This window comes from Danio aesculapii, chromosome 18 (assembly GCF_903798145.1).
Source record: "Danio aesculapii chromosome 18, fDanAes4.1, whole genome shotgun sequence".
Taxonomy (NCBI): domain Eukaryota; kingdom Metazoa; phylum Chordata; class Actinopteri; order Cypriniformes; family Danionidae; genus Danio; species Danio aesculapii.
Genome location: NC_079452.1, coordinates 45524964 through 45591407, shown reverse-complemented (window position 1 = coordinate 45591407; position 66444 = coordinate 45524964). Strand labels below are relative to the sequence as shown.

The following is a 66444-nucleotide window of genomic DNA, read 5'->3' as shown; positions in this document are numbered from 1 at the left end:
AACAATAGGATTATATAGTAAAAACTAATAGTAATAGTAATATCTAGGTGACTAGGTCAATAATAATTCTTAAATTAAAACTCTAAACTCAGATCTTGGCCTCATGGCCACTCAGAAATTTGAGAAAGCACATGTCTGTAAATAAGGCCAAATTTACTTTTTTAATTAAAAAATCGGGAATCGCATTAAACAATACCTTTAAAACCACAAAAGATCTTTTGCATGTACTCTCTGAATAAATCCAGGGTTTAAACAGTCCAGTCCAGACAGTGGTTTACTTCTTTGCTGAATGATTCAGCTTTTGAATGAAGCTCACTCATTAGACATTACTACCACCTACTGGAGGTTTCAGATTCTTATTTTGAGAATTATTTTCATTAAAAAATATATATTTTTTGTATATTAAAATGCAGTAAAGTACAATAAACTTCATTCTTTAAAATAAACGGATAGTTCACACACTAAATAATTTTGTCATCATTTACACACTTTTGTGGCATTTAAATCTGGATGAATTTCTTTGTATTGTCGATGATTTTTTAAAAGTGTTTACTTGCTTTTTTTCGCATTTAACACAATGATGAGTGAATTTTATAAGATGAAACATGGAATTTTCTCAATAATTTGCATTAATTCAATTCACGATAACCAATACTTTTAATTCAGGGGTGTCTAAACTCGGTCCTGAAAGGCCAGTGTACTGGAGAGTTTAGCTCAACCGAATCAAACACACCTGAACCAGCTAATCAACCTCTTACTATATATACCTGAAACATCCTGGCAGGTGTGTTGATGTAATTCGGAGCTAAATTCAGCAGGACACCGGCACACTAGGGTTGAGTTTTTGTGTGCAAGACACCCCTGTTTTAAATAGTCCCTTATTTTTATTTTGAAGTAAGTGAAATTTGATTAAATAATTTTGATGAAATTATACAGTGGCATAGTGGGTAATGCTTTCAGCTCACGGCAAGAAGGTTGCTGGTTTGAGCCCTAGCTGGGTCAGTTGGCATTACTGTGTGGAGTTTGCATGTTCTACCCGTGTTCGCGTGTGTTTTCTCTGGTTGCTCTGGTGTCCCCCACAGTCCAAAGACATGCGCTATAGGTGAATTAAATAAGCTAACTTGGCAGTAGGGTGTGTATGGGTGTAAATGCAAGAGTGTATGGGTGTTTCCCAGTGCTTATGCTGGATAGGTTGGTGGTTCATTCCGCTTTGGTGACCCCTAATTTATAAAGGGACTAAGACGAAATGATTGAAATGAATGAATGAAATTATACATTAATTTCAGTCGTGTTCTTTAGTGAAAGACTCACTCATTTCAAGATATCGAAAAGTGTTTTTTAATAAAAATATTCTTTAAATTAAAATAATTAATAAATAGTTTACCTAAAAAAATTAATTCTTAATGTACACAAGATTTATTCTTTGTGTGTGTGCGCGTGTGTGTGCGTGTTATACACAGTATATATGCCAGAGAAGAGCTAACAGTAGCTTGCATTGGTCCATCTGTAAGTCTGCATAAGCAGTAACTTTGAAGTTTCTTCTGGTCATTCAGGTGACATCTTCTCTCTGGGCATCAGGCCAATCTTCTGCGGTCCAGAATCAGGTGGTTTGTCTTGGTCGGGCATCTCAACTGAGACCTGTCCACTATGGGTGACCCTACCGGTAGCTGTGAAGTACCAGTGGCGTAGCTCTCAGCATCACTGATGCACACAAGCCCTCACAGCACGTCAAGCTGCAAACCATGTGAGGGACCCTAACCTAACCTACCCTAACCCAACAGCCAACACTAACAACCTAACAACTAATGTGCCAAAAACCACTCAGAGGAGACCAACAACACGCAAGAAACGCCTAGAAAACCTTGCTAAACGCATGTCAACGTACAGCAAACTATCCGATTGAACCCAACAACCCAAGAGCCGAATATCAGCAGCACGGACAATCACCAAAACATCCAGCAATGTGATAAAACTTTATTGAAAATTAAATTTGATGTATTGCAAACTTATCCAATAACTATATACAATATATACAGTTCGTACATACGTACCCTTGATCCTCCATCAGGCACTATATGATGGCTCAGTGCCTGGGCTTCTTTCTTCGGGGCTCCCTGGGCAGCGGTTCTTTGCTGATGTCCACCAAGATTTGAGGAGCGACGCTGGACCCGGATCTGACCTCCGTGATGACCACACGTCCATCAGGCAGCTCGGTCTCCAGCAGTGCAGGCCGGTCCAGCTTCTCCCACAGCCGCTGCTTGATCTCCAGGCCCTGCTTAAGGTTGTACCGACCACGCCTCTTCATGGTGGAGCCCATCACACTGTGGTAGATGTGCTGATAGTCCTGCACACTACGGCCGTGGATGGAGAGCGGCTCCTCCTGTGGACACTCACCCACTGAAGAGTCTGAGGCTGCGGGACGGAGGACAGGAAGAACAGCTGCGTTCCTCAGGTGTCGCTCATCCACTGAAGTGTCCGACATGCAGCTGTTGGTGTCCGGCCTGGCCGCTGCTGCGGGCTCCTCAACGGAAGAGACGCGCTTCAGCAAGAAGTCCTTCAGGTGTGCAGGGAGAGCTCTGGTCCTTCTTGAGCGCCTCAGCGACATCACGAACAACTTCAAAACAACTTCCCAAAGTGGACAAGCTGATGAAAGTTAGCCAGCGGGAGATATGTTGAGAGTTGATCAGGATTGATAACTTTATAGACAGTTGTGTGGATTTATAAACCAACTCAAGTTGCCGTGGTGACAGAATGACGAGGGTCATTTAAATGTAAACAATAATTGAAATCAGCGTTAAGTCATTTAGAGCAGCACGAGCTGTAAACTTGTGCAGCTTTTGTTAAATGGTATTAAATACAGAAAGCATCTTAATAATTATTAGGTACAATAATAGATGGGCAATTTGCCTAAATAATTAAATATCGTCCCCATTTTTCTTGAGTATGATATTTTTACTTTTGAACTTGTCAATCGTCACACGTTTCATACATTTAAACAAAACAGTTTAATTAAACAGATAGACTATACCCATAAAATATGATTTTGGTCACCTAACATCTTTAGGAATCATAATATATCTAAATTCAAATTAGATATTGGACAAAAATATATAAAGATTCAAATAAAATTATTTTTTTGTTTCTCTTGATTTTTCCTGTTTATAAATTTTATTAAATTGTTTCCCCTAACATATTAATTTGGGTGTACTCATTTTTGAACTGTTATCTTAAGAATTTTTTTTTGAATAGTTACATTTTTGACACTGATACTGACTAATCTAATGTATATGCACATATATGAATATAAAGCATCCTGTAGAAAATATTCATTTAAAAGAGAGATCTGTGAGGAGTGTATTTATGCTCAGCACTGTATGCTTCAGTGTGAGAGGAGCAAACGTTTGCTTGGATGACCATTGTCTGGTTTTGATAAGTGATCTGGACGGTTTTAATTATTATAATGCATTATTAAAATTAAATAGTTAATATTAGTTAATGTTCACATGAATTAACAATGAAACTATATTTTCATTAACTAATGCTAAAAAGACCAATAAATACTGTAATAAATGTATTGCTCATTGTTTGTTAATGTTAGTAAATACATCACTGTACAGACCTTACCAGATTTTTTTTACAGTGTAACACTGGCACCAGTGTTGTAACAGAGCAGTAGCGGTAAATAACTGGAAACTGCTTACAGTTAATTACTGTATTGTAGTGCTAGCTCTCATCATAATACTGCATAATGGTATATCATACAGTTGAAGTCAGAATTATGAGCCCTCTGTTTATTTTTGTCCCCAATTTCTGTTTAACGGAGAGAATATTTTTTTCAACACATTTCTAAACATAATAGTTTTAATAACTCATCTCTAATAACTGATTTATTTTATCTTTGCCATGATGACAGTAAATAATATTTGATTAGATATTTTTCAAGACACTTCTATACAGCTTAAAGTGACATTTAAAGGCTTAAATAGGTTAATAAGGTTAACATGGGCAGGTTAGGGTAATTAGGCGAGTTAACGATGTATAATGATGGTTTGTTCTGTAGACAGTCGGGAAAAAAATAGCTTAAAGGGGCTAATAATTTTGACCTTAAAATGGTTTTTAAAAAATTTAAAACTGCTTTTATTCTAGCTGAAATGAAACAAATAAGACTTTCTCCAGAAGAAAAAATATTATCAGACATACTGTGAAAATTTCCCTGCTCTGTTCAACATAATTTGGGAAATATTTAAAAAAGACAACAAAAAAAAAAAAAGGGGGGGGGGGGGGGCTAATAATTCTGACTTTAACTGTAGTTATTGTAGTTTTACAAAAATTAATCAGTATCCTTAACTGTTATTAAAAATAAAAAGCATATAAATTCTTCAGATAAATGTACGTTATTGTTTTGGCAGCAAACAAATATATAACAGAAAATGTAAAACATAATTAAAGAAATCAGCAGATATGAATAAATTTTCTATTTACAATGAAACTGATAATGAAAGGTTCAATAAATAGACAACAGCTGCAGTGTATATAGCACAGGTGTCAAACATGTAAATATCATCTTACACATATCACTGGGGGCCACAGCTCTGCACAGTTTAGCTTTAACCCTAATAAAGTGATCAAACTAATCGAGTTCTTCAGGCTTGTTAGAAATCTACAGGATAAGTGTGTTGAAGTAGGGTGGGAACTAAACTCTGCTGGGCTGCAGCCCTCCATGAAGGAACTGAGTTTGACACCCATGGTAAATAGGATATTTTCAAAGCAACTGCCAACATTTATCGCATTTGGATCACATATCCAATAATACAAAATTACTTCATTTAAAGTTTTCCAGTCAAATTCATTGAGCCTTTTCAATGAATAAGTAAGTGCTGTTTATTGGAGAGATTTTGTTAAAACACATTTTTACTAGTTATTTTGCAAGATACTAGTATTCAGCTCAAATTTAAACCAGTTTCCAATTTAAAGGCTTAACTACGTTAAACTAGGCAAGTCAGGTTAATTATATAAAAAGTAAACAAACTTATAAGAACTACTGTGACAATTCCCTTGCTGTTAAAAATAACGTAGAATATATTTGAAAAAGAATAAAAATTTCAAAGGAGGGTGAAAAAATTTGCCTTCAAATATATCTCGTCCACATTCAATAATTCCTTTGAATAAGCTCTTATGTGACATTGATTGACGCCTGATCATACAATGTTAAAAACATTAAAGAAACCAAAAAAACACAGAGAGAGCTGCAGGGAAACCCAGCTGATCCTCAAGGTAATGAGTCACTCTCCCCTCAATGCTGACCCTCCACATACCAAAACTGAACAGCAAAAACACAATATATAGCAAAGGTCAAAAGAACACACACACATACTCAAGATATGGAGAGAAACATGTTTGTCAAAAACACAAACGCACACACATCAATCTTAATATACCTGCAAGAACAAAAATAAAGTTAGCAACACCAATGATCCAAATATCTTTATTTTTATTTATTTACTTAAAAAGCTCAAGACAACAAACTTTCTTTACTGTCCCTAAATGATTTCACAGCTGGAAAATACATTTGTAGCAATTTTTGACCTGACAATGGAGGTTTGCAGATGGCTATATATATTATTATTCGTGATTCCGTGTGATTTCTGTGCACATTACCTAACTAAGAAGATTGAATAATTTTAAAGTGCATAAAAACTGCTTAGTTGCCAGAAAGGCCGATTAAACTGTTTGCATCTGTACATTATGGCAAAACAAATAAAGATGAGTTGTCCAATTAATCAACGCAATCTTACGGCAATTCTGAACTTTTTGATTTAGTGGCTAATTCGTACGATCTAATTTGTACAATTCAGTACGATTTGCTCATCACCCAATGACGGTTGGGTTGGGGTTGGGGTTAGGGCCTTCAAAAAATATAATAATATACAGTTGAAGTCAGAATTATTAGCCCCCCTTTATCGTTTTTAAATATTTCCCAAATGATGCACAGAGCAAGGACATTTTCAAAGTATGTCTGATAATATTTTTTCTTCTGGAGAAAGTTTTATTTGTTTTATTTCGGCTAGAATAAAAGCAGTTTTTAATTTTTTTAAAAACCATTTTAAGGTCAAAATTATTAGCCCCTTTAAACTATTTTTTTCCAATTGTCTACAGAAAAAAAACATCATTATACAATAACTTGCCTAATTACCATAACCAGACTCCCTTATTAACCTAGTTAAGCCTTTAAATGTCACTTTAAGCTGTATAGAAGTGTCTTGAAAAATATCTGATCAAATATTATTCACTGTAATCATGGCAAAGATAAAATAAATCAGTTATTAGAGATGAGTTATTAAAACTATTATGTTTAGAAATGTGTTGAAAAAAATCTCTCCGTTAAACAGAAATTGGGGACAAAAATAAACAGAGGGCTAATAATTCAGGGGAGTTAATAATTCTGACTTCAACTGTAAATAAATAGGTTGACTTTAAATATAACGATGAGATTAAGGGACATTCTACCTGAAAAGTACATTTTCACTTATAAAAACATGACAGGCCCTAACCTTTAAGCTTGTTGTCCTCAAAAAAATCATACAAAAACAAGTGTAAAATTATACAATTCATTGATAGAGCGCATCCTTGATCACTGTCAGCTTCTCCTCTATCAAATGTCATTTCCTCTGAGTCATAACCTTAAAGGTGTATTGCACACATCATATGTTAAATATAATGCAAATGTGACAGGACTGGCAGAAACGTGGGGACAACTGCTTAATAGTATTTATTTGTAAAATGTATTTATGATTTCATCTATTTAATCAATTGATGTGAATAATTACAACTTATAATAGTTTTATCTGAGTTTTTTCCCTCTAAATAACAGTTTTTAGCATAACAAAAACTATTGAAGTTGTAGGTACAATTGGGTTGAGGACAAAGATAATGACAGGGTTTGTAAATTTGTGTTTTTAATAAAGAAAAAAATCTGAGAACCAACTGAGTACTGACAGAACTCAACCAATTTTGGAATTTTTTTGTGATTAAATACTTTTTATTCACTGTAATTATGTTTTTATTTCAAGGACAGATAATGTACATTTCTAGTAGAATGTCCTTTAAGTGAAGTGAATTGTGTAATGTTTAATTTAGTCGAAAACAACAATTTTATGGTTTCCATGTAAACGTTTAAAAGCAAACAAAAAGACTAATTTTAGAAACAGGCTGATACATCAGTATACACTACTATCAATATTTTTTATTATCTTTTTTTAATACTTTATTTCTAATGATTTTTTATACATTTGCACAAAACCAAAAAAAAACAGTCAACAACAACAAAACAAAATATACAAACAAATATCCCCAACACTACTTTCCCTTTTGTGGCTTAATATTTTTTATCATCAATATTTAATTTTACATCCATTTGTAAACCTAGTGTGTTTAAAAATCACTTCTTGTTCTTGCTTTATCAATAAAAATAATAATAATCATATTACGTTTTAGTCAGTTATGGCATTTGATTTTTTTATATATATAGACTGAGAATACTAATAAAAATGGTACATTTCACGGCAGGGTGTTTCTCAGCACAACACCGCTCTTCACAAGAACATAAGTCCATTCTTTGCGTTGAGAAACAGCTTATGATCTCTGAAGGAAATTCCCGACTATCAGCTATAGTCTGTAAAAATGAAAGTAAATAATTTTAAATGTTTTATAAAGTTTATTGGATTCAAATAAAAAAAAATTAAGGCAGTACCTAATTTATGATGAAGTACTTGTCATTACTGAGGTGTTTCCCTGTTTCTCCATATGGTCCATGCCAATCTGCCTGAGAGAAACAGATCAAGTCTTTAATTAATCTTAATACATTTCTTTGGAAACTAACTCCATTGTTCAATCTTTTACAGTACCTGCTTGCTGAGCTCCAGGTCTTCAAGTACATCTCCACTGTTCCTGTTGTGAATCTACTCAATTCAAATCAGTTAAGTTTAGTCTCCCTCAGGTGGACTTTCACTTTCTGTACACTGCAATCAAACAACCCTCAGTCTTAACTCTTAATGTGTAATCGATGAGCTTTATAGACTAGGCCTATACATAATCCATTGGATGACATCCCGTTTAATTTATATAAATCAAAAAATATTTATTGTATTACTGACAAACAATCCAAGCCATTAAAGGGATTCACCCCAAATTCTAAACTTATTCACTATTTACTCACCCTCAAGTTATTTAAACACCCTTTTTCTGTATTTAAAGAATGCTAGTAACCTTCATAGTCAGAAAAACATAAGGAAGTCAATGTGCTTACCGCCTTCAGCTTTCTTCAAAAAGGCTTGACACAAGCGAACTGAAGATGTGTGAGTAAACAATGCCAGAATGTTCCTTTTTTGGGTGAACTATCCCTTTAAAAACCCCAGACAAGCTCAACAGACCAGAAATAAAGACAAAAGCACACAGAACTAAAGCAATGTTTGCAACATTTTGCACTTTAATATCTGTTTTCTTCAAAACGAACAACTAATTTCTTACACATTTGTACACTATGTATATAAGAAATCAAAAAAGAAAATTTAATCGCGTAAAGAAAGGATACATGTAGAAAAGTATTAAAAGTTTTTGGATGTCTCAACAAAATGAGAGTAGCTGCTTTTTGTTACCGTGAATGTTAAATTTGGATGGACATGATCAAATAGAAGGAGCTGAGAAGCAAAAAGTGGACACACACACACACGCGTAGCAGAACCATGTTTTTGTAGACCACACTGTTCGCCCCATTTTAATGGAATCTACAGAGAGCTACAAAATAAATAGTCAAACTTCTCATATTTATTATGCTTCCATGAAATATCTACCTCTCGTTTAATAGTCGAATTATGTACGTTTATACCTGGAAGACCATCTCAGCACTTGGATAAAAACAAATTGCAATCATTCCCAGCACAGACGAAACAAAAAGCTAATAGGCTAACACAAGAAAATGCTATAACTTTGATTTAAGAATGCTTTTTAGGGCATTTATTATTAGAAAAAGCAAAAACGGATAAATGGAAACCAATTTCTGAGTCACACCTCAGCAGAAAGTGAGAGGGCGGGTACAAATAAAAACAAAGTAAAATTACTTGACACTTTGGTGTTGTCTAAATATGCCAACTTGCTCTGCAATGACACCGTCCCACCTGTGTCTATCCCAGAATCCCACCTGAACAGAGGGTTTCAGTGCTTCAATGACGGCCACATACAATTTGTACATTTTTTTCCATGAACAAAGTGTACACAAATGCAACATCACAGTACGAAGGTTACATCACATATTCCCTGCAAACTAAATCATGACTCAAACGGCCCTTTGGAAAGCATCCCGGGTGCAAATGTGGGATTATTTTACACAAAATAAACGGAGATAACAGTGCCTTCCTACTATTAGTTCTGCCATGTGCAAAAAACAACAAATCGATCGTGTGGAAAACGCCTAATAACCCTGTCTGTCGATGGCTCAGTCAGAACGCTAGACAACAGATGTCAAGAAAAGCAGCTCGACGGTACGATTTCATCTATGTGCATGTTGGGCGGACAGAAAGAGAGAATTTCGATTCGGGAGCGAAGAATGAACTTCAGAGAGACAAAAGCAAAAATATAAAAGGTTATGCGAGTGAATGTCACTCAGTTTGGCTCTCAGAAATTATTCATATAACTCTTAAAATCATATTACGAAGTCTGTTGAGAAGGAGAAGGGAGACAACAGCAAACCACTGTTCTGTTTTCAAAGTATTAACTCTTGGAAAAAGCAGCGAACACCGTACAATCCCCTATTTTCCTCCAATCGTAAAGCCAGAAGCTCCCACAAGACTTCTAGTAGGCAGAAAAGCGCCACCTTGGCATGATCTGCTAGATTTGGCAGAATAAAGAGAGAAACAAAGACTCCCCCCTTTTTAACGTCAAGTCCAAACCTCGAACCAAGATAGGGAAAGACACTCAATCTACACAGCAAATATACATTTTTTTTTATATTTGTAAAGATAAATATCTTTTAAAAATGATGCAAACACATGCCACTCTTACTCTTTAAACTTCCATGCATATGCATTATTTACAAATTGAAAAATACCGATTTTGTCGTCTTTTTTTTTTTGGTGTTTTCTTTTTTTTTTTCTTCACGAAGCCAAAAAGAAGCCTTCTTAACAATCAACATTCAGCAACCCAAACTACACAGATCTTGCCAGACATGGTCAAAATTATTAAAGCCATTTTTGAGAAGAAAAAAAACCCAGAGTCCATTTTCCACACACACACACGCACACAAAACAAACAAACAAAAAAAAGTGTATTTAAAATAAATTCAAACGGAACACGTCCACAAACGTAACTGTGAAGGAGGGAAACGTTTTTTCCGAGGAGGGGAAGATCTTACGACGCAAGCGAAAGGAAGAGATTTTTGCCTTTTCGTTGGATTTCTCAGTCTTGCGCTGCTGACAATACTGTTGAGCATGTAATATTTTATTTTGTAATATTCTAATTTAAATATAATTTCTGCTGTTCTGGGGAAATGATGCAACGCGGGGCGGTTTGGCCAGGCAGGAGGCAGCTGGTCAGGGCTGCTCTGGTCATTGCATCAGTGCTCTAGTGGCTGGAGCTTCTCTCCGAGAGTCTGTGGTGCGGAGATCGCTCTCAATCCTCGATGTACTCCCACAGGTCTTTGTCATAGCCTTCGTGTACGTGCTGCAGCAGGACTCTCCGTCTGCTCTCACAGTATCTGAACACAGGAGCGGCATGGTGTTGGGATTGTCAGAAACAAAGAAATAAATTCATAAAGTTTCTGTAGTGTGTGTGGTACAAATTGGCAAAACAACACAAGTCATTTCTGAATCACACATACACCTTTATTAAAAGGATAGTTGGGTTTTCAGAATGGGGTCTAGGGACTCCAATATAGTCAGGAGTGCAGTTTTTGTGTGCGTAACAATGAATGTAGTGAAAAAAATGTGTCAAAAACAGGTTGTAAATGAAAAGATTACGCACGTAATTAAGGAGCACTTCAATAGACATTAAGGCTGCATGATATTGGAAACTTTCAGCGATATACATTGCAATATGACATATACAGTTGAAGTCTGAATTATTAAACCCCGTTTCTTTTTTCCCCAATTTCTGTTTAACGGAGAGAAGATTTTTTCAACACATTTCTAATCATAATAGTTTTAATAACTCATTTCTAATAACTGATTTATTTTATCTTTGCCATGATGACAGTAAATAATATTTGACTAGATATTTTTCAAGACACTTCTATATAGCTTAAAGTGACATTTAAAAGCTTAACTAGGTTAATTAGGTTAACTAGGCAGGCTAGGGTAATTAGGCAAGTTAATGTATAGCGTTGGTTTGTTCTATAGACGGTCGGAAAAAATATAGCTTTTTGCGGGGGGTTGGCTAATAATTTTGACCATAAAATATATTTTTTTTAAAATTAAAAACTGCTTTTATTCCAGCCGAAATAAAACAAATAAGACTTTCACCAGAAGAAAAAATATTATCTGACATACTGTGAAAATTTCCTTGCTCTGTTAAACACCATTTGGGAAATATTTAAAAAAAATGAATAAATTCAAAGGGGGCTAATAGTTCTAATTTCAACTGTACTTAATGTGTTTAACAGGGGAAAATGCAATTAATAAACTTTAAATGGTTAAACTTTGCCATTAATTTACAAGCTCCTGGTCAACAATAGATCATACTTGACATTCAGATCCTGCGATGTGACTATTGCGAATGCGCACATTGTGGTATCGACGCTGAAACGATATATTGTGCAGCCCTAATAGACATTTATCAGTTTTATCACGATAACACTTTCCTCATATTTGAAAGTCAATAACCGGTGTAGTGAAAAAAATTGCATATACTTTTCTTGAGTGTGTGCGCTACATGTCACATCACGTAGAAAAAAATGGTCAAAACCATCATAGCCAGAGCAATAAATACTTAATTCATCATCTTATTAGGCTGTTAATGACATTTAAGCATTCACTAGCTGATACGGCCATAGCTGTTTAACTGTGTATTTGGTTCAGTGTGACATAAAAACTTCAACTGAAATCTTTGAACCTGTGAGTTTGAACTGACAAATCAGAATTTTTAGCTCCAATTTAACTTATGTCAACAGGTTTTTTCACATTTCTGATGATTTCAAGTTTATAGGCTCTTACAGTTTTTAGAATCTTTTCATTTTCAAATGTTTTCACTCACACGATTAGGCATGGGACGAGAACCATTTTCAAGGTATACCGCGGTTTGGAAAAGTCAAGATTTTAAAACCGCCAACATTTTCTGCTATACCATTCCTACAATATGAGTAGGATTTTTTATTTACATTTTTTGGGACAACAGTCTCTCCAGCAGAAAATATATCCAAAGATGCCGTTTTAAATTGTAAAGAAATTTGTGCTTTTAAAACTAATGAAGAGAGCAGAATTCAATGATTTAAGTAATTTAGCCTGACATGTTTACTGCTACAAAATACTTTAAATGTTTCTCAAAATAAAATAGTTTGTGTTCAAAGGGGAAAAAAGTTTTTGTTTTGTTAACCAGACATTTAAAAATAGCATATATTAGAGCAGTAATCACAACACTGTGAAACTGTGATATTTTAATCCAAGGTTATCATGTGGGCAGTGCTGTCAAACAATAACATGCAAATGCTTGTATTTACATAATATGTGTATACCTATTGTTATAAATACACATACAGAGTACATGTATGTTATTTAAATGCAAACTTTTATTTTGGATGCAATTAATCACAATTAATCTTAACAGAACTATGAGATTTAAAACCACAATTGCATGTTCATTACTCATAACTTTTTTGTAAGTGATAATATTCTAACATTTATTAGAGATTAAAAAAACGAAATTCTCAGATGTTAACTCGTAATTATAAGATATAAACGAAGAAATCAGGAAAGAGGCAGAATTGTGAGATAAGTAAAAAATAGCTCTGAGTATGTTGCTATGCATTTTGTTGGGAGTGGATCTTAAATCTTGCTTCTTCAAATGTAGATGATGTTGGTGTTGCTTCATTTGTACACTTACCTGTATTTATCTTGTACTTTCTGCTTGATGTCCTGCAGGGAATCTTGGGAGATGTCTCGCTCCAGGTATCCAGATAGAACCTCTGTGGCATTTTCCAGATCGGCCTGGTTATTCTGGATGCAAACACACACACAAAAAAAACAATCAAACATCTCGCATTTTTTAAAGATTCAACAATAACAACTCAATAACAAAAGACAGTCGTTGGTTTACCTCGAAAATGATGGACTGGTTGTTCTTCTTGAGGTAGAATGCAAAAACGTAGGTGAACATGAGCGTGGAGCGGCACTGGCACAACACATCTACGGCCTTCTTCAGGAACTGCACCTCGATCCATGACATGTTGTGCTGCTGCATCTCCTCCATCTTCTGCTTGACCTGAGCGTACAGCTTGTGCTCGAAGCGCAGGCTCTGCATGTGGTTCATGTAGCGGTTGCAGTAGAACAGGTACCTCTGCAGGGCTGCTCTGGAACGCTAAACATCACAGACAATCAATAACAAATCTCTATATCGTATGTCCAGACGCCAACGTTAATGGACTGACATTATTTACCTCTTGCGCATCCCGTGCTGCCTTGGCATCATCCTCATTATAGCGATTACAGTTGTACCTATTGGTCAAAACACAAGAGTAAACCTTAAAAGTGTAATTTAGCCATCTGTGCAGCTTGATGATGCAAATTTTATCATTACAAGTGTTTGTGAACATCTGTTTGTCTACAGGCCCACACACACCGTGTTTCTACAATAGGTGCAAGTTGGGCTAGGTGATAAAGTGCTAATAGTTTTTCCCCGATTAGACAAGAACACATGCTTGATAAATGTTTAATATAATTTGTATACTTCATAGCAAAACTAAACACTTTTTGACACACAAAACGTGCATCTTTTGGTCTGAATCGCACAAAACAGCAGCGCAAAACTAGTTTGAGTTTGTTGACAAGTGGATAGCTGTGAAATTGATCACTGGAGCAGCTCTAAAGAGAAGTGCTTGAACTTGTGAAGAACACAAATGTCTCTGTGATTTAAAGCCTTGTGAAACAGTGCTGACAGACAGGAGAAACACTGTATCGTGTATGATCCCGTTAGAAGGGCACTTCATGGATTTACTGTAGTTACAGTAACTGCATTATAGTATTGCAGCAGGATAGGGAGATATACACATGAATTGTTTTATTATTATTATTATTATTATTATTATTATGTTGACGTGTATTAACTGTGTTAAAGTAGTAAAGAAATATAATTATAGTCATTCTTGTTACTAGGCTTTTGCCTTTGTTCCTTTTTATCTACTCTAATGTAGGCTATTTAGGACAGTATTTTTCATACAATTATCATAGGAAATCACAGTATTACATGGTGATTCAGCTGAACATTTAAACACTTCTCAGAGATGTTACTGAACATTGATACAACTAATTAAAATTAGGAAACTGCTTTCTCTGTTAAGATATATAAACTGCCAAAAGATGTCAAGTTTACTCAACACAGGTTTATATAAATATTGAACATCAGATCTGTGAAATGCTCATCTGTTTGAAAATGTTTGTCTTGACAGTAAATAATTACTTAACCCATGTGTGTGCTGTTGGGGATGTTTTCATTCACTCTGGGGTGATTTAGAGTCTTAATTTGGCCACAACTTTCTCTGTGTTTCAGTAAATGTAATGATTCTCGGTGACAAATCCTATTTTGACACAGATTTTGGAAAAATGCTTTAAAATTTGTCAAAGAAATATTTGATTGCAAAGCCACGACACCACGTAATCATGCAGTTTTATTGTTGCTGATTTTGCTGTTGCTGAACAGGTAAAATGTGTCATTTTTACGGTTGATCATAAGTTGCAGAGCTAAGTTTCTGCCTTCTATGTGGAGTATAGTGTGTGTGTGTGTGTGTGTGTGTGTGTGTGTGTGTGTGTGTGTGTGTGTGTATGTGTGTATGTGTGTGTTAGAGAGAGAGAGACCTTGGTGCACTTATCTTGATGTCTGAGCAAATCAAAATAAGCATCTCAGCTCTCAGAAAATAGTAAACATAGTAAGTGTATTTATGCACGCGCTCACACACACACAATAATTTGCCATTTTACTCCACAGAACTCCATATAAAAGAAACTCTTTTTCGCACAGGCCTATATAAAGGGTTAATGCTGTCAACTGATGATCACCTTTTACCTAAGGTTAAGATTAAATGCTGTCATGAAAAATGTAATTATAATGAAAGTCAATGTGGCACAAACAGCCACGAACATAATAAAAGGGTAGTACATTTGAACAGTACACAAGGGTTAAAATGAACAATTTACCATCTGATTTTAAAAACTTTCATGCAGGAGTAAAAATTAGCTTTAAACTTTCAAAAGATATAAAGGTGCAACATTTATTTAGATAATTCTCTAGATCGACCAAAAGGATTTTATTTTACCCATATCACACATTTGTCAGATTAAGCAGACGTTATATGTTGAAACAGAGCAAATCCACTAGATGGTGCTGTGCAGGTGTTAAATCCATCTGCACTCATCCATATTCGAGTATACTTTGAAAGCTTTGCTGACACACACAGCTTTTGCATGAAACACAGAAAAAAGAAACCCCTGGCCTTTGGTAATATTAGCTAATAATGTTTCAGACTTCAGCACACAAATGTAAAATTCAACAAAAACAGATTACAAACATATCACAAAACTTTATACTGGCTGAATTTCAGAGGTTCCCAGCTGAATGAGTCACTCTGGATTTTTTTAAGCGATGTTAGTAAGTGATCTGTAAACATATGACTGCATGGAATGAGGAGGAGGAGAAAGCTAGTCTTTGAGCTCTCGGGTTTAAGTGCAGCCTGTTGATCATATGTACACGCTGCCTTGGGAGAAGGTAGTAGAGGAGCATACAAGTTCATCTGAGAGATAGTTTGGGGAATTCAGTCACATTTGCCTGCTTTCTTGTTCGTTTAAGGTGTGTCTGGTTCAAAACGATAAAAAAAACAACATAAAACACTGTTAAAAAAAAAAAAAAAAAAACCTGCTGAAGCTACAGTAAATCCAAATTAATTCAGGGTTTAAAGCCAGACAATTTACAACGCTCCTGCTAGTGGGAATTGATGTTATTTCAATAAAAAAATAAACATTTAAATACTTTATATTGAATTTTATCCTGACTTTATTATTCCATCTTTTAATTTTGTAGGTTACCTGTCTGTTATTTGTTTTTTGGGTACAGTTCAGTAATAAGCCAAGACTACTTCTTACGAAGGGCTTATTTTAAAAATAATAGTTAAATTTAAAGCTGTGACAAACAATCTTTTAATTATTTATTTATTAATAAATATTTATTTATTTAATCAGCATTGTAAAAAAAAATATGAAATGTATAAAATCACTTTAACAAAATAGGTCTTTCATACATATTAAATGAATTATTTTATGGTAAATAAAACACCGGAGTACCATTATTATACATTACTCCCTTATGACACATTTTAATCTGTTTTTAATTCTTTGAATCATTTTTATTTTCTTGTTTCTGTTATTTTTATTTATGTAAAGCACTGAGTTACCATTGTGTATGAAATGTGCTATAGAACTTGCCTTGCCTTTTTCATTAATCTGTTATATTATAATCTATACATTAGTGCTTTCCTTCCATACGACCTTTGTTTTTTTTGTTTTATTGAGTACACACTTTCAGAGAAGAAAAATAGCACAGATAAAAAAAATATACCAAAATTTTATATTAAAAAAAATGATAAATATGCAATGAAAAATATTGGTGCATGAAAAGCAAGTCACCTCTCTTGGTCCTCATGAATTCCTAATTCATTTCTCTTAGGTGGAGCGTTCTTTAGCTTGAACAGTTAGATATGCAGAATTATATAATATCTATATTCCAAAACAACATCACATATCTAAACATAGTCAGCTGGTGAAAAATCGCTGTTGTATAGATATGGTAGATCTACTGTGCATAAGGTCCTAAAATGAACCTGCTGTTGTCAGAAGCATTAAAGGTAATCTAAACTAAAAAAGATAACACTCTTATTTGAGTTCTATTATTTTCTTGCATTGGTTCTACAATTTGTTTTTTGCAATCATATTTAACTGTAACCATATTTAACATTTTGGCATCCAATGCTTTTTGCATTATTGCTATATTGTTTTGTAGCGCTTTGAGTTTGAGAAAAATTTATAAAATGTATTATTATTATTATTATTAACTGTCAAAATAATAACCAAAAAATATATTGTGGTTATTAATATAGCAATTATTAATAAATAACTGATACATTGTTTTATAATCAAAACAATACTCTTTAAATTTGTGACACTGGTAAATATTTACCCCTGTAGTTCTATTAAAGTAGCTTTTTTGTGATATATGGCATCACTTCACTTTGAGCTTATATGAAATAAACACAAATCTGATTAGTTAAATGTTTAGAACAGACAAAGGATGGCCCTACAAGCTAAAAAAAAGCCTTAAACCAACCAAACAATAAAAATCTAGACTTACCACGCAGAACCATGTGGCTCCCAGGGTCCCAGACAGACCCAGCAAAACTCTGCTTTGCAGTTCTGGTTTCGGCACACCATATGGTTGCAGCCACCATCTTTCTCTATGGTGACGTGGCATTTCGGACATTCCTGCGACACAAACATTTGACCATTAATCATTGGATTCACATGGCATTGGATGATGAAGGAAAATAGTCAAAGTGAGCTTAAACACTAACCTTTGTATTGGCTGCAATCCAATTCGATGTCTCACTGTCATCGTCACATTTTTTAATCCATTTCCTTAACCACTGAGAAAAAAACAAAACAGAATAAATCAATCTACTGCAACAATTTGAGATACTAAAGGACTAAAGTGAAGTATTCACAGCACAGAATATGACATCAAGACATAAGCAGAGTATCAACAGTGCTTATGAAGGGTTAAATGGTCTCTCTCAGTAGAAGATGATTGTAATCCCCATATGAGAAGCATAAGGGACTTGAAGCTTCCTTTGTTTTTGCCAAGACTACCCCCACAATAACAAGATGAGTCTCTGAAGAGCCTCTTAATGCTGAGAGCAGAAGAGGTGGCAGTCTGCTAGATTTCTTTGTTCAGACAGAGGACACTTGTGTTATCAAATCAACATGCTTTAGAGTATAATTTCTATGCTAAAAACTTTTTTTTCAGTGCTGTCAATTAAATGGCACTGAAATAGGGTATTCTATTAATACAACAATACAAAAAAATTAGGTTGTGCACATTTAGGCCTTGGCATTCAAAATAAATAAAGAGTATTTATGGAAGAGTATGATACAGTTTTGTGTGGCAGACATAACAGCCAAAACAGTGCTAAACAATGAAGACCACACACAACATTGTTGACAATGAAATGTTCAAAAAAATTCACACAAAACCAACTCTGTATATTTATGTATAAACGCTAACCGCAGTGTTGTGCAATTCTAGTTGTACTTGGAGATTTTAACCCTTGTGCATGCTTACAAATTTTTTTTTTGCCTTTTTTATTATTTTTTGAGACTATTTAATGCAGTTAATGGAAACAGCTCAAGGGTTAAACAAAAGATGGCCTCAACATACCTTACACTTCACTGGATCGTGCCAATTCTCCCCACAGTTGAAGCTGCAAAATAATTAAAAGCCCATCAGCTTCATGAATTTAAAAATTACATAGATCAATATAAACCTTATAATTATTTCAGCATTTTAAATATGAAAAATGACATAGTATACAAACTCAGCTCTAACGACTGACTCTGATGCTAATGGTTTTTTGCTTCCCAAAATGAACAGGTAGCTGTCATGCCTGGATCTGATTACCGGTGGCGTTAAGGGAATATGTCTCATGAGTTCTTGTGTCACTAGGTGGATCAGGCATTCCCTGAGCTGGTGGAAGCCCTAAACCTGATCTGAGGTCAGAAGCATATGATCTCATTAGCGGTTCAGTGTCTTACCAAAACTGCCGTCCACACTTGCATCTTACAGGTTTGGCATCTGGGTACTGTACTTTGACAACATGATGACAGTCAGGCGCTGGACACCATTTTAACAGTCGGTTACACTACAGAAGAACAAATCAAATTTATCAGAACTGAATGCTTTCATATCTGAAGATTTGTGTCATAGAATGTTATTTAATAAATGACTTGAGTTATTAAAAACAAGGACATTATCTATTAAGAAATTTTAAACAAGGAACACTCCACTTTTTAGGAAACAATCTAATTTTACAAGTCCCCTAAAGTTAAACTCTTGAGTTTTACCATTTTATTTTAATCCTTTCAGCTGAATTCTGGTGGGAGCACATTTAGCTTAGCATAAATTATTGAATTGGATTAGATCGTTAGCATTTCGCTCAAAAAGTTTGGATCATTTTCCTACTTAAAGCTTGATACTTCTGTAGTTCCATTGTGTACTAAGACTGAATTTCTTGAGCAAGATGCTAATAGTCTAATCCAATTCAATGATTTATGCTAAGATAAGCTAAAAGTGCCCCTGCCAGACTAGGAAATCAACTGAATGGATTTAAAAATAAATAAATAAATAAATAAATAAATAAATAAACTCAACTGTTTAACTCTAAAATTTGCCTATTAATAAAAAAATGGAGTGTATTGATTTTCAATAAAGACAATACACTATGCAATAATATCATGAAATGAAAACTTACCTCTACAAAACTATTGGTTATTAAATGCTGGTACTTCAACTTTACTTTTGAATCTGTTATCAGTCTCCTGTGGAAAGAACGGAGATAGTTTAAGAAAATGTAATAATCATATAAAAGATTAGGATTTAATAATCATCCAAATACAAATCGCATACGATATTTATTCATTTTAAGCTACGAGTGCATAAAAAGGATCAGACCCTGTACCTGCATCACAAAAGCAGCAGGGAGATCAAATGTAGGCTAATACAGCTGTGCGATTCCAAAATAATCTAAATGAATCAACAGGAGGTGCTGTGTTGTGACCAAGCGGCGGCAACCCGCTCTCCCTCGGGAGGCCAATACGGAAGTAACTGAAACTGCAATTCATCAAAATTCCGCTAGTCCTGGCTCCATAATAGAGCAAAGTGCAATTGAGCCTACTGTTAGAATGGCCAATTTTACAGCAGAAAAAAAGGTGTTTACAGCCTGGTACAAAGAACGATTTTGGTTCATATAGCTATTATTACCCTCCATGACAACTGTGAGGGGGGTGAATTTTTTTATAACTCATCCGTTTCCTTTATATTAGGTTATATTAAGTTTGCATAATTAAGGGCGTGGTCACTTGAGTGACAGCTACGTCTCGCTGGTCGCCGTCACTTCACCTCAGCTGAATCCGGCAAATTAGCCACTGATCTCGGCATATTCCTCGTATTTTTGTTTTGTTTTATGTGGCTTTACACAGTCAGCTGCGTTTTGGACTTATTTCTTACAATTATCAGATGATATGGGATGCTGTGTGCACTTAATTGTGCTCACAAACCATTCATGTGGCCTCGTTTCCCATGTGAGTAAAGTTATATACTTATACACCATCTCTATAAATGTATTTGTTTGATTTAAGATCATTTATCATTAATATTTTTCTTTAGACCCGTAGAGCACTCCAGAATCTGACAGATAGATTAGCTGTAGGCTCTAGAACAGTCATCTGAAGCGTTATCATACAGTGTTATGATGGATTTCATCAATAGTCTTGCATTTACTAAACCACACTATATCTGAAGTGTTTAGAAGTAATTCGCGTTTTAGTCCTGTAGAAAAACGTCATAAGAGCAATTTTTAGTGGCTCAATGTATTACAACAGTGTTTTTGAAAGTCTAATCACTTTATTGATATAGTGTACAGCCAAGCACATGTGGTCAGAACACAAACGAGTCGCAGGTAATAAAGTATCAAGCGTTTCTCCCACAGTAAAGTCTGTCTGCCAGGTCTAAGCAAGCTCCGCCCACTCTCCGCCTCTTTGCCCTTGTTTGGTATCCCGCCGTGGGTGCGATGACGCGCGAACAAAATGGCGACGGTTGGCCGCGCCTACTTGTGGCTTCTTTTGCGCTCTTCAGAAACCTATGGGTGACGTCACGGATACTCCGTCCATATATTTTACAGTCTATGGTTGTGACTCACACCTCCAGCAAGACAGTAAAAGAGTGTCCTACTTCTGAGTCTGACTAGGAATTAACTACAACTCATCTAGGATAATCATAATATTCTTCAGCATACACTATGTTATAGCGGAGCTACGAATGAATTAAATTAGGCTTATATATATCATGAGCCATGGAGATATGAAAATGAGACAGATAAATACTCTTAAAAAAATACTAATAAAGTACTTTGAAATACTAATAAAATTACTTTTTTTGGGTTATTGTATAACCCAGTTGCATTTAAAAAAACATGTTATGTATAATGTTATCAAAATAGTTGGAGAGAATAGAATTCCTTTTACTTAAAGGCTCCATATTGGCCATAGTGTTTTATAGTGAAATTAAAACAATAATAGTTTTTCCCTTATTTTGAAGTTTTTCCAAGGCTCTGTCATAATTACTATGTATGTGGGACTCTTATTTTGAAAATGGGACCAGCCTTAAGGAAGAGTAAGCAGTTCTTTTTGATTTAAAAGTATCTTATGTTAGTTTATGTGTACATTGTGAAATTTGCTGCGCATGTTTGTAATGAGACAACAAAGACATTTAACTGCTTAATATATGTTTTTAATGGACAATTGTGCATTTCTTATGATTTTTCTGGAGTGTAAGGATGCCAACAAACTTACTCGCCTGTTTATATTAATTCCTGCCTGTGTTTTCATACATGTTAAAAACCCAATACAACTCTAAATACATCTCTGACGGCCCCTTTGTTGGGTAAGATTATAATTTAGCATATATTTCATCCACAACTCAACAGAGACAGCTCATTCTCTCCTCCTAGTTAAAATTAAATCTCTATCACTTGCGTTTAAAATATTTTATATCATTTATTATTTGTCATTTAACAAGTAATCTACTGAATTTGTTTTAAACACTGAAGTATGATTATTTTTTATTATTCTTTTTATTTATTTATTGCACATATCTTGTATTTCAGAGTACATAACCATGTGTAAGGCACTGACATGAGTTGCTGGAGCATCAGAGTAGAGCTCATTAATATTCACAACCTTTCCAAATAAGGTCAAAAGCAAGCTTTACATATTAGGACCTGTAAATTGACCAGTAAAACTGTTTCTGGAGAGCCACATGCCTTCTGTTTAGACAGAAAACCATTTAACATTTTGTTTCAATGCATTGCATGCCACCTTTAAACCTTTCTAGAAATATGACTCATTAGTCAATCACTTACATTACAGTGTTGTCATCCACCAGAATGTCACAGCTATGAGCAGGACAAGAAATGGTCTAGAATGGAAACAAACAAGACTGTCTTACAATAGGTCAGAAAACAGACAAAATGTCAGAATACACATAGAACAAATCTGCTAGAACCAGTATAAATATCTCAACATCCACACAAAACAGCTGCAGTATTTATACCAATCTATCAGAATAACAGGCTCCATTCTCATATGTATTTTTGTGCTCTCCAATGAGAGTCTGTATCTAGAGGTGATACGACTGCAAGCATCAGCTGTCAAAAGGTTATAATTGTATATACATATTTCAGATGAAACAAACAGTCTGAGGGACAACCTGACAGAATGTAGAATAGTTATTTTATTAACTATTTATTAGAATAGTTATTTCATAAAAAATAACTATTAAAATTAAATATGTTGCTTATATATTAATATACATAATACTATGTTGACAAAAAGAAAATAATTCACTTACAATTCGTTTTTTACTCAAGCATATATTCAACTGATGAAAAGTGATAGACATTTACAATGCAAGATAAAACAAACAATAAACAATTACACTGTAACATAACATATTAAGCAAATGTTTTCTATTTAAAGATTTTGTTTCACAAAAATAAAAAAACAGCAGTTTTTTAACCACTTTTTGATCCCCAAATCGGCATATTAAAAAGATTTCTACAAGATCATGTGACATTAAAGACTATGGTTGATAAAAATACCACATTTTTTATTTAAATTAGGTATGTCGTGATGCTTTCAGAATTTGATACTAGTGCCGATCAAGGCATGAACACCAAAAACCATCTCTGTACATCCAAGCACATACACACTTTAGTCAGTGCAGTAATAATGCCATTAAGGTGTTTACAAGCCCCTTTAATCATGTGATTAAAATTGGCGCACACCGCATATTTTAATACGACCACACTTTCTATGACTATGAGCTTAATCTCATCAATTTGATCACGGTATTGTGTTTTGGTAAAGTTTAATTGCAATATTTCAAAATTCTCTAGTTTTACAATAATTCTGTATGAACCATAATAAAAAGACATATAAAGTTCAGCTTCGGACTTTAAAAATGAAATGACTTTGATCAGAACTTGTTTAGGAGGACATACAGTATTCGATTAGTTTAGTAATCTTCTTTAATAATGCAAATGAAGATGTTTATATTATATAGTTGACATGACACCAAGAATTTGTTCAGTGCTATCATGGCAGTCACATTTTAACTCTCCATGTCCAAAGAGCTGAAATATATACCTGTCCCATTCCTTCCTCTATGATTTTGGTGGTTAAGTAATCGCCCCAGCACTGCATGCAGAACTTGTGCCCACATTCCAGACCAGTGAAGTACTGCAAAAGAACAACCGACACCAAATCCACATTTAGGGCAAGAGACAAATTATAACACTAGCAAGTTCTGAACAACGAAAATATCTATTTTAACAGATTTGTGTCATTAAATAGCCTTGAAATGTAATGTTATTCTTGCAGGGTGGATCTTTCAACAGTGACTCAACAACTCAGTAACACAGAGGAATACAAATGACAAACACGTTCAACTGAAGAAAAAAAAAAGCTATGAAACAAATCCTGGCTAACAGCTATCAAGTGTTGTGTGTCCATGAAACACAATCAGCCTTGTTCTCTTCAACAGATCGATAGATTTGGCACAGATTGGGATCTTACAAAGCAGTTCTGAACAGGTGACAGAAGAGTCAGCCGTGGTGATTATCTACTGCTCTAACAAAGTGTTTCATTGTCGTGTGTTTTATAGTTTCAGCCCCCCGGTACTAGACGCCTGGCGCTCTCTGTGGGGACAACAGACAACGCTGCAAGTACAAATCAGCTTAATATTTGCGGTAGGACTGACGCAAGCAGAGCATTGCTTACAACAACATCACAAGTAGTTTAACAGCACTGTGCAGACGGCCCTAATGGTATTTAGGGAACATCTCATGGGAACCGAGCAGTGGTCAGCTTTATGGAGCAACACATTAAGATTGAAATGGAAAATTGACAACGGGTCAGAATGAAACATCCTAATAAACTGATACATTATTTACTTCAGCAATCAGATTAAAGCTCTTAGTTAAGCCAAACTCTCAATATATAAAACTGATAATTCGCCAGAGATGAAGTGAGCATGTGACCCCAGCTGATCCTTTATTCCTGGCAGACTGGAACGTCCACCGGTTGCCGTTACAGTTAAATAGCTCACAGTCACGATTCAAAGCAATAAATAGAACGGTTTCCAAATCCCTGCTGCTTAATCCAGAGTTTTCTTTCAGATAGTCTCTTGTGACAAAGCTGATCAAAACAATACATGCAAGCACGCCACGCATAATCTACCCTTTCACTGACAGACACACAACATTTCTCAAGATTCCCCTGCAAATCCAAAGAGCCGTCTGTTTCTCTCCTCGGCTGCTTTGAACACAATTTGAGTAATCCAGTGAAGAGATTACCGGCCAAAAGAGCTCATTAGAAATCCTTCTTGTCGACTGAGACACTGTGGTGTGGAGCGCAGAGCGACAAACACAAAAACACAGATATGTCCAAATAACACTGCATACCACCTTCACATTTTCCACAATACAACAGCATCCCGTCCATGTGGTAAACAATCTGTTCACACTGCGGAGCGTATCAACAGATCCGCTGAAATAAACAGGCACAGACGGAATCTGCAGCCGTTGCATTTCACATGCACAATTTGGAAAGAAATATAAAGAATTCTGCACAATGGATTTAAATATGGTAAACACACAGCCAAGCAGGTTTTGGGGTCAGTAAGTTTTTTTCTTAAAAAAATTTGGGGTAACACTTTACAATAAGGTTGTATTAGTTAATGCTAGGCCCACAAGGAACCTGCGAGTGCAGAATTCCGCAGATTGTCTGCAGAATTCTGCAGATTTTTAGCCCATTATTAATTCTATTTATTTACTTGAGTAAATGTGTGTAAATCTAAATTTATTCAGTTTTTTTAATTAATTACAGTAATATTATTGACTAATATGAAAATGTTCATCTGATTTATGTACAATGCAGTTTGTACAGTAATATTTTGGTCTTTTAGAAGATATATTATATGAGAGACTTGCTTTGTTTACCAAATGAAGTGGATCTAATTGGATTTGCAATTTAAACATTAAATAAAAGTTTAAAAGTTAATACTTTTTATTTCACATATTAAGGTTTTAGTTATGATACTCCCAAAATAATTCCGCAGAAATCCGCAGATTTTTACCAAAACTCTCTGCAGAAATAGCAAAAAACGTCCGCAGATTCTGTCTGGCCCTGGTTAATGCCTTGTACAGTCACACACAAACAAACAATACATTTACTACAGTATTTGTTCATGTTAGGTAACGTTAGTTAATGAAAATACAGTAGTTCATTGTCAGTTCATGTTAACTCATGGTGCATTAACTAATGTTAACAAGCATGATATTTTGATATTAATAATGCATTAGTAAATGTTGAACTATGATTAATAAATGCCATACAAGTAGTGTTCGTTATTAGATTATGTTAGTAAATACATTACTTAACATTAACTAATGAAACCTTATAGTAAAGTGTGAGCAAATTTGGTAAGGTTGCATTATAATAACAATAAAATATCATCTGGATTTCCACAAAAATATAAAGCAGCACAACTGATTTCAACTGTGATAAGAAATGTTACTAAAGCACCAAATTAGCCGATTGGTTTCTGAAAAATCATGAGAAAACTCAGCAAATTTAACTAAAAAATTTATAATTTGATTTAAAAAAAAGCTATTTTAAACCACTACCGCCTTGATGACCAGAAAAGATGTCTTGATGTCTTTCAAACATTTCACACAAAAACTTTACTGACCTCAAAAATTTGACAGCACAGAACGACAAATATTTTATTAGCTCAAATGAGCAAATTAGTCAAAATGTCTAATGAAGCACATTTCTGGATGATGGATGTGCAGAACTGTGAATAATGGAGGTTTCATTTGTGGGCACAGATTCCGCGTGAGCCTGCTAATAAGCTATCAGCACTGCAGTCATGGAAATGGATTAATCAGATGCAATGAAAGCGATTCCGCTGGGGGGCACTGACCGAGTTAGGATAGTTGAGATAGCAGATCTGACATGGCATGTCCTGTGCCGACGATCTTGTGTTCATGAGGCGTGTCCGAGATTTCTTGCTGGGGTTTATAACATGACACTCTGAAAACAGCTTGTCTAGGTTACCATCAAAGTACCTGCAAAGAGATAAACATCATTGTCATGATGTTTGAAATCTTTGATTTTTGTCAAAATGTGCTGGTTTGGCATTGAATTAAAACAATTGCGAGTGTAAATCTGTGGGGAGCAAACAGAATACAGAACCATTACCTTTCCATCAGCTTTTCCTTGTCCCAGTTGAAATGACTAAGTAATATTCTAGTGATGGTAGCAGGATTCTGTAACAGGAGAAATGGGCACAAATTATTTTAGACATCAAAGCAAGCACACTAGCAACCAATGTTTTTGTTTATATACATATATATATATACCCACATACACACACACATACACACATATTTGCATAACATGTGTATAAAAAATATAATGGCAAATTTTGGCAAAACTTAAATTGTCCACTTATATTTTCCCCAGAGCAAAATAAAAAAAAATCATACATTTATACAATAACTTACAGAAGACATCCTCCAAAATGTCATTCACTGTAAAAATTAATATACCAATAAATATTGTCACATATATTTAGACCAAGAACCACTTTAAAATGCCTTCCTTGAAAGAAGTTTTCAAGTATTTTTAGGTCTTTTTATTAATCAAATTGAGCTTTTGTATGGGTGGTTTATACATGTATAATTTTATAAAATGTATGCAGGTATGTGTTTATATATACACATTATAGTTTATTTAAATCGTGGATGAATTAATTTTCTTGCCAGATACCGTTTACTGACATTATTAAGTGACAAGTTACCACCTAAATAACTGCTAAAAGAGTTTGAGACATGAAGGACCTTCAAAGCAGTAATGACACAATTCCCAGTGTTTAGACAACAGGCTTTATTTTTGACTGTCAGGGAGACAAAGCCTGTACTACAGTCCTTTAAAAAGGTTATCTGGGATAAGATGTCAAAGTGTAAACATGACAAGCAGCCCAGAAATATGCAGGAAGAGATAACTTGCATAAATTTCTGAATCTCCAACCACCCCGATTTGATTACATCTGGGTCATCATTGGGTTTAAATGAAATAGTTATTTGGGACAAATACACAACTCGTACTCTAATATAATAACGAGCACAAACAGATATATTAGTTTAACCAGTAAAAAAAAGCATCAATCCCTTTAACTAATCACATGAACGGTACGTAAATATAATTAAAGACATTTGCTGACGGCATAGACTGTGCAAATCTAATATATTAACGCAAAATCTGAAAATTAAGGAGCATGAACAAAACCGAATGATCAAACTGCGTTGGGCAGAGTGGAGTCGTAGAGCTAAACGAAACAGCCTGTGGCAACGACACCGCACCAGAAAGCAACCATTAATCTTTCCTCAAATTCACTTTGAGACTATTTTAGTGCTGTTTAATCAAACATAACCAGCCATGATGAAGCATCGTTTCCGCCATGTTGTTGTGGGGAGCAACTAGGTAACTCTCAAATGCTAACGCTACCTAGCTCATATCTCTCAGCTAAAAAGATAGTGAAGACGACATCTTCTTTTTCATTTAACTGTCAACAACCAACTGTGAATACGAAACACATGATCACATCGGAATATAGTCTCTCTGCTGATGTACTTAAACGGTTTGCTCATGGTTAGCTTACTAAGCTAGTATTAACAGGAACAGGAGGGTTGCATTAAATGGAGTGCTTTTAAATACTATTACTGTTCTTTAGACATGACCCTCGTTATTATATGCTCACGTTGAAATATGTGCTTGTAACAGGAATTACTTTTGTTTTAATAAAGCACATTAAAATGGGACTCAGAGGTATAGTTTTGTATGCAGGTGAACCAGAAGCTGGATAAGCATCTTATGTCATTACTGGACGCGTTGAGGACATTGAAAAGGCTGGATTGACGTAAACCTACTCCTTCACAACTATGGTCGTGACTATATATTTATAGTCTAGGCGTAACACCGAGAGTTTTTAATACAAGTTTGTTTCAAAGCACAGCCGATGCCCTTATTCACGCCTCTCATGTTGTCAACGGGGGGCAAAGTTTCCCAGAACCGCTTAGATATCTTTCACTTGTTAAATCGGCTAATCTATGCCGATCTGAGCCCAAGGGATGCCCTGAAAACACTTACCTGGATGACCTCGTTGACCTCCCGGATACACTCCACCATATGCTGCAGGATCTGCTCGGCGGTGAGAACTTCAAAGCGGTAGTCTTCCTCGTCCTGCCCGGGCCCGAGGCCGCTGCCTCCGGTCTCCCCGCAGTCGTCTCGCTCTCCGCCGGCTACAACGGGATCAACCAACTCCACCTCGCCGAGCTCCAGGGTGTCGTCCGCGGTCTCCTCTTCGCCGCTGTCTTCGCTGCATTCCTCTTCCTCGTCGTCGAATTCGTAATTGTAACCCTCGTCCGAGTCCATGACTGGGTCGCGCTTACCGTATAACGACACGCCAAGCGGGGCGAGTTTGGTGTTCGTCTTTTGGCGGGGAGAGCAGAAGCAAACGAGAATACTTCTTTAGCTCGCTAGCATTCCAGTTTTTCCAGCAGCAGAGAAAACAACAACAGAGGAGCGACGCTGCTGCTGGGCCAACAAAGAGACGCAGCGTCACGGGCCGACGCCGGGTGACGTCATGTGCGTGACAAATAGCAAGATTTGTTTTAAAATAAAGTTATTAGGCGGCTGCTATATTAAATATATAACCTCCAAAGAATAATAAACAGCATAATGTATCACTGGCTAATTAAAAAATCTCTCCCTATATTGTATAAACAGTTTTACGTAATCATACAGGTAATTCAATTCACCTTTATTTGTATAGCGCTTTTATAATGTAAATTGTGTCAAAGCAGGTTCAAATAAGTGAAGTTTCATAAACCAAATTTCGAGAGGAGCACGTGATATGATTGAGCACGTCTGGCCACTCATCTGTAATCAGTAATAATCCAATCAGAGCGATCCTAGTTTACTATAAATGGATCATTTTCTCCCTAATGTTTTATCTTCATTTGGAAGAATCCCCCCTTCCACCCCTTCTCTCCTCCTTTCCTCCCTTTTCAAAAGGGGGAACTCTCGAGACCTACCTGATCTCGGATCCCCTGATATGCTTATCGACCGGGCGGGAGCCCTGGGCTCAAAGATCTCCGAGCTCAGGGTTCTCTCCCGGGACAGCATGCCAAACCAGCTTTATACGCCAAGCATATCTAAGTGGGAACTCTTGAAATGACTATAGTAAATTGAAACTGTGTCAGTTCTCAAGTCAGTTTTCAGTGTTTATGTTTAGTTCAGTTCAGTGTGGTTTAATATTCACAACTGAGAGTCCAAACACTGAAGAGCAAATCCATTGATGCGCACCTCTACAAGTCCCGAACCATGCAAGCCAGCAGCGAGGAAAAAACTTTACCAATTGTCGAAAGTGAATAATTAAAAACCTTGAGAAAAACCAGGCTCAGTTGGGCACGGCCATTTCTTCTATAGCCAAACGTCTTGTGTAGAGCTGCAGTCTAGACGCTGGAGAGCTGAACGTCAGCAAGACTCGTCTGTCCCTGGAGCATCACAGGAATCATGCTCTCCACTCCTCCATGACCATCACAGCAGCTGCTCAGGATACGGCCTGGTCCAGGATTATGGAAACCTTGGGATCATATCGTCGCTGGTCTTGATAATCGTGTCATCATAATCATCTAGATAATCATTTGTTGTTGTTTAAAACATTTTCGTTTTCATGCAAAGCTCACACTTCAAAAAGCATGGTCAAAAGGGGACAGTTAGTACAATATAATACAGTACAGTCATAATAATGGATTTTACTCTGTTTTACTGTGCTAAAGTGTTTCGCATTTAAATATATTCTGAAATAAAATATGTATTTGCCAAATGTTATGTGTAAAAATAAAATTTTAATATTGCAAAAAATGTTGTGCCTTAAAGCAAACTAAAACATAAAAACACATAATTACATGGCAGTTTTGCTTTGTATAATTATTTCTTAGTATAAATATTTAGTGGTATGCGTGCATAGCATATAGTATTTGAACCATAGACTGTAAAAAGATTTGAACATTTACATAATCAATAGCTAATATTTGTATTAACCACTTATGAGATTTTGTTTCACAATTTTGCAGTTATTATTTATTTATGACTTTATTATTGTACTGTACATGTTTAAACATTTGCATTTTCAAAAAATAATGTAGAGCCTGGGAAAACTAGCCATGCATTTATGGAATTTGATTCACATAAACAGCTTAATGTTATTATTTGTCTTATTTATATGTTATTGTTGCACTGTGCATGTTTGAATATCTAGATGTTCTATAACTATGTAATAATATTTTAGTGATGGCTGCAGCAGGGTTTTGTAACAGGAGATATGGGCATAATTATGATTTTGAAAGAATGTTGTCTGGGGAAACAAATTAGATATGTGAGGATCACATTGGTTGGTTCACAAACACACAATACAGTGTTCTCCTAACACAACAGAGTCTACTGTAGATTGTACAATATTTATTCATTAATTCATTTTCTTTTCGGCTTAGTCCATTTATTAATCCGGGATCGCCACAGCGAAATAAACCGCCAACTTATCCAGCACATGTTTTATGCAGCGGATGCCCTTCCAGCCACAACCTATCTCTGGGAAACATCCATCCACACTCATTCACTCTCACACACTACAGACAATTTACCTAATTCACCTGTACCGCATGTCTTTAGACTATGGGGGAAACCGGAGCACCCGGAGGAAACCCACGCAAACGCAGGGAGAACATGCAAACTCCACAAAGAGACACCAACTGACCCAGCCGAGGCTCGATCCAGCGACCTTCAGCAAGTGAGGCTACAGCACTACCTACTGCGCCATTGCGTCGCCCTAGATTGTACAATATGGTATATTAAATTAATAGACACCATCAATAGACATTAATAGAAAGCAAGTTAGTATTAAAGGGATAGTTCACCCAAAACTGAACAATCTGTCAATTTACTCACCCTTGTTTAAAATACAAAAAAATATATTTTGAAAAGTCAATAGTTACATGTATTCAGCTTTTTTTTAAATAGCTGCTTTTGTGTTTAGCAAAGGAAAGGAACTCATAAAGGTGTGAAACTAGTAAAGAATGAGCAAATAAGTAATTTGAATTTTTTGGGTGAACTACCTCTTTAAAACCACAACAGATGGACAGAGTTGACCTCTTTCCTCTGTGGTGCCTCTTTATATAATTTTGTCAAAGTATATACTTTTGTCAATTTTAATACTTGCCAGCTAACGTGATTAAAACGATTGTGAAATTAAATGATCATGAAATTCCTTCTGCCTATCTGTTGTCGTGTCACTCCAAAAGACTCAAACAAGCGGAACCAAATGAAATAATACTTGTTTCAACCGGAAGCATTTTAAGCATGTACGCGTGCTCCCGTTGCCGTGGCAGCAGCGATTTCAGGAAGGACGTTGGGCGATTAATGATGGATGCTCGAGAGTCAGGTAATTAATTATTTTAAAATATTCACAAAGTCTCGGATTAAAAATAATTTCGTGTAGCTCCCAGGCCACAAAACTAGATGCATGATCGCGCACTGTTTAAAGCTCGCTCCCGTGCGACAGCCGTGCACCTGCACTACAACCTGCTAGCCTCAAATCTGCCTCAGTAGTTTCACGATCTTTTAAAGGCGTATTTAATACTCTGGCTGTAGCTATTAAAAGGTTTATTCACATTCGTTTATCTCACTTTTCTACAAAACCCAGAAGATCTGCTGGGCGGCAACGAGAACATAGTTGACATGCAGAGTTTGGATGAAGAGGACTTTGCTGTTTCAAAGTGAGTTGTTCAGTTCGTTTTTTTATTATTTAAATGCACAGCTTTGGCAAACTTGCACTCTTTTTTTATTTATTAATCATAATATTTTGTCTCTCCAGATCATCAGATGCCGATGCAGAATTTGACATAGTAATTGGGAACATCGAGGATATTATAATGGGTATTCATCTATAATTACTCCATTAAATCATCGTCATAGTCTATTAGTAATAATTTAAAACAAGGGTGATTCTTACGTAATCTGTCAAGAATATATGCCACTCAATATTGATTGGAAATGTTCTTAAAATAAGTAATTTCTTATATCCAAAATGCATTTTTATTTCTTATAGTTTGTACATTGATTCACATATGACATGCAGGAAAAACATGAAGAGTTTGTATGCAAAAACCTCTAAATATCGTCTGAAATGTTTCTCTAAAATGAGCCTTTTATCAGTCTCCTGTGTGTATGTTCAGTAACATCACTTATATGGCAAAGAATAAGTCCTTTTCCTGGTCTTTAAAGTGTAATATCTCAACATAAACAAAGGAGGCTCAGAAAAATGTTTGTTATCAGTGGAAATTTCAGATTGCACTTAGAGGTTTTTTTTGCATCTGAACTCTTCACATGTATATTGAGGCCACAAATTCATAACAATTTACTAATTTATTAACCCACTCGAACACGGGAAGAACATGCAAACTCCACACAGAAATGCCAACTGACCCAGCCGGGGCTCGAACCAGTGACCTTCTTGCATAGAATTTCATCCATAATTTTGAATAATTAGTTGGAATAATCAAATAATAGTTGGAATGTTGTAGAGCTGCACGGTGGCGCAGTGATTAGCACATTTGCCTCACAGCAAGAAGATCGCTGGTTCGAGCCTCGGCTGAGTCAGTTGGCATTTCTGTGTGGAGTTTGCATGTTCTCCCCGTGTTCGTGTGGGTTTCCCTTACAAATCCAAAAACATGTGGCATAGGTGAATTGGGTAGGCTAAATTGTCCGTAGAGTATGTGTGTGAATGAGTGTGTATGAATGTTTCACAGTGATGGGTTGCAGCTGGAAGGGCATCCGCTGCGTAAAACGTGCTGGATAAGTTGGCGGTTCATTCCACTGTGGTGACCCCGGATTAATAAAGGGACTAAGCCGAAAAGAAGATGAATGAAGGGATGGAATGTTGCTTGTTCAAACTACTGATTTAAACTGAGTTGAAACAACACAATTCTTAATTTTTTGGGGACAACTTAATTGTTTTATATTCAATCCACATAAATTTGTAATAATGATTACTTTAACTTAATCGATTTGTGTTGGGACATGAAGAATTGTGTGGAATTCAGCATTTTGTTGTTAAAACAAGAGAACATAGCAGTTCAGTTATTGTTTTTATTGTACAATTATAGTTGTGGGAACTAATTCTTAATTTGTTGGCATTATTTAAATAGTACAGATGAACTAATTGGTAAATTGTGCAAGAGAGGTAACATGGCTTTGGCGAGGACGGCTGATTGATTTGCTCTGACAATCCACACACCAATAAAGTTATAATACCCTTGTAAACTTAACCAACTCAGATCGAAATTGACAATCTGAGTATGTCCAAACATCTTGCTCCAAAACAGTGTGAGATTTTTACAAGAGCTCATAGAACAGGTGTGGAAAAACAGAAATCCCAGGCTGATCTTGACCTGGCTGTCATGACGGATACATCGGTTTTGTTGACGGAATTAAAAACATTGAGAACTGAGCTTGGAAGTAAATTGTGCAAATGATTTGATAAAACAAACAAATTCTTTCTGGCTAGAGTACATACAGCTTTGGATTTGGACTTAGTTCTAGTGTGTTTGAGTAAATTATAATTTTAGTTATAGTGAGTTTGAGTAAATTATAATAGTTTTATTCTGAATACATTTCTTCCCTGTTTTAAATAGAAATGTTGTCATTTACATGACTCTGGAGAATTGTTAATTACATATCCAATTTTTCTCACAGAGGATGAGTTCCAGCATCTTCAACAGTCTTTTATGGAGAAATATTACCTTGAGTTTGATGACTCAGAGGAGAACAAGCTCAGCTATACACCCATTTTTAACGAATATGTAAGTGGTACTTCATTTATTAGTTTTTCCACAAATTTATGGCACTTCTTGAGATTTTAATGAACACTTTTATGAAATTGTGTGTCAGATTGAAATCCTAGAGAAGCATCTGGAACAGCAGTTGGTGGAACGAATTCCTGGATTTAACATGGATGCCTTCACCCATTCACTTAAGTACGTCTAATAATGTTATCTGCTTTTCTAGACATTAGTGTTGGCTAGTGTATTTAGTATTTTATTATCATATATGCTCACTGTTAAAGGTACAGAAACGGTTATTAACAGTAAACAATAGACAATATCCTCAGCTATATATTTGTATTTAAATATTATATACAGTGCCCAGCATAAACGAGTACACCCCTCACAGATCTCTATTTTAAATTAATATTTTCTATATCATGCTTTACAATAATACATTTGTGTATATACATTAGATTAGCCAGTACTGAATCCAAATCTGGAGCAAATCTAACAAAAAAACTTAAGATCACAGTCCAACAAATAGTAGACTCAAACTACTATGTTGGGAGAAAATAATACATAATATTTTAATAAACAGGAAAAATCAAGAGAAACATAAAAAATATACAATTGTTGAAATTTTGTTGTTTATAAATTTATTATAACTTTTTTTTTTACAATAACTTGTTTGAATTTAAATATATTATCTTTCTATTCCCAAAGATGTTAGGTGACCACACTTTTAATAGATCTAACTGTTAAACAAAACTGCATTTTGTTTAAATGCACCAAAATACTCACCGGCCACTTTATTAGGTACACCTTACTAGTACCGGGTTTGATCCCCCTTTGCCTCCAGAACTGCCTTAAATCTTCATGGCATAGATTCAACAAGGTACTGGAAATATTCCTCAAAGATTTTGCTCCATTTTTACATGGTAGCATCACGCAGTTGATGCAGATTTGTCGGCTGTACGTCCATGAAGCGATTCTCCCATTCCACCACATCCCAAATGTGCTCTATTGGATTGAGATCTGGTGACTGTAGAGGTCATTTGAGTACAGTAAACTCATTGTCATGTTCAACAAAACAGTCTGAGTGGAAGTCTGCTGTCTGCTGGAAGTAGCCATCAGAGGATTGGGTACACTGTGATCATAAAGGGATGGACATGGTCAGCAACAATACTCAGGTAGGCTGTGCCATTGACACGATGATCAATTGGTACTAATTGGCTCAAAGTGTGCCAAGAAAATATCCCCCACACCATTACACCACCACCAGCCTGAACCGTTGATAAAAGGCAAGATGGATCCTTGCTTTCATGTTGCTGACACCAAATCCCTACCATCAGAATGTCACAACACAAATCGAGACCCATCAAACCAGGCGACCTTTTTCCAATCTCAACGAGCAGTTGGACAGGTGTACCTAATAAAGTGTATATAGCGTATACAGTAGAGTGTATGTTGGCAACATTCAGTGAGAAATGGTTAAATGTTCATTTTCAAAAGGGAGAACATATTTGTTTTAAAAAATAATATTTATTAACATGTTTAAAAGTATGGCTCACCCGTTTGAAAACCCCTGCTTTTTTAACGTCTTCTTGTAATACACTTAATTTACCGCTAGATGGAGTTATTCTATAACCATGACCTACATTACTGTTCCTCTGTCATTTGTAAACCTTATTCTTTCAAATAGACAGCACAAAGATGAAGTCTCAGGTGACATACTTGACATGCTGCTTACTTTCACTGATTTTATGGCCTTTAAAGAGATGTTCATTGACTACAGAGCTGTAAGTAAACCTACTACAATGAAACTTTGGCCTTTGTTTTTTTTCCCTACTACTTTGAGCAGATGCTATAAACCTATTAGTGATGTGTGGTTGAAGCTCATTCGCTCAATCTTCTTTTTATAGGAAAAGGAGGGCAGAGGATTGGATCTTAGCACCGGACTAGTGGTAAAGTCTTTAAATTCTTCCTCCGCTTCACCTCTGACCTCAAGCATGGCCTCACAGTCCAGCTGAATCAGCAAAAACAGAAGATTTAAAGTAAATGAACTAGTTCAAGTGACACAAATGATTACTCTCATTTACAAAAAGATGAATATTTATTGAACAAGCCTTTCTGATGCATCCCAAAACAAACAGTCATGTTATGGTAACCTCTCCTAAGGGAATCTGTGTTTGGTTTAAGGTTAATGTTTAAACGTCACAGTCAGGTGAACTGTCAGCTTATCCGGTATGATTCTTCTTGCAGTATTCTTATGACGGACTCAATATTCATGTCTTATTGGCCTAAAGAGCAACAAAAAGTAGAATACGGTGATAAGCATGTAAAGCTGCTACTTTATTACATATTAAGGACCCCACCATTTTATATATAATTGTATACGAAAAGACGACTTTCGCTTGACAACCATAAAGGGCTTTTCAATACAAAGTATTATACAATGTGCCTGATATGACGTACGTTTTAAAAGACCCTTTTATTCATTCAGAAAGCTTCCCTAGGTGCAAAAAAATTGGATAAATCTATAAATTTACCCATAACAATGCAAATAATCTCATACAGATTTTTACTATGATGTCAAGTCAAGTTGTGGATTGCTCTCATACGTTCTGAGAAGCAGAATGACTCAAAATAGCCTGTTTTGAATACAGTGCACATTTCAGCCTTTTCACTCCTCTAGACTGTGTTGTTCTGACTAGATGAATGTTTCGTAAATTGTGTATATTTGTTTACTATTTGTATATATAGACATATTTGAACATGTCCATTGAAGAAATAAATACAGTGGTTCTTTAATCGTATTTTATCCAAATATGTTTATGCTCCAATCAAATACATCAAGTGCAGATTTACACCAAGACAACAACTTTACCTCTTAAATACGTATTTTCTCAAGTCGTTCAGTGTTTATCAAAAAAAACAGTATATTGTTTGAAAGCTTAGGCTTTTTAAAATGCTTTTGATATCACTAAGGACACATTTATTTAGAATAGAATGTCACTGTCACTCCTGATCAAATAAATGCATCATTTTTGCATAGAACAATTCATTTCTTTCTTTAAAAAACAAAAATGTAAAAATAAAAAAAAATCTGAGCCCTGCATATGCAGGATGGTGACTCTCAGTACACACAGTGTCCATGTTATAAACCATAGCAATTACGCTTTGCACCGTTAAGATTGTCAGACATCACCGAAGATAAGTTTCAGCAATAACCTGAGTAATAATCCTCTTCCAAGTGTCCTCATTCAGAGAATGTGAGTGTTATCCGGACGATGAGATGCTCTACACGGGCACTGTGCTCCCTGCTGCGTTCTGCCCTTCACCTCTCCAGCCCAAATAGGCAAAATAGCTGCTGCTTGTGTATAACAGGGTCTCCACTATACCAAAGAACTGTAAGTAGAAACGTAAGAGGGTAGTTAAATGGGTAGTTTGCACAAAAATGATAATTCAGTTATTAATTACTCACCCTCACAATGAAGATTACATTATTTTTGAAGTCAGATGTTCTTTAATTGTGATATCCACTTTATATGTTGATTTAAAGATGTTGTATTAACTTAGAAACCTGAGGAGTTGACCTTTACACATGGATGAGGTATAAAAGCTCCTCTACTGTTGTGCATTATGGTGGGGTTTGTCATGTGCTTATGGGTAATTTAAAATGGACTCTGGCCTAAGTGGTTTTAATGGGCCTGTAAAACACACATACCTTGCTCTGGAACTTGCTTGACAGTTTTACATTGTAATAAGCTCCTACAAGCCTGTTATTTGATCTCTAAACACTGCATTGTGTAATACGAGCAGGTAAGCATTAAGCGTGCTTTATCCAGTTGAAGTTTTTAGATGCTTTGTCACAACGACATACGTCATCAATCATGTTTTCTATAATTGGTATTATATAATAATGTTCAAAATTTTAGCTTTTTAAGTGTTGTTTATTTGATCCAATTACATTAAATATTATTCCTTAATTAGCTTTTCGGCTTAGTCCCTTTATTAAATCAGGGGTCGCCACAGCGGAATGAACCACCAACTTATCCAGCATATGTTTTACGCAGCGGATGCCCTTCCAGCCGCAACCCATCACTGGGAAATATCCATACACAATCATTCACAGACACACACTACTTAATCAGTTCACCTATAGCCCATGTCTTTGGACTGTGGGGAAACCGGAGCACCCGTAGGAAACCCACACAAACTTGGGAGAACATGTAGTCTCCACACAGAATTGCCAACTGACCCAGCCGGGGCTTAAACCAGTGACCTTCTTGCTGTGAGACGACCGTGCTACCCACTGCGCCACCATGATGCCCCACATTAAATATTTATTAAAAGGTCAAATAAAATGTATTCTCATTTAATATATTTTAGATTGTGTGTTTTTTTTTTGTCTTTCACTGTCACATGATCCTTCAGAAATAATTCTAACATGCTGATTTGGTGCACAAGAAACATTATTAATATTTTGAATGCGAATTCCTACATAATCATCTTGTGGAAAGATTATGCATTTTCATGATTATTTGAGTTTTATTTCAAAAACTAAAACTTTTGAACAATGTGTACATATACAGTCAGAATTATTAGCCACCCTTTGAATATTTTTCTTTTTTAAATATTTCCCAAAGGATGTTTAACAGAGAAGGAAATGTTCACAGTATGTCTGATAATATTTTCTCTTCTGGGGAAAGTTTTATTTGTTTATTTCAGCTAGGATAAAAGCAGATAAATTTTTTTATGAACCGTTTTAAGGTCAAAATTTTTAGCCCCTTTAAGCTATATTTTTTTTTCGTTAGTCTACAGAACAAACCATCATTATGCAACAACTTGCCTAATTACTCCAACCTGCCCAGTTAAACTAATTAACCTAGCCTTTAAATGTCACTTTAAGCTGTATAGAAGTGTCTTGAAAAATATATTGTCAAATATTATTTACTGTCTTCATGGCAAAGATAAAATAAATCAGTTATTAAAAATTAGTTATTAAAACTATTATGTTTAGAGATGTGTAGAAGAAATCTGCTCTCCGTTAAACAGAAATTGGGGAAAAAAATAAACATGAGGGCTAATAATTCTGACTTCAACTGTATACGTACTTGTGTGTGTGCGTATATCTATCTATCTATCTATCTATCTATCTATCTATCTATCTATCTATCTATCTATCTATCTATCTATCTATCTATCTATCTATCTATCTATCTATCTATCTATCTATCTATATATATATATATATATATATATATATATATATATATATATATATATATATATATATATATATATTACAGCTGGGCAAAGATTATCACAAGATAAACAACATTAATAGCATTCAAAATAAAAGTTGTTTTGACATAATATGTGTGTGTATTTTATATATTTATTATGTATATGTGATACACACACTTGAAATAAATCTGCAAAATTTGTCACTTACATTTCTAAATTTATATCATATGCATATATATTTCATAAATAAATATAAACATATATTTAAATATATGCATGCATGTGTGTATTTATATATATCAAAAACAAATATACACAGAGTACACACATGTAAAAAATTATTATTTGGAACGCTTTATAGCTATATATGTGTATGTATATATGTTAAGTTGAAGTCAGAATTATTAGCCCTCCTGTTTACTTTTTACTCCAATTTCTGTTTAACAGAGATAAGATTTCTTCAACACATTTCTAAACATAATAGTTTTAATAACTCATTTCTAATAACTGATTTATTTTATCTTTGTCATGACAGTAAATAATATTTGACTGGATATTTTTCAAGATACTTCTATACAGCTTAAAGTAACATTTAAAGGCTTAACTAGGTTAATTAGGGTAACTAGGCAGATTAGGATAATTAGGCAAGTTATTGAATTATGATGGTTTGTTCTGTAGACTATTGAAAAAAATACAGCTTAAAGGGGCTAATACGTTTGACCTTAAAATGTTTTTTAAAAATTATAACTACTTTTATTGTAGCTGAAATAAAACAAATAAGACTTTCTCCAGAAGAAAATATATTATCAGACATACTGTGAAAATTTCCTTGCTCTGTTAAACATCATTTGCAAAATATTTTAAAAAGAAAACAAAAAAATCAAAGGGGGGCTAATAACTCTGACTTCAACTGTATGTATGTATGTATGTATGTATATGTGGGTGTGTATCAGTTGCTCTCACTAAATCACCTGACCTGGGTGTGCAGTGTGATGTCATGCTGTTATCATTAGCGAGTGTTTCACAGATAAGCTCTACTTAGTTTTAAAAAACTCTTTCAACACATGTGTTGTGTAGCTCATGTGAACGTGTAGATGTTTCCACTCACTGCAGAGGCTCCTAGATGACCCTGGTAATACCCACCAGGAACGGTTGCAGCATTAGCCAGAAAAGCAGTGAGATACAAAAGAGCTGCGACTGAATAGAACACCAACAGCTACAAGAGAGAAAGGAGATTATAAACATTTGATGAAGAAATCTTGTTTTAGAAATGTTTCTCCTTCATGAATGGTCAAAGAGTCTCACCACCAAAGGCCAGGGCACTGAGGGCAAACGCTGATGAAGACTCAGCAACAGGATAACCAGCAGGGCAATGCTCAGAAGCCACAGAGTAATGCTCACAAACAACACCCAGCCTAAAGCAGGTATCAAGTAATGGGGAGTACTGGCAATCAGCGTCCACACTAATAATCCAACAACCTGAACAGATAATGGAGATCATATTATACAGCTGTGCTGCTTAATACTGATATATGATGAATTAAAGATTAATCCAGAGATGCCCAAACTAGACCCACGGGCCAAAATTAGCCTATGGTAACCTTTGATTTGGCGCACCATTGCATCTGAAAAGAGAGGGAAAATGATTGGGATGGTTTATAGATTGTCATTTGAAATTTTATTTAACCTTTTATTGGTTTGTTTTATTGTTAAGCTCCAAAAAAAAAAAGCTGAAATTAATCATATTTAGTTTAAAATGTACATACGGTCACCTGACTGATCGAGGACAATGCAGAGACTTTGGTGAGTGAATCAAGGCAAAGGCCGATTCTTGACTAGTGTTTTCAGCACTGAACTATGCCGTTATAAATGTGATTGTTTTTAATGCAATACGTTATAAAAAGTTATACTCTATTAATTAATATGATTTAAAATTATGCTTTCTATTTATTTATAAATATTCTGAAATAAATTTAAAAATTAAGTATAGCAACTTTAAATGTAAAATAGTTTGTTATATTTATTTTCAGCCCACAGCTCTCAATGATATTTGGATTTTGGCTCTTCATACTGAAGAGTTTGGGCAACCCTGGATTAGACAAAAGCATTTTTTTTTTTCAAATCAGACATTATAAACATTAAAAATGTGCTGTACTGAGATTGCTTTTTAGATGAAAATTGCTGCTGAATCTGTAAGATAATTTAATAGCATTTTTAATGCTTTTGCCTGTGCTTTGGAAGTCACAATGTCATTTTATTTTACACTACATTAACGTGACCTAAAATGTGAAGTAGAATCTTTTATGATTTTAAAAATGCTTGTTGAAATTAATTCTTAATAAGGAACACAAAAGACAAGAGGCTTCCCAAAAAAGGCAGCAAAATCAATAACTTTTAACTTTCCATAAAATCGTCATGATTTTCCAAAATTGGTTTTGACTTCATCTTTTCATCATTTTTTTTAAAGTAATGGCTCTTTCCTTATAAGAGAAAGCTAAATAATGTCATGTTTTACAGACAGAAATCCATAATGTAGCAGTATTGAAATGTGTGAAATTAAATTGAAACTGAAAAATACATGTATGCTTTATATATATATAAATATTTATATATATATACATATATATACTATGTGTATATATAATAATTTTAGATTGTTACCATTAGGCATGGGACAATAACTGTTTTCAAGGTATACCGCGGTTTGGAAAAGTCAAGGTTTTAAAACCGCCTACATTTTCTCATATACCGTTCCTAAAGTATGTGTACGATTTTTTTGTTATTTAATATTTTATTTATTTTAATTTTATTTTAATTTAGTTTTTGTTTTTTAGGACAACAGTATCTCCAGCAGAAAAGATCTCCAAAGATGCTGTTTTAAATTGTAAAGATATTAATGTTTTGAAACAAATAATTACAGCTGAAGTCGAAGATTCATTTGAATTATTTAGACTGACATGTTTACTGCTCCTAAGTATTATAAATGTTTCTCAAAATAAAATATTTTATGTTCAAAGGAGGGAAAAAAATTGTTGTTTTTTTACCCAGACATTTAAAAAGAGCATATATTAGAGCAGAAATCGCAATACCGTGAAACCGTTAAACTGTGATATTTTTATCCAAGGTTATCATACCGTCAGAATCTTATATCGGCCCATGCCTAGTTACCATTAAGGCTTTTTATAAACAAAAGGTATAGTTTCCTCTCCAATTACTCACACTCAAGTTGTTTAAATCTCTTATCAATTTCTTTCTTCTGATGAACACAAAACAAGGTATTTTGAGGAATGTTGAAGAAAAAATGCAATTGACATCCATAACAGGAACAGAATATACTATAAACATCAATGGCTGCTGCTTTCTTCAGTATGTCTTCATTTTAGTTCAACAGAAGAAAGAAACTCAAGCAGTGTTTGAAACAAGTGGAGGATGAGTAAATGATCAAAGAATTTTCATGAGTGAACTACCCCTTTAAGGGTGTTGTAATGCACTAGATAACACTGAACTTACAAATATCATACAAGCTTTAGTGTTGTCATTCTGGTGCAGGTAAGTATTTTTTATTTTTAGCAACATACTAAGTTTTAAAAGCATGTACTTATGTATGATGTAATAAGTGATTACTGCCGTTCACATATTTCAAAACCACATTTTTCACATGTGATTTGAACACGTGAAGCTCATGCGACACATGATTTTTCTGTAACAGTGGAGTCAAAAACAGCTTTGAAACTCATTCACTTTGTAGAGTAAAACTAAATAATGAGATGTTTTTCAAAATATATTTATTTATTTACCATAGGAGTAAAATATTTTGATTCCTATGGTTGGACGAAAATTTCATCCCTTCATTTTCCTTCGGCTTAGTCCCTTTATTCATCAGGGTTTGCCGAACGAACCACCAACTATTCCAGCATATGTTTTACGCAGCAGATGCCCTTCCAGCTGCAACCCAGTACTGGGAAACATCCATACACACTCATTCACACACTATAGCCAATTTAGTTTATTAAATTCACCTATAGCGCATGTCTTTGGACTGTGGGGGAACCTGAAGCATCCGGAGGATACATGCAAACTCCACACAGAAATGCCAACCGACCCAGCTGGGACTCAAACCAGCAACCTTCTCGCTATGAGGCGACAGTGCTAACCACTGAGCCACAGTGTCAACCAGTTGGACAAAAGCAAGTTATACAAATTTGAAAAAGTCATATGGGGTTTAATTGATGAATTTAGAGTAATCCTTTAAAGGGATAGTTCACCCAAAACTGGAAAATTCTCCACCTGTTCCAAACCTGTTTGACTTTCTTCTGTTGAACACAAAATAAGATATTTTGAAGAAAGCTGGAAAGCTGTAACCTTTGACTTCCATATTATTTGTTTTTCCTACAATGGATGACGGTGGTTACTGGTTTTTCGCTTTCTTTGAATTATCTTCTACACTGTAAAAACTGCACACGATTCCTTCATGATGTCCCAACACAAATTTATTAAGTCAGCTTAATCGGTTTTACGATTTAAATGCATTTGAGTGGATTGAACCTAAAACAATTAAGCTGTCCAAATACAAAACTAAAGATTTGTGTTTGTTCAACTCATATTAAATAAGTAGTTTGAACAAGCAGCATAAAGAAAGAAACTCACAAAACTTTGGAACCACCTGAGGATGAGCTCGTTATTTTCCCTTTTCCCCATAGGAACAGACAATGCTAGTGGCATCCATTTGCACAATGAATTTCAAAAGTTCACAATGTATTATTCATCTGATAAAGGTCTCAGATTTCTGCCATGTGTCTGACACAAGACACCCCCAAAAAACAACTGTCACCGACTCCACAGACACACCTCAGATCAAATATTCAATGAAGTTCAGTTATATTACTTTGATATTTACAGTGTTTCAAAGCCAACTCCAAAAGTTATGTGTTTGCATTAAGGGGAGTGTGTTAGTAAAGCATTGACCAATGGGAAAACATCATAAACACTGATCTTTACTGTAATAAATCAATCATTTAAATATGTTAATAGTAAAAAAAATTACACATGAATATGTTGATATGACTGCTGCTTCATCTACTTTTACCTGTATGTTGGCTCAATGTGGAAACACACCTAACACAAACGTAACCCTGTACAAACATGCAGGACTGTTTGAATAATATCATAACCGTATGAACAATGATGACCGTAATCCACAGTACTGCCCTGGTTAGTTTCTTATCAACCAACACCTATACAGCCCTGCTGTTTCATAAATGCTTGACTGTTATTGAAAACTGAAGTCATGGAACAGAAAAGTGGGTGTGAGCATATTATGAGAGCAGAAGGAAATAGTTTTCTCTACGCTAAAAAAATACTTTTTTTTTAATGAAAAAGATCAAGATACAGTTTTTAATACTTACGATTTCAGCTATAAGCAGGATTCCAGGAATGCTCTTGATAAAACCCATGTCAACGCTTGATGAGATTGCAAAACTTCTCTGAGGCTCCTGTGAGCTGGTCTGAGTGTTGACCTTCCCAGGAAAATCCGCCATTTCTTCTCAGTAGAAAATAAGTTGATTGTGTGAAAATGTCACTTGAAAATGAAAGTGGAGACACAAGACCAGGAACAGGTCATGCAGGTGCTGTCACTGCCTGGCAATTCAGTCTGTACTGATAAAAGTTTCTGTCACTCTTTCACACACACCTACCCTCTCTCCCTCTCCCTCTCCCTCTCCCTCTCTCGCTCTCTCCCCTACACACCTACATTCACAATGCAATCATGTAGGTTGCTTAGGTAATGATATCTTCCTCTTTTAAAAACGGGAAGATATCAAACAATCAAAATGAAGGTTAAAGGTTTAAACTTCCGACTCATTGCCAGAAGAGGATGAACTTATTTATAATTATTAAATTGACAAGAAATCATTGCACGGAATAAAAGGAGCTTATATATTTACATTTTTACAAATACCAATATGTCAAATTGCTGCACATCTATGATCATTTGCAATGTTGAAAACATTCATGATACAATACATTTAAAAGTAGCATTACAAAAGGATGTGCGATTTTGGAAACATCTAACATTGCGATATTTTTTATTTTGCGATATATATATATATATATATATATATATATATATATATATATATATATATATATATATATATATATATTGCAATATAAGTACAATTTCAAAATTTGACCTAATATCTCTATTTGGAAAGAATATATAATGTTAGATCAATTGGGATGATTCTGCAGTGGGAATGCATCTCCACAAAATCTAATAAACAATCTGTAAACTTTTTGAGGTCCCCCGACGCATTTTCATTGTGGTCTGTGCTATTTGCAGTGCATTTCTGTATTTGCATGTGTTGTGCATATTTTTATGCATAACAATCTATAAATACAATCAAGAACAAGATACAATCGAAATAAAGTGTTTTATTATTTCCCGAGTCTAACAGTATTCAAGTACAGTAACTGAATGATAAAAATAAAAATAATTCAATACAATTAATCGCAGTTAAGGTCACAAATGATACAATTTCTTACACCTGAATGCTTTTAAAATTATTATACAATCACAGGCATCAAAAACACATTTTAATACAAACTCACATTGCATATGTCCTGCGATGTGACTACAGCGACTGATCACATTGAGATATCGATGCTGAAACGATATATTGTGCAGCCCTACAAAAGACAATTCTTTTTTTTTTTTAAAGATGATTCATCATTAACTCATCAAATTGATCAAAATAGATTAAATTTCAAATAAATTCTAACAATTTCAATTTATCTAAGAGTCCTGGAAACTAAACCCTATCATGGTTTTAAAGTAGAGTTAATAAATCATTATAATAGAGAAGCAATTATTATGCGACACTTAAAACCGATTATTGAAGGTTTGCAAATAACTAAAGACTGTATTTTCAACTTTATTCATACAGAAAATTAGAACTTATATTTTATATTTTTGACCATGTGTGATCTAGTCACCGTTTTTAAACACAAAGATAGTTAGTAAGTTACATTTAGCAGGATAAAAGACTGAAAATACACCAAACATAAAAGCAGTACGTTTAACTTTCAATTAACGCTGATATTTTTCTCATTCTCTCTATTTTTGCAGTCATACAGAACACTAATTAGAATTTCTATTTTACAGTCTTATAGCTTTTGTCTATTTTTGTTTAAATAATGCATCCTTTGTGAGCAGAATTTTTTTTTTCTGTTGAATTTTATTAAAGTGAAAAAACAAAAGAAAGATAGGATCTTATCACTTATGCTAATAATCTTTGCTGTTTTAAAGTGGAATAGAGTACTGCACTACTGCTTTAAACCATTCATTTAATATAAATCAATTGAAAAGATCATATTTAATCTGATGAATACTTCACTAACCTGTACAACAGTCATTTTTGTACTGCGATCATTGACTCGAGCAGTTGTAAAACTGTTTTTGTCGTCATGTCCTCTTGTTTGGAATACTCCACTCTTCGTGAAGCATGTCAAACGGCCTTTGGTCTCTTTTCTGATCATGCGTCAAAGCAGTCCTGTTCATCCATTAACCTACAAAAACAGAAAAGTGTTGTCAGAAGTGGGATTCGAACCCACGCCTCCAGAGGAGACTGCGACCTGAACGCAGCGCCTTAGACCGCTCGGCCATCCTGACATACGAGGTAACGTGCACTTTGTAGCCGTCTAGTGGTGATAACAGCAGTGTATGACCTTATTTATTGATGTAAGTCAAAACTATTTAAATAATTTACATCAAGGTGCATTATATCGTATAATATTTGTACTCTATCGTAGCGTTTTACATTTTTTTTGGCTGTTTATGATCTACAGTGGCCATTTATTAAACACAAAAATAGATAATAAGTTACATTTAGCAGGATAAAAGACTGTTAATACCCCGAACATATAAGCTATAAGTTTAACTTTCTATTAACGGTGATATTTTTCTGTTTTCACGGAAATTATTACGTTCAACTTAAAGCCGCCACTAGATGGCGCCAAGTCTAAATAAATGAGTCATTGATTGTGAGAGACCTCTGTGAAGCTGAAGATCATTCATTCATTTTCTTTTCGGCTTAGTCCCTTTATTAAACTGAGGTAAACTGAGGTCGCCACAGAAGAATGAACCGCCAACTTACCCAGCTTATGTTTTACGCAGCGGATGCCCTTCCAGCCGCAACCCATCACTAAGAAACAACCACACACACTCATTCACACACACACACACAATTTAGCTTACCCAAGTCACCTGTACCGCATGTCTTTGGACAGTGGGGGAAACCGGAGCACCCAGAGGAAACCCACGCAAACACAGGGAGAACATGCAAACTCCACACAGAAAAGCCGACTGACCTTAAGGCTCGAACCATTTTGCTGTGACGCTACAGCACTACCTACTGCGCCACCGCGTCACCCGAAGCTGAAGAGTGTAAAAATATTGTAGCGCAAAAGGAAACGAGATAAATAATTTTATATAAATAAAAAAGGCACACTATCATTAATTGAGATCCAATAATCACAGACATAAGACACATTAATTAAAAATTTAAATGTAAAATATTAAATGGTTAGATCATCTATAAAACACTTTGTGGTCACTCACTGATGACAATAAATGTTGTGTTTGCTTAATATAAACGTATATTATCTTTTATACGTTTTACGTTACATTATCATAAATTATGTATAAAACGCGCATATGTATTTGCTTATTAAAACAAGTTGTTGATGAGTTTTAGATGGTGTGCATGTAATTATCTTTGATTCTTATATGTAGGCCTCTCCAATCCTTGTACATTATGTAGGCCTATTCAAATGTTGCTGCAATTTCCCGGTGTAAGTTAGCTTGTTAAAAATAAAACGACTAGAACATAGTTGAAGAAGAATATATCTTACCTGCTGGAAAGGCATTCTCACTTAGGCTAGAGACAGACAGCATAATCGTTAAAGTCCACTTAAGAACGACAGATAGCTTAGCGGGTACATAAACGTAAGCTAGCATACACGTGGTTAGCTAAAATTGAGGAAAACTAGCAACATAACCGTCAATTGTTTAAATTAAATTATAGCCTATGGCATCAATCTGTTGATGCATTGACAAATACTTACAAATATCTTAATCTGATTGTTGGCAGTTTCATGTTTGCTAAACTATATATCTTAACAAAGCCTACCTTTTCAAAGTGTTGTGATTGTGATAATTTTCTGAGAGGCGACGCAGTAGGTAGTGCAAGAAGGTCGCTGGTTCCAGCCTCGGCTGGGTCAGTTGGCGTTTCATGTGGAGTTTGCATGTTCTCCCTGTGGTTCGCGGGTGCTCTGGTTTCCCCCACAGTCCAAAGACATGTGGTACAGGTGAATTGGGAAGGCTAAATTGTCCATAGTGTGAATGAGAGTGTATGGATGTTTCCCAGAGATGGGTTGCAGCCGGAAGGGCATCTGCTGTGTAAAACATATGCTGTAATAGTTGGCAGTTCATTCCACTGTGGTGATCCCTGATGAATAAAGTGACTAAGCTACAGGAAAATGAATGAACGAAGAATTGTGTTGTTTGGAATTGGTCAGATCTGCTTAGGGATAATATATGACAAGAACACTCACTTGAAACAATCAAACACAGTCTAGGACTATATTTATTTATAATAAAAAAGGTCTACCTTTCAATAAAATAAAAGGGTCATAATCTTAATCCAAGTTTCTGGTGTTGAGCAGATATCATGATATATTATTCACAAAACTCATGCTTTTTAAATCACTATTTACATTTTGTAATATTTATTATATACGTTTTTAGTGTCTCTATAATTGATTCTCTCTTTTTCTTTGGCATTCAAGTGTGTCAGATTTAAACCTGCTAGTTTGTGCTTTATATTGGTTGTACAACATCATCGGTTAATCTACCAAATAGGAAAATTACAGCAGGAATGTTTTTGTTTTTTAGATTAAATTAGGACTTTTGGCTTAGTCCCTTTATTTATCAGGGGTCACCACAGCGGAATGAACCACCAACTATTCCAGCATATGTTTTACACAGCGGATGCCCTTCCAGCCGCAACTAAGCACTGGGAAACATCCACACTCATTGACACAAATACACTACGGCCAATTTAGTTTATTCAATTCAACTGTACCGCATGTCTTCGGACTATGGGAAACCCACGCGAACACAGGGAGAACATGCATCTCCAGAAATGCCAACTGAGCAATCCAGGACTCGAACCAACAACCTTCTTGCTGTGAGGCAACAGTGCTAACCACTGAGAAACCATGTCGTAATTTTACATATTCCAATATTAATAATCTCCATATTCATAAATAACTCTCATACATTTTTCAGATCTTCCCGATGACCCTGCAGTCAACTGTTTCTTTACACTGAAGATATGACAAATTACAGTGTCAGCGCCAGTTGAACCTCTGAACCCTTTACATTTATTCATTTAGCAGACACTTTTATCCAGAAGAGTCCAAAATGTTCCTGACATTCAAGATGATATCTCTTTGATGGTAAATGAACGACAGAGTAATGTGAAATTCAACAAAAATCTGAGTTCATCCTATTTTGTGAAATCTTCTTGAAACCAGCATTCCTCAGTTCAGTGTCAGATACATGCACAAATAATGTTTTCTCTCTCTCTCTCTCTCTCTCTCTCTCTCTCTCTCTCTCTCTCTCTCCATGTGTAGGTGTGTTATGGCATTGCTTTCCACCATATTAGCGAGACAGAAACCCTTCTGTCTGGCTGCGTGGTCAAAAAGCACTGTAATAATGTCACAGCATGGTGAGAATCCACTGCCGCAGAGGTCATTGTTCTTCCAGACAATACAGCAGACACATAACTTTATTTTGGGAAAGAGAATTCTTAATGATCTATGTGACTCCAAGTTGTTAAAAGTTTATCGTTGTCATAACATTAGTGAGGGAGCTTAATGGAATTTAATTAACTCCACAAATAGTCAGGAAACTTCTCACAAAATTATGTCAGAAGTTTTAGCTGTTTCTTAAGTATGATCTTTTGACCTCCGACTAACATGTCAGACATTTCATATCAGCGCACTACACTTCACACATTATGGATAATTTACGTTAAACAGCTATATTGAGTTACTCAAAGGAATAGCTCACCCAAAAATGACAATAATGTCATCATTTCTCACTCTCTGCTTGATCTAAGAGGTTTTTTTTCTTTGGTTGAGAATAAATAGGGCGACAGAAGAGTGGCTCAGTAGTTAGCACTGTCACCTCACAGCAAGAAGGTCGCTGGTTCGAGTCCCGGTTGGGCCAGATGGCATTTCTGTGTGGACTTTGCATGTCCTCCCTGTGTTCATGTGGGTTTTTTCTGGGTTCAGGAGAATTGGGTAAACAAAATTGGCCGTAGTGTATGAGTGTGTGTGTGTGTGAATGTGAGAGTGTATAGGTGTTTCCCAGTGCTGGGTTGCTGCTGGAAGGTTATTCACTGCTTAAAAAAATATGCCGCAATAGTTGGTGGTTCATTCCACTGTGGCGACCCCTGATAAATAAGGGACCAAGCTGAAGGAAAAGATTTGAATGAATACAAAAGATGTTTTGAAGAATGTTGGAAACTTAGCAACTGACTTCCATAGTATTTTTTCTATTATGGACGACAATTGCTCATTGTGTATTTTTTAATTTTTTTTGCATGATGCTAATGGTGTAATCCGATTCAATGATTTATGCTATGCTAAGCTAAGCAAAATGTTCAGACCCGGAGATCGGCTGAATGGATTCAAAAATGGTAAAACTCAACTCTTTAAATCACTTGTAAAATGAGCCTATTTGCAAAAAGTGGTGTGTTCATTTAAATCAAATGCCTGGCCTTTTTATTCCAAGAAAAGGTGTACCCTCATTGAATTCAACATTTGAAGCCTAATTCATAAGTCAGAGCATACATTCATTTAATGTGCCTTTTCACTCAAGTGACTTTAAAAATAGAAACTAACTGAGTATGAGTCAAGCAAAGAGAGGTGGAGCAGATCAATGGAATACTATTGAAGTGTTACTCAACCATCCAAACTTTAACAAAGACCCCTGTGTGTGACCTTGTCCACTACGGAAAAGAGACAGCATTTCCAGCAATGACGTGCATCCAGAACTTACGCTGGTTGTAGTAAATTCCCAAACCTTGCCCATTTTTCCACAGAGGCCGAGGTAGAGCTACATTCACGAACACAGATCACTGTCTGTACACACTTCGCACCTCTGGCTGCCTGCAGGATTTTGTATGTGTGTGTGATGTCAGAGGTCATAAAGGCCACGGGGAGGATGTGTGAGTCAGGGTGTGTCTTATGCAGAAAGACGGACAGTCAACGATAGAGACGGAGGGGCGTGGATGTGCTTTCATTATAAAAATGGATCCTTAAAATGCAGAGAGAGCACAGCTGTCTTGGACTGCACTGGAAATTTACAGGAAACATCAAGAGCAGGGTTGTAAGGCTTATAGACTACTTGTCAAGCTAAATCCATCAATGGCCAGCTATAATGGTAGGTCATTTCTTATATATATTTCTACTTCTATCTTTGAATGTTGCAGAATGAGTACATTCATATGACTGAGAGAAATAATAATGTTTAATTTTTGACGTGTACATCTGTTATATACACATTTACATTAAATACACTGTAAGAAACACATCTAAAATGGTCAGAATAGGCACTGACAGCTCATTACATGCTTTTACACTTTATTTCACGCAAGCATCTCAGACAGTATATACTTTTATACTATGAAAATGCCAGAAAACTAATTTTTTTAAACTGCAGAGATACATTTTCAACATCAGAAGTTGGAGCAGTGATCAAGTTCCCATAATGCAACTCAAAAGCATAAATAAATGGAAAAAAACACATGGAAAATTGAGCTACAGACAAGTTCTGTTGAATTATAACTGAGTTAGCAGATGTTTTATAGTGCATAAGAAGCTTTTGTTTGCTAATGAATTATTGTGAAGATTGTTTTGTACAGATAATGTTTTGCATCTGCGAACTTATTACTGTACAGCAGTTCAGTGCCAGTAGGGTTGGCATAGTACTTTTCCATTGGTGCAGGAAAAAACATCGGCTCACCAAACCACATTTAATTTATATCCCTCAAATGTGGTCTTTCTACCCTGGATCAAATTTAAAAAATCTATTAGAATTTTCCATCCAGTCATATTCTTACTCTAACAGATGCTAAATGTGCTAGTGAGTTTTGTTTTGCTGGGCAGGTGGGTTAGAGATGCTTTGCGGTGTTAATATAAATATGAAAGCGGACCACTGACTTGTTGGCAAACTGCAATATTTTATTTGGTCCAGTATGGGATCTCGTTGTGAGGTCTGAGCTTTTGGAAAGCAGCAAACAATGTGGCATGACTGTAACATTAAACTTAAATGAGGCATCAAGGAGCAGTGATCAGAATCCAGATGTTATCCCACATATTTTAAGTACGTAATACGTTAAGTACGTAAGTACTGTAAATATTTATAAGAGGTTTACATTTAGTCATTTAGCAGACGCTTATGTCCAAAGCGACTTACAATTAAGGAGGTATTCAGCGATTCAACAAGAGGCAATGCATGAGAGAAGTGCTTGTTATGCAAAGTAGCTTGTTTGTCCTCAGAGTGCTAGAGTGGAAAAGCTTTTATATAGAGCATAGGTCTCAAACTGAATTCCTGGAGGGCCGCAGCTCTGCACAGGTTTTGCTCCAACCCTAATCAAACACAGCTGATCCAAATAATCAAGGTGTTCAAGTGTACTACAGACTATTAAGCAGGTTTGAGTTGGAGGTGGTTGGAGCTAAACTATGCAGAGCTGTGGCCCTCCAGGAATTGAGTTTGAGACCATTGTTTTAGAGAGAGAGGGAGAGAGAGAGAGAAAGTGCTTCAATATGTGGTTTTGGATTTATTCACTGGGGTTCAGGTGCTCTCAAAGAGATGGCTTTTTAGTTGTCGTTTGAAGGATACCAGTGAATCCATAGTCATGGAAGGAATCATTCCACCATTGTGGAACATTGAATGAAGAGGTTTTGGAAAGTGACTTATAGCATCTCTGCGATGGCACCACAAGTCAGTGCTCGCTCCCCAACTGGAGGGTCTTGGAGGGGATGTAGACTTTCAGGAGCAGGTAAGAGGGTGCAGTGCCAGTGGCTGTCCTGTACGCAAGCATCAGTAATTTGAACTTGATCTGAGTTTTCAACCGATAACCAGTGCAGTGAAATGTTGAATGTACATATTAAACAAATGAATACAAATTTATTTTAAGTGTTTACATACGCCATTTACATAAACAAAGAGAATTAGCTCCAACTACAATGTAATTCTGCAAGAAGCATGCACCTTTATTTATTTAAATGTCTTTATATTGCTCAAGTTTCATTTCTGCAACCACAAACTATGGAAGTGAAGGGAAGAACATTTGTCCTTTTGTAGGCGTTAAGAATTTGCCTACATTTGATAATTAGAAACTATAAAGATCCTACATCTCAGGAACCTCAAGGTACTTTCACATATAATGTATGTGCATAATATGCAAATCAATATAATTATCAAGAATTATGCAAATATTATGCAAATCTGTGAATGAACTGAATGGAAATTTGTTCATCATAAAACACTTCTTGGGGGTGAAATGTTCCATGCATATTTCGAATGAATCAAGTTGCTAGGAAACCACATCAGAAATCCATCCATTCATTCATTTTCTTTTCGCCACATTGGAATGAACCACCAACTTATCCAGCTTCCCGGAGGAAACCCACACGAACATGGAGAGAACATGCAAACTCCACACAGAAATGCCAACTGACCCAGCCGGGGCTCGAACCAGCGACCTTCTCGCTGTGAGGCGATCGTAACAGAGCATGTTTTGAGATGTAACACTATTCATTCATTCAGTCTCCTTCAGCTCAGTCCCTGATTTATCAGGAGTCACCACAGCAGAATGAACCACCAACTACTCAGGCATATGTTTTAATCAGCATATTCCCTTCCAGCTGCAACCCAGTAGTGGGAAACATCCATACACTCTCCCGTTCACACACACATACAAACACTCATACATGATGGCAAATTTAGTTCAGCCAATATGTGACACTGTCAAAATGTTAAATAATAGTCCCTTTATTTTTGATGTTCCAGCCATACTGAGTGATGTAGATTTGCAGTATTTCGAGAATAATCATGCTCACCGCACAGAGGAGATGGATGTGAAGCGCCTGCTGGTGCGCAGAGGTCAACCCTTCTCTGTCATACTGCAGTGTACAGAGATAATCCCACAACTTCCAGACCACCAGATCAACCTCATACTACACCTGGGTGAGTAAACGTCATGAGAGAGTGACAGATATACAGTGACAGAGACAAACAGGTGGCCTATAAGGATTGTGGACTGAATTTTCTGAAATTGATTTGTATAGGCAGAATATTAATATCACAAGCATTTTCAATGTTTAAAAAACAACACCAATTAAACAACAATATAATATAATTATAAAGAGTGTTGATAAAAAGGTGCCTATTATGCCATTTTTACAAGATGTAAAATAAGTCCCTAGAGTGTATATGTGAAGTTTCAGCTTAAAATACCCCATAAATAATGTTTTATAACTCTTTGAAGCTGCTCCTTTTAGGCTTTGATCCAAATTGTGCTACTGTTGCTTTAAATTCAAATGAGATTGTGCTCTTTTCAAAAGAGGGCGGAGCTGCAAATGCCTATGTATCAGCATAGTGGCATATTCAAAATCAAGACTAATGTCCTGTGCTAATAAGGGATAGATCACTAATGGGCGGGGCATTCCCCCTATGATGACATGTACAAAGGGAGAATGTCAAGCAGAGTGTTTCTGCAGGCTTTTTTTATGAAGAGTGATTATAAAAAAATGATTAATTTTTTTAGCATTAAAAGCTGGTTCTATCCACAGACTGTTGCCACACAAGTGTGTTTATACCTCTTATAAAAGTGATTTTTGCATAATAGGTCCCCTTTAAAGGGACAGTTCACCCAAAAACAAAAGAGGTACTCTTACTCATCCAAGGTTCTTTGTTGTGTTAAACACTAACACTAAAAGGAGATATTTTGAAGAATGCTACTCTGCAAAAATGCTTGTCTTGCTTAGATTTGTTAGATTTAAATAGATTTTGTCTTCTTTCTAATACAAATATCTAAAAATTCTTATATCAAGAAGCATTTTTAGGCAAGCAAAACATATTGTCTTGTTTTAAGAAATAATATGCCAATATTAAGCAAGTTTTTCCTTAAACGAGCAAAACAATCTGCCAATGGGGTAAGCAAAATAATCTTGTTTTTCCTCTTGACATAAGATTATTTAGCTTACCCCACTGGCAGATTATTTTGCTTGTTTTAAAGAAAAAGTCACTTAATTTTGGCATATTATTTCTTAAAACAAGACAATATTTTTTGCTTGTCTAGAAAATTCTTCTTGATTTAAGAATTTTTAGATATTTGGACTAGAAACAAGACAAAAATCTAAGTAAGAAAATAATGATTTTGCAGTGTAGAAACAGGTAACCATTGACTTCCATAGTAGGAAAGACAAATACTATGGAAGTTTGTGGTTACCAATTTCCAAACATTTTCAGATCTTGTTTTGTGTTCAACAAATGAAAGAAATTCAAACAGGTTTGTGATAAGCGAGGTGAGTAAATGACTACATTTTGAAACACGTTTCATGTCATGTTTATCCATATTAATATCTGTTCATTTGGTTGTGTGTTATAGGTAAGAATAATGAGGTGGTCCTGAAGGTGTCGAACTCAGCGCAGGATCCTGGGAAATGGTGGTTCAGTCAGCTTAACGCTCAGGGGGAGGTGATGCTGACCCTCCACAGCCCTGCGGATGCTCCTGTGGGTCTCTACAGCATGACTGTGGTTCTGCTCTCTGCCGATGGGGAGATCCTGGAGCAAACCAGTCCTCAGACCTTCTACCTGCTGTTCAATCCCTGGTGCAAAGGTGAGAAATTAAAGAAATAATCTCATCAGGACAAAATCATATCATTTATTTACACACTTTTAAAAAATAAAGCTTCCAAAGTAGTTGTTAGCAATGATATAGAAGAAGTATTTTGGTTAAAAAGTTCTTCAAAGATTGAATAAACTAAATTAGCTGTAGACTATGTGTGTGCATGTGAGAGTGTATGGATGTTTCCCAGTACTGGGTTGCAGCTGGAAGGGTATCCTCTGTGTAAAACATATTTTTCATCAATCATCATTCTGCTCTGGCGACCCCTGACGAATAAAGTGACTAAGCTGAAGGAAAATAAATGAATAAAGTTCTTCAAAGAATCGTTTTTCATTGTGTGAAGAACATTTTAGTAATCTAAAGACCTTGTGCCACTATAAATAACCTTTTGTAGAATTAAAAGGTTCAGAGTTAGATGTTAGAACTCTTAGATGTTGGAAATGCTGCTAATAAAGCATCTTTATTTTTTAGAGTGCAGCTATTGTATAACCTGAGCTAACTTTGAATATGTTGCTGAAGTTTTCTGACCATTTTAACCATGTTTTTGTCCAATGGAAGATTCATAGTTATTTTTGGAAAAACAAAACGGTTTCACCCTGCAAACATTAATTACCAACATGAAAAAATTCTCTAGTAATGCATAGTCAATACTATAGTGTTTTTGCATCGTACTATAATAATACTATAATAATGTACATTATACATTAAATATTAAAGTATTTACAAATCTTTGTTAAAGAATGCAACAGCATATTGTAGTATCAAATATTGGGAACTGATAGACTGTAATAAATTTTGTAGTATATTTTAGTTTTTACTACAGTAATCTGTGGTGTATTGTAGAATAATATAGTTGTAGAAAACTTACTACAGTATTGGCTCATTTTTTTATATTACCATAGTTGTTGTATAACTACAGCAACTTTAGAATTACCAAAACAGATTAGTTTATTTATTAGAGTATGGTTAAACACTAAAGTATTTACTCTAAATTCATTCATTCATTTTCTTCTCAGCTTAGTCCCTTCCTTAATCCGGGGTTACCACAGCAGAATGAACTGCCAATTTATCCAGCACATGTTTCACACAGCGAATGCCCTTCCAGTCGCAACCCATCTCTGGGAAACATCCATTCACACTCACACACTATGGACAATTTAGCCTTCCCAATTCACCTGTACCACAAGTCTTTCTCTCCCACGCGAATGCAGGGAGAACATGCAAGCTCCACACATAAACGCCAACTGACCCAGCCAAGGCTCAAATCAGCAACCTTCTTGTTGTGAGGCGACAGCACTATTTACTGCCCACTGTGTTGCCCTTTACATTACTACCGTATATTACTACTGTTTATTCTAAGCACATGCTGCATTTAATGCCAATAACACACCAAAAACAACAACTGTAATTTTTAATTTAGTATCGGCAACAATGCACAATATCATTCATTTTTTGATTATAAGCAAGGTGCCGTTATGTTTTCTGTTGCTTTAAAAGCTCAAGCTCTTTAAAGGGAATTCTAATTGGCTGTCAGTGTTTTATCGTTTATCATCTAGAAAAAAAGTCATTTTGATAATCACATTTCTTTCCTGCAGATGACTCTGTATACCTTTCAAGCGAGGAGATGCTCCAGGAGTACATTTTAAATGAAAACGGTATCTTGTACCAGGGTGCATGGGACGATATAACCACTGTGCCGTGGAACTTTGGACAGGTAACCCACAAAAGCATTCACAAGTGCTTACGAAAAATATAAGATCCAAATTTATACAGCCCCCATCTGTGCAGACATTCATGTGGTCAGTGGCCTCTCTGAGAAAGTGCCATGGCCTGGGATGACTGACACACAGGCAGGATTTATGGGTGATGTTGCATGGTGGTGGAATTCAGATGAGGCAGCGTGTGAATTGTGACAGATCTGTGACAGGACAACCGCAGAGGGCTTGTCTGCTCCGTAATCACTCTCTGTAGATGTCAGACATTTCGGGCAACAATGTCTGTCTCACAAACAAGGGACTGTCCGCTTTCACTTAGGCATAAATTTGAGGACTGGGAAACTAAAACTAAAGCTTTCTCTCTATTAAAAATAAAATAAACCCTACTCAGACACTATTTGGCATTTATTATCAATTACAACAATAGTTTTATTGTATGTGCCATTGCACACAGGCAATTTAAGATGGTTTAAGCATATATAATGCAAAAATCACTTTTATAAGGGGTTTAAACGGTTGTGTGGCAGCAGTGTGTGAATATAACCAGCTACTAAGAAGGTCGCTGGTTCGAGCCTCGGCTGGGTCAGTTGGCGTTTCTCTGTGGAGTTTGCATGTTTTCCCTGCATTCGCGTGGGGTTTCCTCCAGGTGCTCCGGGTTCCCCCACAGTCCAAAGACATGCGGTACAGGTGAATCGGGTAGGCTAAATTGTCCATAGTGTATGTATGTGTGTGAATGAGTGTGTATGGGTTTCCCAGTGATGGGTTGTGGCTGGAAGGGCATCCGCTGCGTAAAACATATGCTGGATAAGTTGGTGGTTCATTCCGCTGTGGCAACCCCAGATTAATAAAGGGACTAAGCCGAAAAGACAATTAATGAATAATTTAAACCTGTGCATTCCCAAGTAAGCTTAAATTGTATACTAATGCAGACCAGTGTTGCTAAATGACATCAATATTAAGTACCTAAAACCAGACTGAAAAGATGGTCAATGTAACTAGATGATGTCAAGTGCTAATTAGCATATTCATTAAGTCATTACATTATAATAGCAAAGTATTACATACAATTATTTATTTTCCTGTTTTAATACAGCCAAATTCTCTGTATTTACATTTACTATGGGGTATATGCACACAGACTTTTAATTTCAGTCAGCCAGCGCCAGGGCTTCCAGCGAGTTGTCATCCCATACAAAATCGCTGCGTTTAAGATCAGATTTCTTTACCAAACAAACTGCGATCTTCACTGCCTGGCTGAGATATGATTTAAAGTGGGCATCAGACCAAATAAGAAGCACTGCATTAAATTATTTTAAAATTGCATTTTTTTCCGTGCCATGTCTTTAAAATATGGAAATTAATTTTACTCAAGTATTGTCAATGGAGCATGCTGCTAATGATGACTTCTTTCGTCTCTTTTTTTCACTTGAACAACCAAAGGAATGCTTAAGTGTATTTAACTGAATGTATTGTAATTACATTACAACACCGATGCTGTAAAAGGACCCTTATAAAATTGCAAATAGTCACATAAAGCTTTCACCGGAAGTTCATCATTGGCTAAAAAACACTAGCTGTGCTTATAGTGTATATATGCAGTCTTCTGCTTCGAAAAAAAAAAACATTTTCCGACAAAATTACCACACATAAGTTAAAGACAATGTTTGTGCTGTGACTTATCCATATTTACTTATGAAAGGATAATGTGACAACAGAGAAAATAAATGTTTTATTTGTCTGTTAATCACAAAAATGTCACCAATATGGCTTTTGATCACAAACAGTCAAAACAACAGTGCCTAAATTTGGAGACAAAGTGCCAAAAATGGGAACACAGATGCAAGCAAACTAAGCCATTCATATGCTTTTCATTATCTGTTTTAAACAGTTTGAAAAAGATGTAGTGGATATTTGCTTCGATGTGCTGGACAATTCACCTGCAGCCCTGAAAAACTCAGAGATGGACATCATCAACAGAGCAAGCCCTGTTTACGTTAGCAGGACAATTACTGCCATGGTAAGGCATCTGTCAGCATGGCCATTCATTGTCTCCACCCCTGTTATAATGATATTTGCTGAAGCATAAATAATTTTTCACAGCATTAAAGGAAAAGTTCACCCAAAAATCATTCAAACCTTAATGAGTTTTTTCATCTGTTCAACACAAAAGAAGATATTTTGAAGAAAGCTGGAAACCATTGACTTTCATAGTATTTGTTTTTCCCACAATGGAAGTCAATGGTTACAGGGTTGTAGCCCGTTTCAAAATATATTCTTTTGTGTTCAACAGAGTAAAGAAACACATAAAGGTTTGGAATCACTTGAGGGCAAGTAAATAGTGAGTAAACTTTGAATTTTTGAGTGAACTATCACTTTAAACCACAGCGTGACGTGGTTTAATGCTGTTATACATTGCATTAACAGGTGAATGCCAATGATGACCGCGGGGTGGTATCTGGGCGCTGGGATGGAGAGTACAGTGATGGAGTGGCCCCCACAAGGTGGACTGGCAGCGTGCCCATCCTGAGGCGCTGGAGTGATGATGGAGCACAGAAAGTGCGCTATGGCCAGTGCTGGGTGTTTACAGGAGTGGCCTGCACAGGTGGGAATGCCACATAAGCCTGGGTTAAATGAAAACTCCATCTTTGTTTGGATGTAGGCTTATTTTACTCTCCCCTAAAGTGAAACAGCTGAGTTTTATCATTTTTAAATCCATTTAGCTGATCTCTGGGACTGGCAGGAGCACTTTTAGCTTAGCTTAGCATAAACAATTGAATTGGATAAGACCATAAGCATCTCGCTTAAAAAAAAAAGAGTTTTGATATGATATGATGCAGCACCTGAAAATAGTCCTCAGCTACGTAACTAGGTAACAGCGTTGTGATATAGTATTGAGCCTGCTCCAGCCATGTCAAGTTCCTTGATTATTACGCCAGATCAAGAGTATAGTTCCTCGCCACATCAGCCTAGAAAACAGCAACATTTTATTTTCCATCAGTCTTAGTACACAATGTAACTAAAGAAGAGTCCAACTTTAAATAAGAAAATGATCTAGACTCTTTTTTTAAAATTTTTGATTGAGATGCTAATGGTCTAATCCGATTTAATGATTTATGCTAAGCTAATATAAAATTGCTCCCGCCAGATCCGGATTGGCTAAATGGATTTAAACATGATGAAACTCAACTGTTTCTCTCTAGAGGACTTGTAAAATGAGCATATTTTCAAAAAAAGTGGAGTGTTCATTTGAGGTTTCCAGCATTGTTTTTCATTGCAAAATTTTCAGTGGTATAACAATCGAAGTTAAATTTGACCTCAGTCTGTATCAAAAGTGTTGCAATGAAATGACTGCATATACTGAAACAGTGGCAATAAATGTTTTTCTGGGTTTTTTGTGTTCAAACGTCTGTAACAAAACCAAATCCAACAGTGGTTTATTACCAACACAGTTCAAAAAACATTTGGATAACAATGCTTTTGGGAAACGCAGCCCAGAGCGGTTACTGTATCAACATCTGACTCACTTACTAAATTCAGGATAGCATACTACTGTTATTATTTCTGTCTCTGCCTCACATGTAATCTGTAACGTGCCCTTTCAACAGTACTGCGCTGTCTTGGCATCCCAACCAGATGTATCACCAATTACTCATCTGCTCACGACACAGATGCAAACATTGCTGTGGATTACCTTGTCAATGATCAGCTTGAAAGTGTGTCTGAAGGCAGGAAGGACACCATTTGGTGAGTTCCTATATGACATATACTCAGCTACACTCTTAAATATCAAAGATGATGTTGATGGTTACATGAAGAACCTTTTTAACATCTGTGGAATGTTTCCAACGCACAAAAGGTTCTTTAGATTCTTTAATGCTCTTTGCGCTAAAAAAGCAGTTCTTTTAAAAATCCTTTTTGAATGGTTCTTTGAGGATGGTTCTTCTGTTATGGCATCATGTAAAAAAACACCCCTTTTGAACCTTCAGTCATTCATTAATTTTCCTTCGGCTTAGTCGGCTTAGAGTCCACAGCAATGCATGGTTATGGTTTGTTTATTAAAAGCACATGCTGCAGTCATACTAATTAGTATTACTATTAGTGTTCACAACAACACACAACTGGCTTTGTTAAATTTAAGCATATGCTGCATTTAAAGCCAATCCACACTAAAAATAATTTTTAATTTAGTGTCTGCACCAATCCACAATATCATTTATTCATTCATTTTCCATTGACTTAGTTTCTTTATTCATCAGGGGTAGCGCTTGTTTCACACTGCAAATGCCCTTCCAGCTGCAACCCAGTACTGGAAAACGCCCATACACTCTTATTCCCACACATACAATATGGCCAATTTAGTTTATTCAGTCCACCTATACCGCATGTCTTTGGACTGTGGAAACCAGAAACCGGAGCACCCGGAGGAGGAAACCCATGCCAACACAGGGAGAACATGCATGCTCCACATAGAAATGCCAACTGACCCAGCCGTACTCGAACCATCGACCTTCTGGCTATGAGGTGACAGTGCTAAACACTGAGTCGTGGAAGAGCAATTCTAAGCAACAATATTTCTTCATCCTTCTTTCTTTACAGGAATTACCACTGTTGGGTTGAATCCTGGATGAAACGTGAAGACCTCCCAGAAGGTTACGACGGTTGGCAGGTGCTCGATCCAACTCCTCAAGAAAGGAGTGATGGTAATCTTTTTTTTCAGTAAACTTGCCTTCCTCATGCATAAATAAACATCCGTAACCATTTCACCATCTTATTTTACTGGAATTTTAGCTAGCTCACCTACATCATTTTGTTTCATAATTTTACAGGAATTTTCTGCTGTGGGCCTTGTCCCGTCCGTGCAGTGAAGGAGGGAGAGGTGGGGTTGAAGTACGACACCCCATTTGTGTTTTCTGAGGTGAACGCTGATCTGATTGTCTGGATCGTTCATCCAGATGGGGAACGATCAGAAGTGTCACAAAACAGTAAAATTATAGGGCGGAAGATTAGCACTAAGAGTGTGTATGGAGACTTCAGAGAGGACATTACAGCCAACTACAAATATCCTGAAGGTAAGGTTAAACAGGCAACTCATTTCAAGTCGGTGTGAAATCAAAATTTACTATATTTATTTTGTTAGCGCCAATTATTATTCTTTAGGTGAACAAATAATCTGTATAAATTAATCCACTGAAAAAAAGTTTGATTTGGTAATCTTCAATCAACACCTGACCATTTGCATCTGAGTTTGGAGTGGCACTTCTTCTTTGTTGACGTCCGTTTGACGGCTTCAGGCCCAATATTCTTAACTACGCCCCTCTTACCATTAGTTTGCTAAGAGGAAAGGATGCTCAAAAAGAAAGCCCCGCCCCCGCCTTTTCAAATATTAATGTCAAATATTCAACTTTGGTTGGACATACATCAACATACTAAAATAAATGTCTCAGCAACTTCCAGTGTTCTGTCGATTTTTCCAACCCTGTCAAATTTTTCTACCTCTCATTCAAAAAGTAGATAGCACATTTGGATGGTGCAATATGCTACCTATCAGAATGTGCTACAGAATAAATTTTAACATGGAATGGTTTGAGATTAGCCTGTAATATCTCCCTAACCTACGCCTATCCCCAACCTCAAAACCATTCAAATACAGTGTTGTAGCATAAACCGACGGGCAGGATAACATGTCAGGACACTGGTTTCCGCAGGCTTAAACTGCTAAGTTATACTGAAAATTGAAGTTAAGCTTTAGTTGAAGCGCATATTTTTTGTTCATTCATTCATTCGTTCATTCATTCATTTTCATTTGGCTCTGGTTAATCAAGAGTCGCCACAGCTGAATGAACCGCCAACTATTCCAGCATATGTACCTGTTCCTATTTACTAGGACCTTTTATGTGAAGCTGCTTTGACACAATCTACATTGTATAAGCGCTATACAAATAAAGGTGAATTGAATTGAATTGAATATGTTTTATGCAGTTTATGCCCTTCCAGCCAAAACCCAGTATTGGGAAACACCCATACAGTCTCACATTCACACACACTCATACACTATGGCCAATTTTGTTTACCCAATTTACCTATAGCGCATGTCTTTGCACTGTGGGGGAAACCGAAGCACCCGTAGGAAACCCATGCAAACACAGGGAGAACATGCACACTCCACACTGAAATGCCAACTGGCCCAGCCGGGACTCAAACCAGTGACATTCTTGCTGTGAGGCGACAGTGCTAACCACCAAGCCACTGTGCTGCCCTATTTTTTATTTATAGTATAAAAATTATTATAAGAAGGCTGTGTGATGCAAATTCAATGGCGAATATTTTACAGTTACACATGTAATTGTTCAATTAAAAATAACATTTCCAAAATGATTTACTTAAGTATTAGCTCATATTTCTGACGGTCTATCAAAACTCTCAAACTATTTCAAAAGTTCAAAATGTTTTCATGACGATTTCAAATCAATAAAAGTTTGTTCTGATTATTGTTTTCATTTACATTAGTCCTTACTGACTCAATGGCATATTGCTATAAACCAAATGAAATGTTTTGTCCCACCACAGGTTCAATGAAGGAGCGAGAGGTTTACAAAAAGGCAGGACGGCAAGTGGGCCAAAAGAACGACAGCCCAGGCCAACTCGAGCTTTTCATCAAGCATGCCCCAGCTATCCATGGGACAGACTTTGACGTGATCATAGAGGTGTATAACGCTGGCAGAGAGGACACCGATGCACAACTCACAGTCACATCGAACGCAATAACCTACAACAGTATCCACCGTGGAGAATGCCAGAGAAAGACAACCTCTCTCACAGTGCCAGCTTACAAAGGTGAGAAACCAGAACTAAATTAGGCTGCACATAGTGGCATCTACAACTAATTTTATAGGACCCTTTGAACATTTTTTAAAATGTCACTTTATTTTAGCTCATAAAGAAGTATTGAGACTTCAGTATGATCATTATGGAGCGTGTGTTTCCGAACACCACATGATAAGGGTCATAGCCCTCCTCCAACCTAATGACCAAGACAACCTGATCCTGCAAGAAACCAACATCCCCTTGAAAATGCCAGCGCTTCATGTCAAGGTAATGAGCTGTTCTCTAAACACTTTGGCATTACCATGATGGCAGAAGCTTGACATTGATTTTTCATCAGGTTTGGACCTTTAAATAAATGTTGTTTCAGTGGTGAAAAATCCATAATCTTTGATGTAAAAAAATCTTATAGTCTACATGAACTGGAAGCTGCGACCCTTTGTTTTTCATATTGTGATGCAGCTCCAAGATAAACAGAATGTTAAATGAGAAAACAGTGGGCGTGTTTTTTTTTTTTACTGCGAGTTAATTGGATGTAAAAGTAAGCATTTCATTCAGAAAGATAAGAAATGGGTTTCACAAGAGTTATTGCAACCTAACAGGGCAACTCCTCCTCATTATTTCTGCTTGTTGTCAAAACTGATAGTTGGAGGGGCGTGGTTAAGTATGCTAGCCACACCCAATTCCTAAAACATATGAAATCTGATAAATTAACTAAAACAAACAGGAAGTGCATTTTCACATTTTAATTTTAGATTACAAGGGCAATTTTTTTTTCTTAATGACATGCACAGATTAATTATTTACCACAAAATTAGCAATGTGAGCTAACAAAATATAGTTTTGATTTCATTTGTACTTTCATTCATTTATTTTCCTTCGACTTGGGCTCTATTTCAGAGGTCATCACAGTGGAATGAAGCGCTTCATTTGTACTTTAAATTTTACATTGACTCAACACTGGAACAATATCAAATCTCTGTTTTTAATTAGTGTTTTATGCCTTATACTGGTGTGTTTGTATATTGTCTGCAGTATATGGTGAAGAGGAATTACTATCTGTGGGTTTTCCACATCGTAGATAATAAAGTAAAATATACTGCAAAGATTCAATTCAATTCATCTTTATTTCTATAGCTTTTACAAT

At 35.8% G+C, this 66444-nt stretch overlaps 4 protein-coding genes and 1 non-coding gene across 5 annotated transcripts in view; 2 read left to right on the top strand and 3 right to left on the bottom strand.

The window, feature by feature from the left end:
* Positions 1-8457: 8457 nt before the first annotated feature.
* On the bottom strand, positions 8458-29269 carry arih1 (ariadne ubiquitin-conjugating enzyme E2 binding protein homolog 1 (Drosophila)). The gene is made up of 14 exons (XM_056478176.1): positions 28788-29269; positions 26838-26905; positions 26560-26704; positions 23721-23813; positions 22436-22491; positions 19769-19835; positions 19053-19159; positions 18679-18721; positions 17816-17887; positions 17596-17726; positions 13640-13697; positions 13300-13560; positions 13087-13199; positions 8458-10747 (listed from the first exon to the last, which is right to left on the bottom strand). Exons 1-14 carry the CDS (start codon positions 29070-29072, stop codon positions 10663-10665), a joined length of 1584 nt encoding a protein of 527 aa, XP_056334151.1. The 5' UTR covers positions 29073-29269; the 3' UTR covers positions 8458-10662.
* A 2791-nt stretch (positions 29270-32060) lies between these two features.
* arl2bp (ADP-ribosylation factor-like 2 binding protein) lies at positions 32061-37336 on the top strand. The gene is made up of 7 exons (XM_056478652.1): positions 32061-32142; positions 32404-32476; positions 32575-32636; positions 34455-34561; positions 34650-34735; positions 36228-36324; positions 36448-37336. The coding sequence occupies exons 1-7, from the start codon at positions 32061-32063 to the stop codon at positions 36553-36555; spliced, it is 615 nt and encodes a 204-aa protein (XP_056334627.1). The 3' UTR covers positions 36556-37336.
* pllp (plasmolipin) lies at positions 36620-47267 on the bottom strand. Its single transcript, XM_056478654.1, has 5 exons — positions 47174-47267; positions 45181-45353; positions 41081-41254; positions 40884-40991; positions 36620-37933 (listed from the first exon to the last, which is right to left on the bottom strand). The coding sequence occupies exons 2-5, from the start codon at positions 45310-45312 to the stop codon at positions 37826-37828; spliced, it is 522 nt and encodes a 173-aa protein (XP_056334629.1). The 5' UTR covers positions 45313-45353; positions 47174-47267; the 3' UTR covers positions 36620-37825.
* A 94-nt stretch (positions 47268-47361) lies between these two features.
* trnal-cag (transfer RNA leucine (anticodon CAG)) lies at positions 47362-47444 on the bottom strand. The gene has a single exon. It is a non-coding gene; the product is annotated as a tRNA-Leu (tRNA).
* Positions 47445-51952: 4508 nt separating this feature from the next.
* tgm2l (transglutaminase 2, like) overlaps positions 51953-66444 on the top strand; it is a 16353-nt gene continuing 1861 nt past the window's right edge. Inside the window, exons 1-11 of the mRNA XM_056478227.1 lie at positions 51953-52286; positions 54921-55097; positions 56521-56751; positions 58356-58474; positions 60364-60492; positions 60900-61077; positions 62081-62219; positions 63072-63175; positions 63302-63544; positions 65043-65309; positions 65407-65567. Of these exons, the coding sequence (XP_056334202.1) occupies positions 52271-52286; positions 54921-55097; positions 56521-56751; positions 58356-58474; positions 60364-60492; positions 60900-61077; positions 62081-62219; positions 63072-63175; positions 63302-63544; positions 65043-65309; positions 65407-65567 (1764 nt within the window). The 5' untranslated portion in view covers positions 51953-52270. The remainder of the gene's footprint in view (positions 52287-54920; positions 55098-56520; positions 56752-58355; positions 58475-60363; positions 60493-60899; positions 61078-62080; positions 62220-63071; positions 63176-63301; positions 63545-65042; positions 65310-65406; positions 65568-66444) is intronic.

Excerpts from the sequence above, each read along its gene's own strand:
- arih1 (XM_056478176.1), bottom strand. The coding sequence starts at position 29,072 with ATGGACTCGGACGAGGGTTACAATTACGAATTCGACGACGAGGAAGAG. Across the intron at positions 23,814-26,559 it reads ATCTCAACTATCCTAACTCG|TACTTCACTGGTCTGGAATG; the intron begins GTCAGTGCCCCC and ends GTTCTTTTGCAG. Across the intron at positions 19,160-19,768 it reads TAACCAATAGTTTTGTAGAG|TGTAACCGACTGTTAAAATG; the intron begins GTAAGTTTTCAT and ends GTTCTTCTGTAG.
- arl2bp (XM_056478652.1), top strand. The coding sequence starts at position 32,061 with ATGTACGCGTGCTCCCGTTGCCGTGGCAGCAGCGATTTCAGGAAGGAC. Across the intron at positions 32,477-32,574 it reads GAGGACTTTGCTGTTTCAAA|ATCATCAGATGCCGATGCAG; the intron begins GTGAGTTGTTCA and ends TTGTCTCTCCAG. Across the intron at positions 34,736-36,227 it reads GCCTTCACCCATTCACTTAA|ACAGCACAAAGATGAAGTCT; the intron begins GTACGTCTAATA and ends TCTTTCAAATAG.
- pllp (XM_056478654.1), bottom strand. The coding sequence starts at position 45,312 with ATGGCGGATTTTCCTGGGAAGGTCAACACTCAGACCAGCTCACAGGAG. Across the intron at positions 41,255-45,180 it reads TCCTGCTTATAGCTGAAATC|GTTGTTGGATTATTAGTGTG; the intron begins GTAAGTATTAAA and ends TTATCTGTTCAG. Across the intron at positions 37,934-40,883 it reads GTCATCTAGGAGCCTCTGCA|TTCTTTGGTATAGTGGAGAC; the intron begins GTGAGTGGAAAC and ends TTCTACTTACAG.